This window comes from Thamnophis elegans, chromosome 5 (genome assembly GCF_009769535.1).
Source record: "Thamnophis elegans isolate rThaEle1 chromosome 5, rThaEle1.pri, whole genome shotgun sequence".
Classification (NCBI taxonomy): Eukaryota; Metazoa; Chordata; class Lepidosauria; order Squamata; family Colubridae; genus Thamnophis; species Thamnophis elegans.
This window is the reverse complement of record NC_045545.1, coordinates 92,130,330-92,202,174: the sequence shown is the minus strand read 5'-3', so window position 1 is coordinate 92,202,174 and position 71,845 is coordinate 92,130,330. Positions and strand designations below refer to the sequence as shown.

The following is a 71,845-nucleotide window of genomic DNA, read 5'->3' as shown; positions in this document are numbered from 1 at the left end:
TATTCTAATTCTAATTCTATTCTAATTCTAATTCTAACTTTAACCCTACTCTGCTCTGTTCCGCTCCATTCCATTCCATTCTAATTCTAATTCTATTCTAATTCTAATTCTAATTCTAACTAACCCTACTCTGCTCTGCTCCGCTCCATTCCATTCCATTCCATTCCATTCTAATTCTATTCTATTCTATTCTATTCTAATTCTATTCTAATTCTAATTTTAATTCTAATTCTAATTCTAATTCTAATTCTAATTCTAATTCTAATTCTAATTCTAATTCTAATTCTATTCTAATTCTAATTCTAATTCTATTCTAATTCTAATTCTAACTAACCCTACTCTGCTCTGTTCCGCTCCATTCCATTCCATTCTAATTCTATTCTAATTCTAATTCTAACTAACCCTACTCTGCTCTGTTCCGCTCCATTCCATTCCATTCTAATTCTAATTCTATTCTAATTCTAATTCTAACTAACCCTACTCTGCTCTGCTCCGCTCCATTCCATTCCATTCCATTCTAATTCTATTCTATTCTATTCTATTCTATTCTATTCTATTCTATTCTATTCTATTCTAATTCTATTCTAATTCTAATTCTATTCTAATTCTAATTCTAACTTTAACCCTACTCTGCTCTGTTCCGCTCCATTCCATTCCATTCTAATTCTAATTCTATTCTAATTCTAATTCTAATTCTAACTAACCCTACTCTGCTCTGCTCCGCTCCATTCCATTCCATTCCATTCCATTCTAATTCTATTCTATTCTATTCTATTCTAATTCTATTCTAATTCTATTCTAATTCTAATTCTATTCTAATTCTAATTCTAACTTTAACCCTACTCTGCTCTGCTCCGCTCCATTCCATTCCATTCCATTCCATTCTAATTCTATTCTATTCTATTCTATTCTATTCTATTCTATTCTAATTCTATTCTAATTCTAATTTTAATTCTAATTCTAATTCTAATTCTAACTTTAACCCTACTCTGCTCTGCTCCTCTCCATTCCATTCCATTCTATCCTATCCTATCCTATTCTGTTCTGTTCTATTCTTCTCACTTTGAACTGTATAAAAGTAACTAAATATCATTGCTCGGGATCTCGGCTCTTTTGAAGCCGGGACCCTTTTGCTGGCGTACTCCAATAAGAGAAGCTAAAAGCCATTCCTCATGTCTGGTGAACTTATTGGCTTCAGCCCCAGGCTAAGATCCGTTTTTGGGGGGAACAACAACACCAACATAGGAAATTCTCATTTCGTCCAAGCCGAATTGTGCTACTCCAGCTTTTTTTTCTTTTCTTTTCTTTTCTTTTTGCAATAAATATCACTCCTTGCATCTGAACGACTCTTTTATAGGGGGAAACACCTACTGCTGCCCGTTTAAAAATGCCAAGGAAATATAACGTAAAATACTGCCTGTCGGCTTAAATTACTTAATATTATTAGCATGAATTGCGGGGCCCTGATTCATTTTCCTCCCTCCCACTGCTTCGGCAGGCAAAGTTGAACTTTAAACAAAACGCTGTTCCCTTCCCTTTCTCTAGAAAGGGAAAATACAGGTGGGTGTAACCTCTCTTTCTTTCTCCCCCCCCCCCCCCCGCTCTCTTTTAATGCAGGCGCTCGTATGATAAAGAGAATGTCATGGGCCACACTGCCAAAGGTTATTAGGAATGGGATGTCAGCCTAGAAGCCATCTTTCGCATTGGGTAAAGTGAACAGATTTTAAGATGGGGAAAGCGGGACACCATTGACGGGGGGGCTCGGAGCACCTGAGCTGTAAAAAAAAAAGCCTTCCCCCAATGCCCCCCAACCCTTACAAAAGCCACCCCATCGCCAGCCTCTCCCAACCAGATCCCCGCCTGCCTCTCCTCGGCTCACCCGGACCAGGTTGCTGACGGCGGCTTGCACGGCATAGCTGCAGGGAGAGCGCCCCCCGAAAGAAGCGGGGGAAAAAAACTTCAGACGGCTGAGCCGCTTGGCCCGGGACCAAGCCTCCTCCTCGCCGCACTGCCGCTGCCGGAAATCCCCCCCGCCCGAGGCCGCCGGACGGCTGTCACAAAAACATCACGCCTCACCCCTCGTCAGGTGCTTCGAGCGAGCCGAGCGGAGGGAGGGAAACCACTGCCCTCTAAAGGCCACATCGGGAATGACACTTCAGAGAAATAAAACTTTTTTTTAACGGCGACCTTTTTAAAATTGATGATTCGGCGTCTTTTCTTTCTTTTGGAAAATCAGGACTTTTTGAACACGCCGCGGGACACGGGACAAATTTTGAAAAACCGTGACTGTCCCGCCAAAAGCGGGACGTCTGGTCACCTTAGCATTGGGCCTTCAGGCCACATTCTGCCACATTCAATGCTGTGGGAAAATAGGAGGGGGGGATTACACAGAGTGTGTTAGGTAGGCATAATAACATTCCTTTCTCAGAGAGTCAAGGACATCTTGCCCTGCAGCTCGAGGGGTGTGACTGGGAGGCATCTCCAGTTGGGACGGTGCCTGATTGGGCCATGTGATGGACATGTGGGTGCTGGGCAGGGGCTCAGACTTTCGTTTGGGTGGGGAAAACCTGGAAGCTTTCAGATTTGGGTTTTCCCAGATGTGCCAATGGGGCGTCTCTAATAAAATGGAACTTTTCTAGCCTTGGAGTCTTCTTTCATTAGGGGTGTAGCTTGGTACCCTGACACGGGATCTAATTTAACATGAGGTACGTTTTGTTTACAGTAAAGTTTTATACGCAGACACATTTATCCAGCCTTTCATAGCCATTTGTTTTAACTCCTTCCATAGTTCACCATTGAGATCGGCCCCTGAGTAGCCTCACCCTCCTGTTATAGTGCAGGGAGAGAAGTGGTACCATAGAGGGAGGTTACAGTATCTGGTGTTGTGGAAGGGAGAGGGGTATCATCAGAATTGGAATCAGAATAGAGCTAGAAAGGACCTTGGAGGCCTTCTAGTCCAGCCCCCTGTTCAAGCAGGAGACCCTAAACCATTTCAAATGGCTGTCCAGTCTCTTCTTAAAAACCTCCAACGATGAAGCACCCACAACATCTGGAGGCCAGCTGTTCCACTGGTTAATTGCCCTCCCTGTTAGGAAGCTTCTCCTCAATTCCAGGTTGCTTCTTTTCCTGATTAGTTTCCATCCTTTGTTTCTTGTCTTGCCTTCTGATGCTTTGGAAAATAAATTGACCCCCCCCCCTCCTCTTTGCGGCAGCCTCTCAAATAATGGAGTACTGCTATCATGTCCCCCTCCAGTCCTTCTTTTCTCTAAACCCAAACCCTGCAACTGTTCTTCATATGTTTTGGTCTAGAGGCCTTTAATTATACAATAGCAGAGTTGGAAGGGACCTTGGAGGTCTTCTAGTCCAACCCCCTGCCTAGGCTGGAAACCCTATACTGTTTTAGTTGCCATTTTATAATTTTTTTAGTTGCTCTTCTTTCCACTTTTTTCCCCCCAAAGTCTCAACATCTTTCTTGTAATGTGACCAAAACTGGATGCCGTATTCCAGGTGTGGCCTTACCTGGGCTTTATAAAGTGGTAGTAATACTTCACGTGATTTTGATTCTATGCCTCTGTTTATGCAACCAATGATTGTATTAGCTTTTTGGGCTGCTGCTGCACACGGCTGGCTCATGTTTAAGTGATCATCCACTAGGACCAGAGGTGGGATTCAGGAGGTTCTGACCAGTTCTGGAGAACCAGCAGCAGAAATTTTGAGTAGTTCGGAGAACCGGTAAATGCCACCTCTGGCTGGCCCCGCCCCCATCCATTCTCTGCCTCTTAAGTCCCAGCTGATTAAGAGGGAGTGGGGATTTTGCAGTAACCTTCCCCTGCCACGCCCAACAAGCCACGCCCACAGAACAGGTAGTAAAAAAAATGAATCCCACCACTGACTAGGACTCCACACAGTTACTGTTTTGGAGCCAGGTGTTGCCAATCTGAACTTGTACCTTTGGTTTTTCCTGCCCAGGTGTAAAACTTTGCTTTTCTCCACATTAGAAAATGTTAGGATGGGTCGGTTTGGTACAGGGGTGGGATTCTACCGGTTCAGACCGATTTGGGAAAACTGGTATCTCCGACGATCAGCTGGGAGCGAACCTGTTCGCTACGATGATCAGCTGGGCCCATCCACCCGCCCGTGCTCTATCCTGTCCTTTATTCCCTGCTTTGTAACTCATCTCAATCGCGTGGCACATCTGATTCCCCTAGTCCAGCTGTTTTATTTACTGCTAACTTAGAAGGTAAGCAGCTGAGCTACTAAATGCTCCATTTTCAGAGCTGCGCATATGCACAAAACATACATGTACACAAAGCACGCACTCACCGAACCAGTTGTTTGGTATCAGCATCCAACCACTAGATTGGTACCCTACCCTACAGTGGGTAGCCCAGGGGAGAAAAAGGGGTTTTCATCTATGCTATTTTTGTGTGTGAAAACATCTGATCTCGCTTTTCTTCTTCTGTGCCTATAACGAATTGTTCTGACCCCCCCCCTCCGTACACCGAGGCACTCCAAGACAAGATTACTGCTAGACAATTTATTCACAGTAAATTAACACACTGACAAGACCTGAGCAGCAATCCAGACTTCCAAGATAAGAAATACACCCAAGAGCTTCTCCAGCTTTGATATATTAGTTGAATCCTGCAAACAGCCTCCTCCCAAAGTCTCTCCTTATATACTCTCTTGGGAGGAGCCTAATTACAACCACCTGGGTCCAATTATCTTCTGTATCTGCGTAGTTGCTCTTGGCGTTTATCTGCCCGCTGTTGCCTGGCATCCGGGACCAACTCCCTTAGCTCCTCCCCACTACTCCAAGGCCTGATGTCATGGGCACACTCTCTTTGGCTTTCACCGCTGCTCCATGCCTCAGGTGCCTCCTGGTGGACAACCAGCCTCTCTGGTCCCTGCTCAGAGTCGGAACCCTGTCCAGGATCCTCCACATCTTCCACAGCCGACTCATGGGGCCCCTCGCTATCGGAGTCTGTTTGCAGCTCCAACGGCTCCTGCTGGACCACAACAAGGAATTATGAGTAAAGTTATACTTTTAGTAAAATAATATCCCAGGAGTTTCTGTTGCTGTATATTCCAATGGGGTAGTTGACAGGTTAGTAGCAACAGGATCTGATTTAATGTGAGGTATGATTCATTTAAAGAATACAGACTAACAGAGCTGAAAAGGACCTTGGAGGTCTTCTAGTCCAATCCCCTGCTTGAGCAGGAGGTCTTATACCATTTCAGACAAGTTACTTATAAAGTAATAAAAGAAGGATAAAAATCTAATCTATCTATCTATATAAAAATGGATGTGTATGTATGTCTATGTTCCAGCAAAATTCTGGAATGCCTTGAACAATTTGAACCAAACTTGGTACACAGATTACCTACCTCTGGAAGCAAATATTGTGGGAGTAAGACACCCCTAAAACCCCTCGGGTGGGGGGGTGTTCTGATAAGATGCCGCCTGTTGTGTCTTACAATGGCTTCTACCGTACTGTCATAAAATGGCTTCTATTGTGCAGCGCAGTGGAGTTGCCATAGTAACAGTTTCACAGTTTCTGCTAAGGGGCAAAATCCAACATTAGAAATTAAGGTGGTTTCATTTTTCTTGAGACTTCTGGGGGCACAGGGAAAACATTTGTAACTAATTTAATTGTCACTGAAATCAGGGCTTTTCCTGTCTAATAAAGGATTACGATAAATAAATACCTGGGAAACACTGGGCTATCAACTAGTCATAAATAACCCAGAAGAGGCATGGCAGAATACATGAACCTTGGTAGCAATAGTAATAGCAGTTAGACTTATATACTGCTTCATAGGGCTTTCAGCCCTCTCTAAGCGGTTTACAGAGTCAGCATATTGCCCCCAACAACAATCCGGGTCCTCATTTTACCCACCTCGGAAGGATGGAAGGCTGAGTCAACCCTGAGCTGGTGAGATTTGAACAGCCGAACTGCAGAACTGCAGTCAGCTGAAGTAGCCTGCAGTGCTGCATTTAACCACTGCGCCACCTCGGCTCTTTTGATAGTAAGTATGTGATTCCTGTGATTTAGGCTAAGCCTAAACCTAGCAATAGCAGTTAGACTTATATACCGCTTCATAGGGCTTTCAGCCCTCTCTAAGCGGTTTACAGAGTCGGCATATTGTCCCCACAGTCTGGGTCCTCATTTTACCCACCTCAGAAGGATGGAAGGCTGAGTCAACCCTGAGCCGGTGAGATTTGAACCACCGAGCTGCAGAACTAGCAGTCAGCTGAAGTGGCTGCAGTACTGCACCGTAACCACTGCGCCACCTCGGCTCTTTAGGATTTGTAAACCATATCCCAAAGCTACTTTTTCAAAAGAAAACTGGACTTGGTTTTTCCTGGAAGATGTTTTGCTTCTTCTCACCCAAGAAGCTTCTACAGAAGTGATGAGAAACAAAACATCTTCAAAAGAAAAAAAAAACAAGAAAGTCCAGTTGCCTCTTGAAAAAAGCACTTTTGGGACAAGCAGAGGTGGTATTCAGCCGGTTCGGATAGGTTTGTCCAAACTAATAGTGAAAATCGCGGGTGGGGTGAGGTGGGCCCGCCCCTGTCCAGCCACCCTTCCCCCCTGCCACCCCGGCTCTCTGCCATCCTATTTAGCCATGTTTTCAAGCTGCGTGCATGCATGCAAGCCGTGCGCGCAAGCAAAGCACATGCGCAGGTGGCTATGCACATGTGTGCGCATACTCACATTTGCGAACCGGTAGGGAAAGTAAGTGAATACCACCCCTGGGGAGAACCATGACCTGGACGATTAAGAACCTCCACAGCAGGGGTGGGTTTCTCGCCCCGTACCAACCGGTGCACGCATGTGTACTAGCGTCTGTGCAATGCTCCAGCTGCTCCTGGAGGATCGCGCAGGCGCTGTATGCGTCCTGCGCATGCGTGGAAGCGCAGAACTAGTCAAAACTGGGTAAGGAGCGCAGGTGGGCGGGTCGGCCCTTCGCCGTGTCCGGAAGTTACTTACTTCCGGGTTTGCCGACCAACCAGTTCGCAGGGACTGCCGCAAAGCGGTTGAAACCCACCCCTGCTCCACAGACACTTGTAAACCAATAATTTATGGCTTGGCATTATACCCGAACCCAGCCTCTATGGGTGAACAAACTCTGATTAAAATAAACCCCACTCTCGTACAAAACTAAACAAGCATCTTTGAAACCTCCTGTCTCCATGTTTGCGCGATGGTAGCTGGTGGCGCCTCACGCCACGACGGCTTTCATTCTCCTTTTTATAGTCTTCAACCTTTCCTCCACCCTTCCTTTTATTTTGGCTTTTGTTCCCGAAAGTTAGATCCTTCTTTTGTAGTCTAAAAGGCCAAAGGGCCAAAGTTTGCCTTTTAATTAAAATGCATATTCTGTAATTAAAGGCCCCGTAACACATGAAGGGCATTCATTGAAATACGATGGGTGACATAGTCATTACCCCACTGTTAATTACTAATTAATGAAGCTATTTCAATTAATAGCCTCCCCACTGTCACTCTCGCTTTGACAGGGCTGCGTGCCGCGAACTGCTACAAAAATCAGAGGCCCTCATAATTCTGGCACATCACCAAAAGGCCTCCACTAAATATTCATGTCGGAGGACTTTAACACTTTTCAATTAAACATAATAAAGGAAAATCTCTGTCAAAAGTGTATATCAAACATGTGTCAGCAGCTTCCCCCCCCTCTCACGAACCCCGTCCAGCTTTCCCTCTTCTACTTTCTCCAGACTTTTCAAAAATTACTAGATTTGGAGGGTGGGGGGTAAGAAGAAAGAGTTTGATGCATCTCTCTTCTCCATTTTGGGCACTGACGGTGAAATCATTTGCGTGGTTTAACAGATTTAACAGATTAACAGAGTTGGAAGGGACCTTGTAGGTCATCTAGTCCAACCCCCTGCCCAAGCAGAAGACCTGTATACACCATTTCTGACAAATGGCAGTCCAGTCTCTTCTTGAAAGCTTCCAGGGATGAAGCTCCCACAACTTCTGAAGGCAACTTCTGTTCCATGGCTTGATTTCTCTCACTATCAGGAAATTTCTCCTTATTTCTAGGTTGTTCAGTTTCCATCCATTATTCCTTGTCTGGCCTTCGGGTGCTTCGGAGAATAGCTTGACCCCTTCCTCTCTGTGGCAGCCCCTCAAGTATTGGAAGACTGATATTCAGTGGTGGGGTTGCTAACCACTTTATTACCAGGATGCTCGTGTTCGTGTGCGCACTCACGCATGCCACACTTCTGCACATGCACAGAAGCGTCTATGTGGGTGGGCGGACCCCCCGTCACTACCGGTTCAGCCGAACCGGGACGAACTGGGAGCAACCCACCTCTGCTGCTATCATGTCTCCCCTGGTCCTTCTCTTCACTAGACTTACCATGCCCAATTCCTGCAACCATTCATCGTTATATTTTAGCCTCCAGTCCCCTCATCATCCTGGTTGCTCTTCTCTGCCCTCCTTCTAGAGTTCACGGTTTCACAGATTAGGGTTAAGCTATGAATGATGTTTATAATTAAGAGTTGGAGTACTTGCACCCATAATGAGAAGTCTCCATTTGTCTGAAATAATGCTCCCACTCTTTAAATTTAGGGTGCACAAAATGGTACCCCTCAAACTTTTAAACATGCCCCCTTGAGAGACTCACAAAGTAATACCAAATTAATGCTTTAAGGCGACCAATAGAGGAATATTTGAAAAATATAGAAAGTAACCGCAGTACCGTAAGTGTATCTGATTAGTTTAATTGAATGTTCATTCACTTGATTTAAATTAAATTAATTCATATTTCATTTTGTCTGGGGACCCACTCCCTTCCAAGAGAAAAGTCTACCCGCCATTCAGATGCCCATACAGCCCTTAATCTCAAAAGTGGTTGAACACGCCTGATTTAAATTGTACTAATTATTTCTAAATTTGCACCAGTTGTTTTGCATTAGCAGGTGCAAAGGCTGTGTAACCCTGGGATTTTTATTCTTCACCTTGTTTTTAGCAGTAATGCCTGCCTTTCTCTTTCGCATTCACACAGAACTTAAAAGAGAAGGTGCATGTAAATTATAGGGAGTTCCACAGAAAAGGAAGCCGTAACCATTCACCTAACCTTGTCCTGTCTTCATTATTCTAAAATTACTCCTTGGTTGGAATGAGGGCAAGGTCTGGGTTAAACTGAGCTCTCATTTCCTATTGCACAGTGTTGTTTTCTTGGTGTAAACTAGGGGTGTCAAACTCAAAGCCCAAGGACCGGATCCACTTCATGGGCAGGGCCGGATTTTCCTATAGGCTAACTAGGCTTCAGCCTAGGGCCTCAAGATCAAGAGGGGCCTACATTCAAATTGTTAGCAAAATTAAAATTACACTATTCTAAAAACAGTGAACACTAAAACACTGAACTGAAAATAAGGAGAAATTCTACGCATATGACTAATAAACAAACATAAAAATGTATTGGTTAAGATCGTTCCAGCGCCGCAGCAGTTGGGGAGCCCGCCCACGTTCCCGGCACTGGCGGTCGGGCAAGAGGCGTGGCCGCTCCCAGTAGCGGAGCCCACCAGCGGCCAGCCAGGTGAGGGCGAGGGGTCAAGCCGGGCAGCTGAGTGCAGCAGGGGAGGCGGCTGGCCTTGCTGCCTTTGCCTCAGAGCAGAGCCGCCCTCCGTCGGGAGGCCAGCTATATATATTGATATATATTGATATATATCACAGTAATGGTATATTTTATTGTCTCTCATGCAATTTACAAACTTAAAAATGGGAGGTGAAAGGGCCTCATAAGTGGAATAGCCCAGGGCCTCTTTTCATCTAAATCCCGCCCTGTTCACGGGGTGCTGTTTTCCAAAGCACCTGTAGGCCAGACAAGGAACAATGGATGGAAACTGATCAAGGAGAGATTCAACCTGGAAATAAGGAGAGATTTTTCTAACAGTGAGAACGATCAACCAATGGAACAGAAATTCCCTTCAAGAGTTGTAGGCGCTTCATCACTGGAGGTTTTCAAGAAAAGATTGGACAGCCATCCGTCAGAAATGGTGTAGGGTCTCCTGCTTGAGCAGGGGGTTGGACTAGATGACCTACACGGTCCCTTCCAACTCTGTTATTTTAAATTCCTTGTACTTGGAGATGCTAATGTAAAAACTATTTCACTTTAAAGTTTGCTGATAACAGCTCTAACATTTCTGCATGGATACATTTTTAGGGAAATCGTTTAGTTCCAAACTTATGGAGGCACTATTTATTTGAAAGCCCTGGTAGATGCTTTCCATGACAGAGTTCTTGTCCATCTACCTTACCTTCTGATAACAGCCACACACTGGAGAGCTTATAAATTGATATTTTTAGAGGGAGATAGGATGTCAGAAAGGAGTGGAAATGAAAGGAAGTTAACAGCTGCAATGAGCTTAGAAGGTAACCATGAAAAATCCCACATCAACGCTTTCCTGTTTTCTATTAATGAGAATGCAAGACAGGCTGTTAGTACCTTTATAAATATCTGGTACATAGAAAGTCATAACATAGTTAATTGTTACGCATGCATTGTTACCATTGTCTCCTGTGGTTTCTTTTTCGTTTTTGTCCTCTCCACTGGCTTTCTATCAGATTTCAGAGCTGTGAATGACAAAAAGTGAGCAACATCTTTAATTGACCATGCAATTCCTGTTAAAAACATTTTTATTGGTACATTTGTTTATATGCATCCTGCCTTTATTATTTTTACAAATAACTCTATGCAGCAGACATATCCAACACACTTTCCTCCTCCTGTTTTCTTCACAACAACCCTGTGAGGTGGGATGAGTGAGAGTGACGGGCCCAAAGTCACCCAGTCGGTTTTCATGCTTAAGGTGGGACTAGAATTCACAGTCTCCTGGTGATTGGCCCAAGTCACCCAGTCAGCTTCCATGCTTAAGGCTAGGCTAGAATTCACTGTCTCCTGGAGATTGGCCCAAAGTCAACCAGCTGGCTTTCATGCCTAAGGTGGGACTAGAATTCATGATCTCCCACTTTCTAGCCTGATGCCTTGATTATTAGATCAAACTGGTTCTCAATTATTATGTACTAAGTGATAACCCACATTGCCTACTGCCATGCCCCTCATCTCTGCCTTCTCCCTTCCCTCTCCCATGCGCTCCTCTTTCCCACCCTATGTATGACCCTGGCACTTTGCCCCAAATCCATCATGCACTTCCCCATTGGTCCACTGGAGGGCGAACATTATGGCTGGCTTTCCAGAGGAAGCTGAGAAGGAACTGACATCACAAACAATTGCCACTCTAGGACACCGCACTCACTTCCCTTAACGGCCCAGGTGTTCCAGAGTTGTGCTGGAACACACACACACAGACATACACACAGACATACTGACACACCAGGGATTTCTCCTGCCCCCCCCCCCGGTATTTGTTTCCAGGGGGTAAGTCATTTGTGTGCCATGTTTGGTTGAAATTGCATCCTTTACTGAAAAGGCGATGAAACAATGGAGAACTGAGTTGGCAGTAGGGAATGAGATCTACGGAATGGTTAATATCAAGCGAGGAATTTTCCAGGGTGATTCACTTTCACCTCTTCTCTTCATCATCGCAATGATCCCACTATCAGTAATCTTAAAAAAAATGAAATTAGGCTACCAAACAGCCAAAGAAGCTGAAAAAATTTCGCATTTACTATATATGGATGAGAGTACACCAACAGAGTTAGGAAAATTTTGAAATCTAAATTGAATGGTGGAAATACAATCAAGACCATAAATACCTGGGCAATACCAGTTATAAGATACACAGCTGGCATAGTTAACTGGACACAAGCTGATTTGGACCTTTTGGTCCGAAAAACAATGCACTACAGTTTACATCCACGTGGTGATACTGATAGACTATATCTGCCCCGAAAATCAGGTGGCAGAGGATTATTACAAGTGAAGCAGACAGTTGAAGAAGAAAAACATGCACTGGCTGATTATTTAAAAGAAAGTCAAGAACATCTATTAATCGAAGTAAAGAACAAAAATCTACTGAAGGCCCAACAGACGAAACAAGAATACAGAAAAGATGTGATAAAATCAAGAATGGAGAGTTGGCAGAACAAAGCACTGCATGGCCAATTTCTGGAAAAAATAAAAGATAAAGTGGACAGTGAACAAACTTGGTTATGGTTAACAACAGGTACATTAAAGAAAGAAACAGAGTCACTAACCCTGGCTGCGCAAGAACAAGCTATCCGCACAAATGCCATTAAGGCCAAAATCAAAAAATCCTCTGATGATGCCAAATGCAGACTTTGCAAAGAAGCTGATGAAACTGTTGATCACATACTCAGCTGCTGTAAAAAAATCGCGCAGACTGATTATAAATTGCGGCACAATTCAGTAGCACAAATGATCCATTGGAATTCATAGGGCTTTCAGCCCTCTCTAAGCGGTTTACAGAGTCAGCGTATTGCCCCCAACCACAATCCAGGTCCTCATTTTACCCACCTCGGAAGGATGGAAGGCTGAGTCAACCTTGAGCCGGTGAGATTTGAACAGCCGAACTGCAGAACTGCAGTCAGCTGAAGTGGCCTGCAGTACTGCACTCTAACCACTGCGCAATATAATATAATATAATATAATATAATATAATATAATATAATATAATATAATATAATATAATAAATATAATATAATATAATATAATATAATATAATAATATAATATAATATAATATAATATAATATAATATAATATAATATAATATAATATAATATAATATAATATAATAATATAATATAATATAATATAATATAATATAATATAATATAATATAATATAATATAATATAATATAATATAATATAATATAATATAATATATATAATATAATATAATATAATATAATATATAATATAATAACTCAGAATGTCTCTATGTCTTCTTGGTGTCTTAACACTGTGGGGGAGGGGTGTTCAAATTTCCCAGACGGCAAAACCTTTTAGTTAAAAGAAAGTCTTGGAACTCCTGATCAACAGGCAAAGCTCTAGTGGCAGAAAATTGGCTGTCTTCAAGTGAAACATCCTGTCTTAATGGTCTTGGACAGGTATCCCTGAAGGCGACCCTTGTTAACTCATCTGAGCATCCTTAAAATAGCACAAGATGTGTCTGCCTAGAAATGTGTATACTTGCGTGTATTTAGGGTAAGAAACTGAACACAATTTGTCCTTGAAATAACTGAAGTAAGGAACCACCGTAGACATTCTCTGTTCTGAAACGATCCAGTTAAGTTATGCATGTTTAGAGCACCTATGAATTGAAACATTAATGCTTTTAATGTACTAGTAATGCTAATGATAAATACATAAATGATGGTATCACTTTTCCTTCCTTCCTTCCTTCCTTTTTCTCTCTCTTTCTTCTTTCTCTTTATTATCCTTCTTTCCTCCCTCCCTCCCCATTTCTTTCTTTTTCTTTCTTCCTTTTTTCTCTTTCTTTTCTTTCTCTTTCTTTTTTTACTTTTCTTTCTTTCTATTATCCTTCCTCCCTCCCTCCTTCCTTCTTCCTGATCTTTTCTCTTTTTTTCTTTTCTTTCTTTCCCTTTCTTTCTTTTTTACTTTTCTTTCTATTATCCTTCCTTTCTCCCTCCATCCCTCCCTTCTTCCTTCCTTCCTGATCTTTCTTTTTCTTTCTTTCTCTTTCTTCTTTCCTTTCCTCCTCCTTTCCTCCCTCTCTCTTTCTTTCTCTCTTTTATATATCTCTCTTTACAGATCTTGATTTTTTTTTGAATTGCAGAAAGAAGGAGGAGGAAAAAGAAGAGGAGGAGGAGGTTTTGCCAGCATGTATAACCCAATGCAATTCAAAACAACCCTGGGCAGCTAACAACAAAACATAATATTAAAAACCATAATCATGAAAGAAAAAATAAGTCAATTGACATAAAGGGACAATGTTTATGAAAAGTTTGGACTGTCATAATCAACTAGAAGAGGGCCAGAACAGAAAGTTTCAGTCCTAACAACATGGTGGATGGCATACTATATCTCATCTGCAGGTAGTCCTTGATTTATGACTATAATTGAGCCTGGGATTATGGTCATGAATTGGGCCAGTTGTTAAATGGGTCACCCTATGACCACACCCGAATTATGACTTTATTTGCAATGGTTAATATGTGAATGCTGTGGTTGCCCAGCAAATACAGGGTCATTAAGTGCAGCAGTCATAAAACCAAACCCATTTTAGCCAATAGATGGTTTCACCAGAAACTGAAAGTAAATGCCAGTATCTGGCAAAATAGAAGTTGTCAGTTGTGGTTCTGTAACCCATATGACATGGCAAATGGCATAAATGCAGGCTAGTTGCCAAGTGTCCCAAAATGCAATCACCTGACCACAGGAAGAGGCAGTCTTTCAAAGCCAATAGGAGAAGAAATCACATAACTTGGGGGTGGAGTTAACTAGGGACTTTCGCTTGTGGCTACGTAGGGATTCTAGGCTGAACCCTCTTTTTACGCCACCCCCAGGTTTTGCCATTTCTTCTCCACAGGTTGTAAATACCTTTTGAAGGGGGGGGGGAGTCTGTATAACTTTGAATAGTCACTACATGTCGCAAAAACGAACAAGTATATTACTACCAGAGGTGGCATTCAGCCGGTTTGGACTGGTTTGGGTGAACCAGTAGTGGTGAGCTGTATGTGTGTGTGCCCAACCACATGCCCAGGCTCTATGCTGTCCTATTTAGCCACGTTTTCGAAGCTGTGTACAGGTGTGCAAGCCACGTGCATGAGCAAGGTGCATACGCAGAAGGCCGCACACATGCGCGGAAGCAGAGGTGGGTTCCTTCCGGTTTGTACCGGTTCAGCCAAGTAGGTAGCAACTCGGCCTGCCATGCCCCCGAACCAGTTCTATATCTTGTTTTTTGCTTCTGCGCATGCACAGAAGTCCGTTCTTTTATTACTATGATCCCAGATCAGAACAAGAATGAAAAATAATAAGAAAGAAAGAAAGAAAGAAAGAAAGAAAGAAAGAAAGAAAGAAAGAAAGAAAGAAAGAAGGAAGGAAGGAGGAAGGAAGGAAGGAAGGAAGGAGGAAGGAAGGAAGGAAGGAAGGAAGGAAGGAAGGAAGGAAGAAGAAAGAAAGATAGAATAACATAAAAGGAAAGGCATAAAAAGGAATTAAGACACAACCAATACACAAAATAAGAGCTTTTTTCCCCTGAGTTTGAAAAGAAAGCATGGCCAAACTCTGCTTGACTGCTAACAGCTGGACTCAATCCATGAAAAGTAGTTCAACTGATCCATAGAAGTAATGGATTTTTACGTTTATACCTGAGAACTGATGAATGTTTGCGAAACTTCGCTTTTAACATAATGCGCAACAACCCAACCTATCCAACACGATTAAAAACACAAGTATAAATGCACAAGTATAAAAAGAAGTATAAATGACCCTGAATTTGGTAAGGAGCTGCTTTTAAACAGCCTTCTCAGCATAAAGACGCGCATCTTTGGACAATTCACATCTTACAGCTCCCTCTGCTGGCATTTGCAAACAGATTTGCTTCTGCTCACTTCCACTTAAAGGTGTTGTAACTGACCACTGACACCCAGATGTAATTCTGTTTGAAATCTGCAAATAATTCGTTGTTTTGCATTCAAAGCAGTGGTGATATTCATTTTTTTTTACTACTGGTTCTGTGGGTGTGGCTTGGCGGGAAGGATACTGCAAAATCTCCATTCCCACCCCGCTCCTGGAGGAAGAATATTGCAAAATCTCCATTCCTAACTCCACTCCTCGGGCCAGGCAGAGGTGGTACTTGCCGGTTCTCCGAACTACTCAAAATTTCCGCTCTTGGTTCTCCAGAATCTGTCAGAACCTGCTGAATTTCGTCGGTGATTCAAAGCAAAATTAATTGATTGATTATATAATGGGAGGGGTTATTTTAGAAAGAAGGAAACCACGATTTAACGGATCCCTGTTTAGCAGACTTCTGAAGCAAGCTAAGCATCTATCTTGACGTTACCCCAAAGTAACGGAGAAATCTGTTGCATTCAGAGGAATATAGTTTCTTGAGCAGTGAGTTGGATTAGAATAGGGGTGTCAAACTTGATTTCATTGAGGGTCACATGAGCGTTGTGTCTGACCTCGGGGGGGAACGTTCATGTATGGTGGGGGGGGTCGTGGCTGGGGTATGCTTGGCCAGCTTGACGTCACTTGTGTTGGGGACACCTGTGATGGCCAAGTGCTAAGGCAGGACTTTCTTCAAACCCTCCCTCCTTCCCCCATCTCATTATAATTTCTTTCTTCCTTGCCCACCCACCTCCCAAGCTCCGTTTTTGCTAGCAGAGGGCTGCAGGAGGCCATCGCAGCCGGAAACAGAGCCCAGGAAGGCTGCGTGCAGCCATCCCGAGCTCCATTTTCACTGGCAGACGCACCGCGCACCAGTCCTTTGCTGTTTCCAGGATAGCCTGGTCTTTTCTTTTTACCAGTTTATTTATATATTTTCACATTATATACATAATGTCAGGCCTGCAAGCCATTTTTTCTTTTGGACTTGGGGCCTGCCACACTTCCTATTATTCTACTATGTATTTTCTATTGTGGGAAAATGGGAGTGGGGATTATATGGAGTTGGGTGATATGTAGCCATAATAACATTCTTCTTAGAAACTCAAGGTCATCCTTTGTCTCTGCACCTGGCCAGAACTGGATGGGTGGAAGCTGCCAGTGTGGCAGTGGAAGATTGGACTATGCGATGGATTTGTGGGTGTGGGGTGGCAGGATCTTGAACTCTCAATTGGGTGGGGAAAACCTGGAAACTTTCAGATGTGGGTTTTCCCAGATGAGCCAACATGGCTCTCTTAATAAATTGGAATTTTGAGGAGACTTTTGCCTCGGACTCTGATTAACTCTGGGATCTTATTTGGAACCCTAACACATAAGTGCTTAGTGAACACCATATTGCCTGGATCAATTTTATGTATGTATGTATGTATGTATGTATGTATGTATGTATGTATATGTATATGTATATGTATATGTATGTATATATATATTAATACTTTTCCCACTCCTAATTTCTACCTCTACTATCCAACCATTTATAAAACAAGTCCCATGTTCCAAAATACTCTGTATCTTCTTTTTCTTTTATTTTTAGTGTCAATCTGTCCATGTCTGCAAAATCTATTAAAAAAAAAAAATTACATCCTCTTCCTAGAGGCCTTGAGTTTGACCCCCTTGGAATAGAAGATCTCCAACAGTGGTGGGTTTCAAAATTCGTTAGAACCTCTTCTGTAGGTGTAGCCTGCTTTGTGGGAGTGGCTTGCCGGCCATGTGACCGGGTGGGAGTGACTTGTCAGCCATGTGACTGGGTGGGAGTGCCCAACTTGTAAAATGTGGTGCAACTCACTTAACAACGCTCTTGCTTAGCCACCAAAATGTTGCCTGAGACTCTGGCATTTGAAGCACGCAAGTCTTAAAGCTGTCAAGTTACAAGACCCTTGCACCCCTAACCCTTTAGAAAAAAAAAACCCACGGGTGTTCAAACTTGACAGCTTTAAGACTTGTGGATTTCAACTCCCAGAATTCCTCCTCCAGTCATGTTGGCTCAGGAACTCTGGCACTGAAGTGTGCAGGTCTTAAAGCTGTCAATTACAAGACCCTTGCACCCCTAACCCTTTAGAAATAAAACCCCAGGGGTGTTCAAACTTGACAGCTTTAAGACTTGTGGACTTCAACTCCCAGAATTCCTCCTCTCGCTCTTCATCTTGATGATGTGCGGACAGGCGGGGGGAGGGAGCTGGAACCGGTTCTAAAGAGCACTGTAGATTTGTGGAACCTCTTCTATAGAAGAGCTTAGAACTGGCAGGAACCCACCCTTGATCTACAAAGGTCTCTTCCATTCTGTTATTCTGCTTTCGGTTAATGTTGATTGAGCAATCATGTCATCAAGTCACAATCAACTCTTAGTGACTACATAGATTTTCTCCAGGATACTCTGTCCCCAGCCTGTTCCTTCAGATCTTCCCATGGAACACCTAAACATCAATCAGTCAATCAGCTGTCCTTCTGAATCCCATTTTCAACCCAGATTTTCTCATTCTTTGAGCAAAAAACAACCCCAAAAGATTTGTTGTTTAACTATTGAGCATCTCATTAATAGATTCTTAATAATTATTTATTAATAACTTATTAATAATAATTTAACAATGAATGGACACATTGATTTATTAATAAATAAATTATTAATTATAATTTCTTAATAATCTAAGTAATAAAAGAGACTGGACAACCATTTGTCTGAAATGGAACAGGGTCTCCTGCTTGCACAGAGGGTTGGACTAGAAGACCTCCAAGGCCCCTTCCAGCTCTATTATTCTATGTTCTCTGAAAAGATTCCAGTAACATAAACAGTAATTACAATCCACAATGTTTCACATTTGATGCGGAAAAAAACATCTCAACTTTTTATTTAAGGAACACTTGGCTTTGCTAAGATTTGTCTCCATTCTTCGGGCAGATGAAATTCAGCAAGAACTCAAAAAAATGTTCCATGTCCTCACACTGAAACCTCCCATTTTCATAAGGCAAAATCCGTGTGTCCACAGAGGACATTAAAAGGGGGCTTGAAGGAGGTAATTACCATATTTTTCAGACTATAAGATGCATTGGTTTATAAGACGCCCCAAGATTTTGAAGAAAAAAATGTTTTTGTCCTCCCCGACCCCCAGGAGCACTCTGCAGGCTTCAGCAGGGCTGGGGGAAGGCAAAAACTCCTCTGTTTTGTGAAAAAAGGGCAGAAAATGGGCCATTTTGTGCAAAAACGAGGGCATTTTTGCCTTCCCCCAGCCCTGCTGAAGCCTGCAGAGTGCTCCTGGGGGCTGAGGGAAGTTAAAAACGCCTCCATGTGTGCAAAAAAACAGCCCATTTTTCCCAAAAATGGGATGCGGGAACAGGGCTTCTGGAGACCAAAAATGGCTGTATTCGGTGTATAAGACGCACCAACATTTCCACTCTCTTTTAAGCGGGGGGGGGGGGGAAGGTGCGTCTTATACTTTGAAAATATGGTATTCAATAGCTGCAAACAGCACAACCAAGGGAGGAGTGAGAAACCTGTGCTCTTAGCAGCTCTTGCCCACATGATGAGGCATGCTGGAAAATGTAGTCTGTTGATATCTACAGGACCATCGGCTACCCACCCCTGCTGGAATGAATCCTGCAAACAGTTCAATTATGAAAAGACACTGGATTAACATATCTTTCCTCTTTATAACAGATAATACAACGTTTAACTCTTATCGAGTCACATTTTTTCCCCACTGACTGCAACAACATCACTGGTAGAGTCAGCTAGAGAAACACAGAATGGTATTGGAACCGGAAACCTCAAACAGAGCAAGCTGTTTTGGAAGCAAATATGTAGATGCCATTTTTCGTTTTCGAGTACAGAGAGATCGATAGGCCCGTCCTATGTCTGGAAGACCCAAGATTCTTTTGACCATCATCACAATAGCATCTCTCGGTGTTTAGCAATATGAGAAGCTCACCCCCACTCATGGAACCTGGCTTCCAAATATCTGTAAACGTGCTTCCTCTTTTTCCAACAATCGATAAACACACAAGAGGGTGAAGTTTTAATACCGTGCTAATTTTTCATCCCGAACGAATATAAACACGGATAAGAAACCGAAATCCCGTGAGAATGTAAAGTTTAAGCTAGAGAAGCTTTGTAGATGTATCGGGTAACATCTGCCCTTACTTCAAATCTAATAGATCTGCGGGGCAACGGTTCCAGAAGGTTGACCTAGAGATGCAACTTGCAGATCCAAGGTTCCCATCTCTTGATGTCTTCCCACCTTCTCTTTCATATGAACTTTGAATCTGGATGAAGTTGTTCTTCCAGCAATCAGAATGACGATTCTGGTGGGCATACTCTGGATTTTTTTATGCTGTCCAGATCTATTAGACTTCCCAGGAGGAAGCCCAAGATAGCTGCTTCGTGTCTCATTCATGATATCATAGGAAGATGAGAACATGGAGCTGCTTTAATGGATAGGATATGGATTACAGTCCTATAACCGTAGGACTTTGCATAATCTGCTCCCTCGCTCTCCATTAGGTTGTATTTTGTTCTGGCGTATCCTTCTAGTGGTCTAGAGGGCCACCAACGTTGACAATGGTCTTGGCCACTGGGGTAACAAGAGTTCTAACTTAAAACATCTGAATGACTTTAGGCTATGAAAAACCAATGAGCTATATTGTTGGTTACTGGCCAATCCTCCGCCCCATTGTTTTTTTAAGAGAACTGGTCCAACATTATCGTACAGGTGTACCTAGGTGTTCATAATTGTAACACGGGTATGGATGTTCACCTCTATATAGATACATTACAATGATATGCCAATAATTCATGGGTTTGCAAGATTTCACAGAAGGCCTCAAGAGAAGGAGGAGAACTTGCTGGTCTCAATGGAAATCTGATGAATTCCTTGCCGTTCTTTAGTTCATTGGGTGAGGAGCCTACAACCAGAACTCTGCCAAACTTTGACATGTGTACGTCACCTGAAATGCACAGCTAACTAATGATGAGATCTATCTAAACATCCGAGGAAAAGAAAAGCAAGGAGACCCATCATCAAGGGCTCCTAAAATTATAGAACATGCAGCTCAGACTAAGTCTGGGATTATTTGTGTCCCTGGGACACTCACAATGACTGCTTTGAAACATACGTTAGAATTCTAGATGTTTTTGTTGACGTCCAGGTGATCATCATGAACGTTGGAAAAAATAATTTGTGTGTGTGTGTGTGTGTGTGTGTGGTGGGAGAGATGATGGGTGAATCCTTGCACTTCCTATCACACAGGAAGATAACCAGGAGCAAGCTCTACCACCTAGTTGAATATTTTGGGAGTGTGCCTGTGATGTAACAATGTTTTGCTGCAAAAGACACTGTAGCCAGAGTCAGCATATTGAAACTGCTCCTAAGGTAGGGGTGAAATGCTACAGGTTCGGACCAGTTCACCCGAACTGGTAGTAAAAATGCTACTGGTTCGCCCGAACCGGTAGTAAAAAAAATGCTACCAGTTCAGGTGAACTGGTTTTTCCGATGATCAGCCGGGACACGCCATTCCCCACCCTCGCTGTTCGCTTACCTTTGCAGGTGAACGCACATCGCTACCGAACCGGTAGCAAAGGTGAGTGGATTTCACCCCTGTCCTAAGGTCATCTCACACAAGGGAGCCCGGTCTCTCCAGATATATGGGTTTCTATCATTCCCAACTAGAATAGCCAATATGGGTCCAATGTTGGTTAGAACACCGATACATGGGGGGGGGGGGAAAGAAGCCCCTGTGGGATAATGGAGGAATAGCACCTAATCAAAGAGGTTGAAACACACACCAACCACCACCTGGGAGGAAAAGGTTCGGAGATGGCTAGCAAATCTGGAGCTAACCAGTGAATGCTTGGACTGTTATCATTCCATAGCCAGTATGTTTTTTTTCCTGGGATTCTGCTTTTCATTCTCCGTTTCAAAATCTTGACCCTTCCCTCCAAGTCTGCTGATGTGTTTATAAGTCGATGTAGGCTGGATCCAGGTCCATCCTATGAGCTTCTCCAAAGATGAGGAATGTGCAAAGGCCAAGGGCATTCACAACGGCCACGAGATTGAAAACAGACACCCAGGAGCCTGTGTTTTCGATGAGGTGTCCAGCTAGGTACACACAAATGACACCTGGGTGCAGAGGGAAAACACAAAAGTGAGTGCGCTGTCTCTCTCTCTCTCTCTTTTTTCTTTTCAACAATCTTGGTTCAACCCAGAGATTCTTACTTTGGGCTATTCCGTTGACAACCAACAAGTTTAGATTACTACAACTCGCCCCACCTGGGGCTGCCCTTGGAAACTACCCAGAAACTGCAATAAGTGCAGAATATAGTTGCTCACCCATTAATGGGAGCAGTCTAATGTTGTCGCATTGTCACAGCGGTACCACGAGAGCTGCAGGATTGGGTAGTTTGTTTCTGGGTACAATTCAGGGGGCTGGTTAGAGCTGATACAGCTTGGGGGTTCGGTTATCTTCAAGAACATTTACTCCACCTAGAACAGGGTTTCCCAACCTTGGCCATTTTAAGACCTGCGGACTTCAACTCCCAGAATTCCCCAGCCAGCATACTAATAATAAGGTGTACAGATAATAAAAGGAAGGGGAAAAGATTAAAGAGGATGGGTGAATAATAATACTGCAGCCACACCCTATGGGTTAATATACATCAGGTGTCCAGTTCGGATCTGACCCATGGGGGGCATCCTGGAAAATGTCTACCCATGTCTACCCAATGCGAAGAGGAAACATGCTAGCAGTTTGGGGCGCAAGCTGGCCATGCCCACCCAGCTGGCCACGTTCAGTGAGTGATGTCAAGCTAGCCACGCCCTTCCAGTCGGCTACACCCGCTCAGCCCCTCAAGGTCAACCACAGCCCTGATGTGGCTCTCAATGAATTTGAGTTTGACACCCCTGATATACCTACACTTTTGTGGGGGGGGGGGGATTCCCTTAGTAGTCAACTTGTTATTTCTTAACTGTGGGCTGAAATCTTATTCCATAGTCCATCCAGTTGGTCCTAGGAATACAAATATAGCTGAGAAGCTATTAGGGGAATGATGAATTGTCTGAAACACCATAACATACCCAGTAAAGCGCCACCTGTGTTTGCCACACCTAAGGAAAGATAAAGAAAGAAGGTGATGTGTAAATTCACAAGTATTTGATATCCTTCCACTCATATCGTTTCTGTCATCTCTGCCTCCATCAAGGACACCGCCATCTCCCTGAGAGTTTGAACAGTTTCTTCCTCTCAATTGAAAGGAAAATTTATCCTTCTACTTTTTCTTCAGGGAATTACTTCTCTTCCCCTTTTTTTAATCAGGGTGTTTCCTCGAATGGTTATAATTCCTCTCCTTTTGGCCCTACAAATAGTCCTGAATCTTTTTTTGCTACCCTCAAGCCATCCCTGATAATCTACATACTGTTAAAACTCTCTTGTCCATTTGTAACCTTCAACTGAGGGATAAGGTGTATCACAAGAGCAACAATTTTTGAATCCATTGTTTGGCCGACACAAAAGAGAATTGTGTTTCGCCAGCTCTTTTTCACTGAAATCCCTCTGATTAAAATCATCAGGAGAGAAAGGATGTTTCTCTATGATGTATTTATTTATTTATTTTATTTTAGTTACTTAGTTTGTCACTCATGTACAAGATAACAGAAATAAGAATAAACATAAATAAGAACACAGGATTCTGTGGTGAACAGAGGAGTGGAGGACTCGTCTCGTGAAATATCCCTGGACTCGCTCACTTGTGTTAATGGACAGTGCAGATTCCAGTATAATGGAGAAGAACTGTATTCGAGAATTGGTCTAGCAAAGGTTTTGTATGCCCTAATTTGCAGTACAGTATTACCGGAGAAGAAGCTTCGCAAGATTAGGTTAACAACTCTTAATGCCTTTCTGGCAATGCTGTTACAGTGATCTCTGGCTCACTCTTTCATTGTTTCCATTCATTCCTTCATTCATTCAGTGACGTTCATTCACACCCTGCAGGAAAATGTGTGTCATTCATATCTTAAGGCATAATATAAGGAAGGCAGGTGTGTATTCCTTTTGTGGCTTCACAAAGATTAGTTCACTTATTCAAGCTCTCTAATTATTCTCAGTCCATGATAATTACCGACCAAGATGTCTAAAGGGTTGTTTTAATGGACCCAATAATCTGTGCTAATCCAGATTTTCAAAGAAAGTCAGAACCTTTGCAATTACAAAAAAATTGGTATCAAGGCTAAATGATGGTCTCTTTCTGGCAATTTTGCCTTCAGATGGTATTTTGTGGTGATATGATTAGGCTGATTTTTTCCTGACTGGGTACAAACCAAGGATCTCAGAAACAGCTAACAGAATACAATACAATACAATAGCAGAGTTAGAAGGGACCTTGGAGGTCTTCTAGTCCAACCCGCTGCGTAGGCAGGAAACCCTATACCATTTCAGACAAATGGCTATCTAACATCTTCTTAAAGACTTCCAGTGTTGGGGCACTCACAACTTCTGGAGGCAATTTCTGTTCCACTGATGAATTGTTCTAATTGTCAGGAAATTTCTCCTCAGTTCTAAGTTGCTTCTCTCCTTGATTAGTTTCCACCCATTGCTTCTTGTTCTGCCCCATACGATGATCTCAAAAGCTAAGCAGGGTTAAGCCAGGTTAGCATTTGGATGGGAGCAGAGGTGGGTTCTTACAGGTTTGCATCGGTTCAGTGGAACCGGTAGGGGAAATGGCAACGGTGTCTCTGAACCGATAGGGACGGCATGCTCACCACGCCCCTGAACCGGGTCCCCCTTTTTTTGACCTTTTTCAATGTGTGAACTGGAAAAACAAATATACGCCAACGGAAGAAAACGTGATTAAAAAAAGTACTGAAGTGCGCTAAAATGGACAGACTCACAAAAGAACTAAAAGACAAAGAGGAATCTGAGTACTACTTAGTATGGAATCTGTTGTGGCCTGGCAGGAGCCATTGGAGCTGCCACCAGACTCTGACAGCGAGGGGTCTTATGAGTCGACCCTGGAGAAGGTGGAGGACCCTGGACAGGGTTCCGACTCCGAGCAGGGCGGGGAGAGACTGGTTGGCCACCACGTGGCGCCTGAGCCTTGGATCAGTGGGGAGGAGACAAGAGTGAGTGATCCAGAAAACACCTGTGAGTTGTTCCGGGATGCACGCCATCGAAGGGCTACTCAGCGTCAAGAACAACTGTGTAATTACAGGAGGTGATTACACTCAGCTGATGCTCATTAAGATCCTCTCCTGATTATAAAAGAGACTGCTTGTGCCACGCCCTTCTTGCAGAAGTCAACGTTAAGGACTAACGAGAAACAAACTCGGCAGGCTGGATTGCTGCCAGAGTTTGTTTGCATTGCTGCCAAGGTTTGTAGGACTTGCTGCCAGAGTGCTTATCTCTTTGTTTATGTGGCTTGCAGCTAACGAGAGTCTGGACTGATTAAAAAACATTCTCATTTACGTTGGTTTCGGCTTTCGTTCCTGGACGGAGAAGGGGGGGGGGTCAGAACAGGAATCTATGGTACAAATGGCTAGAGTAAAGAGGTAAAGAATAGGAAAGCAATAATGGGGGGGGGAAGATCAAGAGGGCAGAAAATAAATACATGAATAATACATACGTAATTAAGCAGAATTAACAAGTCGGGAAAAATATAAGATAGAGTGTATATAAAAATAGTACGAAATAAGAAATATAAGAGAATCAAAATGTACATATAAGATGAATTGTAAGGAACCAATAGAGATAAAAGATATGTAAATATATAGAGAGAGAAAAATACGGTATTTTTCCCTCAAAAGAGGCTGAAAATCTGGGTGCTTCTTATACACTGAATACAGCATTTTTTTGCCCGCCGAAACCCCGTCCCCTTCACCACAATGGCCATGCATAGCTTTTAGGAGGCTTCCAGAGTGCTCCCGGAGGCTTGGGAGAGCAGAAATGAGCAGAAAATGGGCTGTTTTTTGCTCAATTGTGCCCCCCGTAGCCCCCAAGAGCACTCTGAAAGCCTCCTAAAAGCTATCCATGCCCTTTTTTTGACAATTTTTTGCGAAAAACGGGCCATTTTTTGCTTGTTTTTGGCCCCACCCCCTCAGGAGCACTCTACAAGCCTCCTAAAGGCTATTCATGCCCTTTTTTTAATTAAAAAAAATGGGTGAAAAACTGGCCGTTTTTGGGAGGTTTGCAGAGTGCAAAAACTTTTTTTTTCTTAATTTGCCTCTTCAAAACCTTGGTGCATTTTATCCTCCGGTGCGTCTTATACTCTGAAAAATACGGTAGATAGATATAGAAGTATAAGGTATATATGTATGGGTAAAAGAAACATAATGGATATTTAAAAGATGTAAAAGTGTTGCAAAGATGATAAAAATGTATATTAGAAATAAAAATTTCTAAAAATTAAAAAATAAATGTTCTGCGCATGCGCAGACCTCTTTATAGGCAAAATTGCACACACGCCAAACGGACAGTAATGCCCGGAAGAAACCCACCCCTGGATGGGAGCCTAATCAGGAATCCCAAGGCATAATCTTCCCTGGGAAATTGGGAAAACACTTTATTTATTTTTTATTTATTTTTATTAAATTTATAGGCCGCCCAATCCCCAAGGACTCCGGAAATGGAAAGTCAACTCCATAATTGTGGCCAGGTAAACTATATGGACACAATTGTGAAGTCTTCAGAGTCCCCTGCTTAACTTGAAATATATATTGTAATAGGGGAAAAAAACAATTTTTGCTCACCGAACAATAAACCCGCACACGAAGGAGCCAGATCCTGAATATTGACTGAGATTCCACTGTAGAAAAAAAAAATAAAGATGTTTTACAACCGAAACTCAATTAGCTGTTAAATTGGCAGCATTTGGAATGAGTTAAAACATTTGATTGTTGTGTTTGTAGGCCTCTGGGTTGAGTACCTTTGTAGCAGGAAGTATGTAGCTTTCCTTAACTCAAAAGAAGGTTAATCTTAATTATCATGCTACCAATGGGCCCTAAGACCTTTTGCTATTTCTAATGATCACTGATCACTTATACTACTAATGCCCCTCTTGTTTCTCTCTTTGTCACTTCAATTGGGTGAAATGATGCATGATAGGCCAACCGTTTTTTTAATCAAAGTTTAACTGTTTAACTGTTTATTTCATTTGTATGCCGCCCTTTTCCCCCGAGGGGGACTCAGGGCGGCTCACAACTCAAAACAAGGGAAGGGGGGGATACAAACAATTTGACAACAACACAACAAAACATAATTTAAAAGCGCAACAATCATACCATTCAAGATAGGGGCACGGTTCTTTAGCCCCAGGCCTGTCGGAACAGCCAGGTTTTAAGGGCTTTGCGGAAGGCCAGGAGGGTGGTGAGGGTGCGAATCTCCACAGGGAGTTCGTTCCAGAGGGTCGGAGCAGCCACAGAGAAGGCTCTCCTCCGGGTAGTCGCCAGTCAACACTGGCCAGCGGATGGAATTCGGAGGAGGCCTAGTCTGTGGGATCTAATCGGTCTGGTGGAGGTAATTGGCAAAAGTATCTCAAATGGGCTAGTTTAAAGGATCTAAAATCCATTGCTCCCTTGGGATTTTCAAGGATCTTCAGACCAGTTGTATTGAGAACATTGTAACCAATGCAGCAAAGCTGCAGTCAGCTGCGGCCATGTGGTCGTGATTTGTGACACTTCCTGCTGGCTTTCCACAAAGAAAGACATTGGGGAAGCCAGCAGGAAGTCAGAGCTCGCTCCTGCTGCCAATGCTTTTTTGCCCATTCAAGATCAGAAAGATCTTCGGTTTGGGGTAAGGATATATCTCTGAAATGATGACCCAACAAGTCAGGGAGATGAATAGTTGTCTGACACATCTATTCATCTCACTAGCTTCACTAGCAGTGGTGGCTCTTCCATCCCAAGGAACGGCCCATGGATTTCCACTGCTCTCCTCTCCTCTGCCTTATGCGCATCCATGCATCAGGCACTGGACCCAGTTCCCCCTCTTCCTCAACAGCCACCTCCAGACCTGGGGGCTGTTGACTCTCCATCTGAGGGCTGACGGACTACCAAGGCTCCGCCCTTCCCCCCCCCCTCTCTCTGCCAGCTCCATTCCTTCTTCCTCTCAAATTACCTTGATGCTGACCCTGACTCCCACGCTGCCCCCTCCTCTGATTCAGCTGCTGGAGGGGCCGGCGGCCAACAAGCCACCATCAGAGGTGGTATTCAGCAGGTTCTGACCAGTTCTGGAGAACCAGTAATGGAAATTTTGAGTAGTTCGGAGAACTGGCAATTGCCACCTCTGGCTGGCCCCCATCTATTCTCTTCCTCCCGAGTCCCAGCTGATCGGGAGGGAATGGGGATTTTGCAGTAAGCTTCCCCTGGAGTGGGAGGAAATGGGGATTTTACAGTATCCTTCCCCTGCCACCCCCACCAAGCCACCCCCACCAAACCATGCCACGCCTACCAAGCCACACCCACAGAGCTGGTAGTAAAAAATTTGAACACTGGCCCCAACAATTGTACCTACGTTTTTCATACTCTGCAACTTTAACACACATGGACTTCAACTCCCAGAATTCCCCAGCCAACATGTTTTACATTTAGAAGTTGTGGTGTTTACCTGTGGTTGAAAGTCTGAAGTCCAATACTGGCTGAGGCGAAGGCTACTGCTTGGCAAAAGCTGGTGGAGTAACCTATCCCTAAGGCGAAAAGACTGGATACCCCAGATCCGATGACCTCAAAGGAAATCAAAAGACATAATTTTCGTTAATATACACGTTATTATATACATACAAATACATATACATATACATATACATATACATATACATATACATATACATATACATATACATATACATATACATATATATATATCAATTGTGCTGATAAATAAATAAAGGGAGACTAGTATAGATCTATTTCAAGCTATTTAGCTCTCATCAGCTAGCCATACTCTTACTGGAAATTGAGCTGATGAGAGCTAAATAGCTTGAAATAGATCTATACTAGTCTCCCTTTATTTATTTCGTGGCACGCCAAAACCGCGGTAGACTAAAGCGTGCCGGACGAAAGCGCGTACGTAACGTCATCAGCAGCGCGACAAATAAAATAAAAAATAAATTAAATTAAAATTAAAATTAAATTAAAGCAAGCCGATTCACATAAAGGTAAGGGTTAGGTTTAGGTTTAGGTTTAGGTTTAGGTTTAGGTTTAGGTTTAGGTTTAGGTTTAGGGTTAGGTTAAGGGTTAGGGTTAGGTTTAGGGTTACGTTAAGCGTTAGGGTTAGGGTTAGCGTTAGGTTAAGGGTTAGCGTTAGCGTTAGGTTTAGGGTTAGGTTAAGGGTTAGGCTTAGGGTTAGGTTTAGGGTTAGGTTTGGGGGGGGTTAGGTTTAGATTTACGCATTAATTTTAAGTTTACCGCTCACAGCGTGCTGTTTTCGTCGCGCTGTGATGACGTCACGTACGCGCTTTCGTTGAGCGCGCTTTAGTCTACCGCGGTTTTGTGGTGGAACCATTTATTTATCAGCACAATTGCAACACAAATGTAACAAGGCAACATTAAAAAAAAAGGCTTTCTGCCTGGATGGCTCCCAGAGTGAGCCAATAGACAGAAAAGGGAAGCAGTATGCTCCCTCCCATATTTGGGCATACCAGGGGTTGTCTCACACACACACACACACACACACACACACACAAACATATATACATGGATGCTATGGGGAAATATATATATATATTTCCCCCATAGCATATATACACCATTTCACTGGTGTCCGATTCTAAGCAGGTCTCTGAAACAGGAATAAGCTTAAAGACTGAAGGTAAGATAAATCTAACAATCTAATACCGGAAATAACTCCCCAAGCACCAAAGCATCCAGCAAAGTGTAATGCAGAAGAGATTGGAACATAGGTAGCTTTCGATGTATGACCACAATGGAGCCCAAAATTTCTGCTGCAGTGGGACAGTTATTAATTTACCCCATTTTTCTTGGCACAAGAATGCCCTATGAGTTAAGAATACCAAAATATCACAAGGGGTCCATTTATCATTGGCACCCATGGAGATATAACCTTTCGTTCGTTCTCGGTAACAATATTGAAATATTTTCTCCCTCTTACCTGCATAAATTTACGAGCAGTGATCGGTTTGCATCCTGAAAGCAGAAAGAGAAACAATCAGCTAACCAGGACAGACCCATTTTTCTTTACTGGAGGGAGAGGAGGACAGATTGCCAGCAATTTTGGTTGGCCACACAACTTGCAACAGGCTTTTTTTTTTTAAAGAATAAACCACATATGTTTAAAGTTGGGTTAAAAACTTCAATCAGGAGTATTTCTATTCTGTTTTTTAGGGGGGGAGGGTGGAACCAATGGATTGATCATGTACCGCTAAATCAGTATTGATTCTTAGCTACCATATAGATAGATTTTTCTCTCCGGATTGATTTAAAAACAAAAAAGGAAAATAATTCTGGCAGGTGCAAATAACTAGGGCTGTGTATCCTTTTTAGAGATGTAGTTGCTTAAAGAACTCTTGAGATGTGCCAGATTTATACCACCTGTTAGGGACGTAGCCCTAGTCTTGGCTTGGCAATGTATATGTATAAGCATAAGCCACGATTGTAACAAATGTATCTGTTACTTTAAATGTAAGAGAGGTAATTGGATGCTGTTGCTTTAAGCAGCCATAAAAGGAGGAAGGAAGGAGTACGGAATTTTCCCTGATGCTCCTTGATTCTCCTGATTGTTACTGATTGTTACTGTATGAGCTTACTATTTGAAGAGAAGACTGTGTATTGGATGGTGGCTAGTCTGTATAGTAGTTACCTGTCTACATGGTGAATTGTGAGTTGAGCAACTGTAACATCAACGCATTGTAAATAGACTGTGTATATCAGAGGTGGGTTCCTACCAGTTCGCACCAGTTCGGTAGAACTGGTTCGTCAAATCTACTGAACCGGTTAGAAGAGGTTCCACCAGAAAGCAGGCCACACCTACAGAAGAGGTTCCAAATTTTTTTGAAACCCACCACTGACAGAGAGAGAGAGAGAGAGGGAGGGAGGGAGGGAGAGAGAGAGAGAGAGAGAGAGAGAAAGAAAGAAAGAGAAAGAGAAAGGAAGGAAGAAATAAAGAAATAAAGAAAAAAAGAAAAAAAGAAAAAAGAAAGAAAAAGTGAGAGAGATGAAAGAAAAAAAGGAAAAAGGGACAGAGAGACAAAAGGAAAGAGAGAGAGAGAGAGAGAGAGAAAGAAAGAAAGAAAGAAAGAAAGAAAGAAACAAACAAACAAACAAAGAAACAAAGAAAGAAAGAAAACACATGGCCGGCAAGCCACTCCCACCAGGTCACATGACTGGCAAGCCACTCCCACAAAGGAGGCCACACCCACAGAGTAGGTTCAAAAAAATTTTGAAACTCACCACTGGCGTATATACTTCAAGACTGCTTATAGTCTGTTTCGGAGACTATTTATCCTATTTTTGTTACGCAAGTAAAGCTATTATTTGTTTTACCTTCGGTGGCTGTGACTGACTATTCAGCGGCTTATTCATTACTAACTTCTGCTGCAGAACTCTAATCCCCTAACGGGGATAGACTTAACACCACCCACATATTTTGATGGCGCAATGTGGAACTGCATTGGAAGTGCTGCAAAGCTTTTAGTGAAAACCATGTTTAATTCTCCTTTGCCTTTAATATTTGTCATATCCTACCTTTAATCTACCCTTCCTTACCCCAGTTTAGAAGCAACACTTTGCACACTTTGAAGTGCCCAAGAAGTAAATATTAAGGAGAGAAGCCTTAAACCACCGCAAAACCAACCATATTTTTCCCCCAACCCTGAATAGTAACAGCATGTCGCTGTTGTGTTGTGAATTGGACAACACAGAATTAAAGGAACCAAGAATAAAATACCTTGACTGATGCATTGATCGGAGAGGAATCCAGCAAACAAACTGATTGGAATTGCCACCAGCCAAGGAATGACATTAAAAATCCAGCCCTGGAAAAAAAGATACCGCAGAAATAAGTATCTGTAGAGCCTCCATGATCAGAAAAGAATCAGCTATAAAGATTTAAAACAGGGGTCAGAGGTGGTATTCAGCTGATTTGGACCAGTTTGGACGAACCGGTAGCTCTAGCGATCAGTTGGCCCAGGGGTGGGTTCCTGCCAGTTCTAAGCTCTTCTATAGAAGAGGTTCCACAAATCTACAGTGCCGTTTAGAACCGGTTCCAGCTCCCCCCCCCCGCCCGTCCGCACATCATCAAGATGAAGAGCGAGAGGAGGAATTCTGGGAGTTGAAGTCCACAAGTCTTAAAGCTGTCAAGTTTGAACACCCCTGGGGTTTTTTTTTCCTAAAGGTTTAGGAGTGCAAGGGTCTTGTAACTTGACAGCTTTAAGACTTGGCACACTTCAATGCCAGAGTTCCTGAGTCAACATGACTGGAGGAGGAATTCTGGGAGTTGAAGTCCACAAGTCTTAAACCTGTCAAGTTTGAACACCCCTGGGTTTTTTTTTTCTAAAGGGTTAGGAGTGCAAAGTTCTTGTAACTTGACAGCTTTAAGACTTGTATGAATATTTGAGTTAAAACGCTTGAGTTAACATGAATTATGTTTGTTGACTGTGGAAGAGATGCACAAAAGTCTATTTGTAATCAACTGATACACTTTCTATAGCATGTAAAGAAGGATGTTGTATTTGTTTTAAATTAAAAATTAAAAAATTTTAATAATAAAAAAAGACTTGCGTGCTTCAAATGCCAGAGCGTTGTTAAGTGAGTTTCACCACATTTTACAAGTTGGCCATGCCCACCCAGTCACATGGCCCGCAAGCCACTCCCACAAAGCAGGCCACACCTACAGAAGAGGTTCTAAAAAAATTTGAAACCCACCACTGAGTTGGCCCCTCCCACCTGTATCCGCTCTATCCTGTCCTTTTATTTCTTGCTTTCTAGCTCATCTCAATCATTCAGCCCAGCTGATTCCCCACCACCACCTCACTGTTCTACTTAACGTTGCTGACTTGGAAGTTAAGCAGCTAAGCTTCCAAAGGCTCCATTTTCAGCGCTGCACGCAAAGCACGCACTCACCGAACCACTTGTTAAACATACCATCACTGTCAGGGATGTCCAATCTTGGCAACTTTTTAGACTTGTGGGTTTCAATTCCCAATTCTGGGAATTGAAGTCCACAAATCTTAAAGTTGCCAAGGTTGGACACTCCTCCTTTAAAGCATTAACTAGGTTGACTAAGTAACACCAAATCGTTTCTAATTCCTACTGATCATGGATTTTCTTCCTGACCACCGATCCCTTAACCTGGTTAAGGTCTTCTCTCATGAGTTCACTCATCACTCGTCTAATGGAGTCCATTCACTTTGCTGTCGGTTTGTCCTCTTCTCTTATCTTCCACCTTTCTCAACATCAGAGCTTCCTCCAGAGAGTTGAGTCTTCACATAATGTGTCCAAAGCAGAGGTGGGTTGCTCCCGGTTCAGCCAAACCGGTAGTGGAATTCAGGCCTGGGTCGCAGAACCGGCAGCGACCCAGGCCTGCCACGCCCCCGAACCTGTTCCCTCGCCGCCGCCATTTTGTTCTCTAGTGACTGCATGTGCGCAGTTTACTGTAAATTGTTCTATGCATGCATGAAGAACAATTTACAGTGAACAGCGCACGCACATGGGGGTTGCAAGCCGGTAGTAAAACCTTGGTCCAAAGTACCGGTAGGACAATTTGATTTTGGTCATTTGTGCCTCAATTATGAATTCTGTTGATTTATTCGATGATCCATTCCAGTGGTGGGTTGCAGGCGGTACGGCCTGCTACGGGCATACCGGAGCCTGCCTGGAGCACCGGATGCCATTCCAGTACGGTGCTCCAGAGGGCCCGCCTGCCCGCCAGAGCTCCTTATCTGTCTTTTAAGGCTTCTGCGCTTCCGCACACGTACATGGCACATAAAAAGCACCTGCACAATGTTCCGCGGAGCAGCTGGAGCATCACAGAGGCTCACAGAGACGCTAAGACGCATGCCCATGTGGACACCACTGGGCCCGTTCCAACCGTTCCAGTTGGAACGTGATCCAGAACCCTCCCCTGATCCATTCCTTTGCAGTTGTTAAGTGAATCTGGCTTCCCCCTTGACTTTGCTTGTGAGACGGTCGCAAAAGGGGAATCACATGACCCAGGGACATTGCAGCCATCCTAAAGAGGAGTCAGTTGCCAAGTGCCCCAATTTTCATCACACGGCCATGGGGGAATGCTGCAATGGTCATAAGTGTGAAAAATGGTCATAAGTCCATTTTTCAGTGCCCTTGTAATTTTGGTCACTAAGTGAACTGTGGGTAAGTCAAGGACTTGTAAATGAAATAATTAAAATACATGCACAAATCAGTGACGGAGGGCAAATTGTGATAGCTTTTTTTGACCAGGAGTGCTAAAAATCATTATTCTAATCTAGAAGAATCTGAGTTGCTGAAAAGTTCCACTTGTATGACTGTATTCATACCCTATGGCAAAAAAGGCCATGTCATTTGCCAGTCTGACCACTAGGGGCTGCTACTCCACCACAACAAGGATTGCTATCCAAATTTCAATTTACAGCCACTGTTGTCTTCATGCTTTACTAATCTTAAGTAAAGGCAAAGTAGAGGGAAACTCCAAACTCCTGAAAATCATTTGCCTAGTTTTCACCACTGACATTTATGCTTATTTGCACCCAGGGTACCATAAAAAGGAAGGCAACTCCAACACAAGATGCTTTTAATCGATCAGAATTAAGCTGGAAGGGACCTTAGTGGTCTTCTAGTCCAGCCCCCTGCTCAAGCAGGAGATCCTATACCATTTCGAACAAATGACTATACAATACAATACAATAGCAGAGTTGGAAGGGACCTTGGAGGGCTTCTAGTCCAACCCCCTGCCTAGGCAGGAAACCCTATACCGTTTCAGACAAATGGCTATCCAACATCTTCTTAAAGACTTCCAGTATTGGGGCTTTCACAACTTCTGGAGGCAATTTCTGTTCCACTGGTTAATTGTTCTAACTGTCAGGAAATTTCTCCTCAGTTCTAAGTTGCTTCTCTTAACTAGTTTCCACCCATTGCTTCTTGTTCTACCCTCAGGTGCCCTGGAGAATAGCTTGACTCCCTCTTCTTTGGGGCAACCCCTGAGATATTGGAACACTGCTATCATGTCTCCCCTAGTCCTTCTTTTCATATCCTGGTTTTGCTTTTCGTTCTTCAAAAATCCCCAAGCTCCATGAATGTGCTTTGAGCATCCCAAACCCCCAGAGGACATGTTCCCAAGGCCCCTTTCCAGCTCTATCCCGATTGGTCGATTCTCTTGAAGAAGGCAAAGTTTACTCCGGGGGGTCGAGGAAAATCTCTTTTCCCGTGTTCTCGTGAAGGAGATGCGCTTACCTTTGAATCGGGAAAGGTTTCGCTGAAGAAAGTGGGTAGCCAGGAGAGCAGGGTGAAGAAGGTGCTCGCCGCACACAACTGCGCCACAATCACCGCCCTGGGGAGACCCATTAGCAGGTTCAGAGGAGCAACATGTTCTCAAGAACTTTATGGTCTTCCCCGCCATCGCTTTTAAGCAAATCGCTCCATCAATTAAGTGAATCATGCAGTGGTTGCTGTAATGGCTGTAAGCCTGAGGAGCGATTGGGAATCCCTTTTTATAGTGTGGTTATAGCTTCGAACAGCTGTTAAATGAAAGGTTGTAAGTAAAGGACTACCTGTATGTGATTTTCCCTCCCTTCCTCCCTCCTTCCTTGCTTTCCTCTGTATTCCTTCTTTTTTCCCTACCCGCTTCCTTCCATCCTTCTTTCCTCCCTCCCTCCTTTCTTGCTTCATTCCCTCTTCCTTCCTTTTTCACTCCTTCCTTCTTCCCTTCCTTTCTCCCTCCCTTCTGTCCTTCCTTCCTCCTTCCTTCCTTCCTTCCTTCCTTCCTTTTGTCTTCCTTTTCCTATCTCCCTCCTCCCTTTCTCCTTCCTTGCTTCCTTTCGTCTTTCTCCCTTTTCCTATCTCCCTCCTTCCTTCCTTCTTCCCTTCCTTCCACCCTCACTCCCTTCTGTCCTTCCTCCCTCCTTCCTTCTTATCCCCTTTCTTCCTCCGTTCCTTGCTTTCTTTCATGTTTCTCCATTTTCCTGTCTCCCTCCCTCCCTTCCTCCCTCCTTCCGTGCTTCCTTTCATCTTCCTCCCTATTCCTATCTCCCTCCTACCTTCCTTCTTCCCTTCCTTCCTTCCTCTCTCTTCTGTCCTTCCTCCCTCCTTTCTTCTTATCCCCTTCCTCCTTTCCTTGCTTTCTTTCATCTTTCTCCCTTTTCCTTTCTCCCTCCTCCCTCCTTCCTTCCTTGCTTCCTTTCATCTTCCTCCCTTTTCCTTTCTCCCTCCTTCCTTGCTTCCTTTCATCTTCCTCCCTTTTCCTTTCTCCCTCCTTCCTTGCTTCCTTTCATCTTCCTCCCTTTTCCTTTCTCCCTTCTTCCTTTCTTCCTTTCATCTTCCTCCCTTTTCCTTTCTCCCTCCTTCCTTGCTTCCTTTCATCTTCCTCCCTTTTCCTTTCTCTCTCCTCCCTCCCTCCCTCCTTCCTTGCTTCCTTTCATCTTCCTCCCTTTTCCTTTCTCCCTCCTTCCTTCTTCCTTCCTTCTTCCTATCTACTTCCTCCCTCCCTCCCTTCTCCAGAAGGAATGAATAAGCAGGAGAGTACAGCCATCAAGACCTCGTTCTGATATCACCACAGCCATCCCAAAGATGGGACTCAAAATTTCCGTTAGGAATTTGTTCATTTTCAAGGGAAACAAAGCAGTTTAAGGAACCTGATTAGAAAAATCCCTAAACTGTGACAGTTGAACAAATTGGAAATGCTAACAGGACAGGAACTTACCAAACGGGAGGCTTTCTGAATATTTTTCTCCAAGACACTTTGGTTGGTTTGGAGGATAAGGAGAGACCCTTTGCCAACTCGTGTAGTGAGACTTTTATTTCTGCAAAATATAAACCGGTACGTGGTTATAAATAGTAAAGTACAAAACCCAGGAATTTGGGAGGAGAGATTTTGCACATCCTGTTATAGGAAGTTAGCACCCACCTCTCTCCTAGAAAAATGAAATATTTTGGAAACATTAAAAGGACAGAAATTTCCCCCTAAAAAGAAGGCAGAAACTCAGCCATTCCACCTTTGTCAATGGGCCATTAAGGCTTGAGCCAGTCTATTTTACATAACAAAGATCTACCTCCTTCAGGCAGAGCCATAACAGGAATTGCCCAAAGCCCTTTCATTACATCATCACCCAGCAACAGCTCAACCAAGCTTGGGACTCAAAAAACAGACAGCCTACAAAGTTAGCTAAGAACCCCGCCCCTTGGGAGTCTGACAGCCAATGGGATACATTTCTTACACAGGTACAGGAAGCTCTAAGGCGGGGCCCAGGAGAGGGTATAAAACTCAGGCACTCTCAGCATCTCTTCTCTTTTTTCTTCAAGATCTTCAAGGCATGTGAACAGAGGTGGGTTCCTACCAGTTCGCACCTATTCGGTAGAACCGGTTCGTCAAATCTACCGAACCGGTTAGAAGAGGTTCCACCAGTGGACCCGGAAAGCAGGCCACACCTACAGAAGAGGCTCCAAAATATTTTGAAACCCACCACTGCCACACACACACACACACACACACACACACAGACTGATACAAAGAGAGAGAAAGAGAAAGAAAGAAAGAAAGAAAGAGAGTGAGAGAGTGAGAGAGAGATGAAAGAAAAAAAAGAAAAAAGGGACAGAGAGACAAAAGGAAGGAAAAAGAGAGAGAAAGAGAGAGAGAAAGAAAGAAAACACAGGGCCGGCAAGCCACTCCCACAAAGGAGGCCACACCCACAGAGTAGGTTCCAAAAATTTTTGAAACCCACCACTGCATGTGAACCCCCTTTCCCCCAGGACCTCAAACCATGTGTTCCTGTCCACCATTAAAAACCATCTTTCCAAGTGGCCTCCATATTTCCAGGGTCTTCCTCCCCACTTGGAACTGAACCCAGATGGACATTTCTTCCAACATAACTAAGCAATTTAGCTGGTTGAGCAAGCACTTAAAAGGAAGCCTTAACTGACTATGAAAAAGACATAAAGCCACCTATTTCCCACAACACACTAGGAGATCAATGTAAATGCACCAGCAGTTAAGAGTCCTGCAATCTTTTAATTTTAGTTCCATAACTAGTAATTACTTTCTGTCGCTGCATCATGTTGAGCAGATCTCCAAAAGGGGATTCCTCTGGATTATCAAAAGCAAGGAGAGCCAGGGTGCACTCCATCTCCATCAGACACTCCCGACTCTCTTCTCCTTGTTGTAAAAGGACAGAATATTTCCCCTAAAAGGGAGGCAGAAACTCAGGCCACCACCCGCCACCTTTGTCAACGGGCCATTAAGGCCTGAGCCAGTCTACTCTACATAACGAAGATCTACCTCCTTCAAGCAGAGCCATAATAGGAATTGCCCAAAGCCCTTTCATTACATCATCACTCAGCAAGGCTCAACCAAGCCTGGGATTCAGGATAGCCTACAGAATTGCCCCTGCATGACCCCATGGGAGTCTGACAACCAATAAGAACACAAGCTGAAATTCAAAAGCCCAGAGAGGGTATAAAACCAGGGACTCTCAGCATCTTTTCTCTTTTTTTTCTTCTTCACCCAACATCTTCAAGGCATGTGATCCTGTCCACCATTAAAAACCATCTTTCCAAAGAGCCACCATGTTTCCAGTGTCTTTCTCCCCACTTGGAACTGAACCCAGAGGGACATTTCTTCCAATACTGTGTTCGTAGTATTTAGCAGAATCCTGCCCCTCCCAGAACTGCAATCGTAAATGGCTCTTCAGAGACAAATGAACCACTTCCAGAGAGAACTAGTTTGCTACAAAAGATACAGGGAACAATACTAGCACAATTGGTTCTAATCAATTGCAAAGCAAGAAATCTGCAAAGTAGAGGTAAGCTATACAGGAGTCAAAAAGGTACAACAGGGATCCAGGCAAAATCCTACATGTGTTATTTATTAGGTTAAGCAGAGAGAGAAGCCAGGCTAAGGGTCCAAATAGCATCCAGAAGCTGTGGATGCTTCATCACTGGAGGTTTTTAAGAAGAGACTGGACAGACACTTGTCTGAAATGGTATAGGATCTCCTGCTTGAGCAGAGGGTTGGGCTAGAAGACCTCCAAGGTCCCTTCCAGCACTATTTTCATTGAGTAAAAGTATCTTGTGTTCACAGTTGCCTTCCTTTTTACGGCACCTATCTTTAGACAGAGATAGATAAGGATGGGTGGATGGATGGATGGATGGATGGATGGATGGATGGATGGGGTGGATGGATGGATGGATGGATGGGTTGATTGATGGACGGAGGGACGGACAGGCAGGCAGGCAGGCAGGCAGACAGACATATCAGACATAGGACACAGAGAGAGAGATTAACCAGTGGAACAGAAGTTGCCTCCAGAAGTTGTGGGTGCTTCATCACTGGAGGTTTTTAAGAAGAGACTGAACAACCGCTTGTCTGAAATGGGATAGGATCTCCTGCTTGAGCAGGGGGCTGGACTAGAAGACCTCCAAGGTCCCTTCCAGCTATTCTGGATTGAGCGCTGTCCTATAGATGGGGGGGAGGATTTACTTACCCTTTAGAGGCAAGATGAATTTACACATGCAGTACACCCAGAGCAAGGTAAGCAGGCCTGTAAGATAGAAGACGCTTTCCCATCCATACCAGTCAAGCAGGAGGGAGCCAGCTGCCCCCATCACCAATGTCCTAAAAGGGAGAGAGAGAGAGAGAATTAGGACGGCACAACAGAATTGGCAGACCAGAATCTACGTGGCAAGTGGCCAGGTGGAGCCCGAGTGAGGGGGTCAAACGTATCATGAGTTTCGTATCTCCCTTCATGCCCACGAGAGATCTAAGCCTGCCCAGCTTGAATTTCAATGACTCTTATCTGCCGCCAATTTGTTTTGACTATTATCAAGAGCCGTGATGGTGCAGTGGTTGGTATGCACTACTGCGAGCTACTTCTGCTGCCTGCCGGCTGCCTGCACTTCAGCAGTTCGATCCTGACTGGCTCAAAGTTGACTCAGCCTTCCATCCTTCCGAGATTGGTAAAATGAGGAGCCAAATTGTTGGGGGCAATAGGCTGACTCTGTAAACCGCTTACAGGGGGCTGTGAAGTACTGTGAAGCCGTATATAAGTATAGGTATAAGGTATATAAGAAGGGGGAGTTCCGTCTCTTCTTGAAAGCCTCCAGTGATGAAGCTCCCGAAACTTCTGAAGGCAAGCGGTTGATTGTTCTCACTGTCAGAAAATTTCTCCTAATTTCTAGGTTGAATTTCTCCTCGATCAGTTTCCATCCATTATTCCTTGTCTGGCCTTAAAGTGCTTTGGAGAATAGCTTGACTCCCTCTTCTTTGTGGCAACCCCTGATATTGGAAGACTGCTATCATGTCACCCCTAGTCCTCCTTTTCATTAAACTAGACATACCCAGTTCCTGCAACCGTTCTTCACATGCTGAGCCTTCAGTCCCCTAATCATCTTTGTTGCTCTTCTCTGCACTCTTTCTAGAGTCTCAGCATCATTTTTATAATGTGTGAGAAACTCACCCAAACTGAGAGCCAGTTCCAACTGTGCTGTAAGTCAATGCTCGTTCACTCTCTTGTACTTTCTGGGAAAGCAGACTAGCCAAGGCGGGAAAATAAACTCCTAATAAAGTGGACAGAAGAACAGGAAACAGAAAGAAATCCCATTATAGGTATTCCTCAACTTACACCATTCATATGAGCCACGGTGGTGCAGTGGTCAAAGTGCAGTACTGCAGGCTACTTCTGCTGACTGCCGGCTGCCTGCAATTTGGCAGTTCGAATCTCAGCAGGCTCACGGTTGACTCAGCCTTCCATCCTTCCGAGGTGGGTCAAATGAGAACCCGGATTGTCGGGGAAAATAGGCTGACTCCGTAAACCTCTTAGTGAGGGCTGTAAAAGCACTATGAAACGGTATATAAGTCTAAATGTTATTGCTATTATTGTTCTGAAATGAACAGTTCCACCTCTAGGAACTGAAATAATAAGAGACCTATTTTAACTAATTATTTTAAGTGCTATTGCTGTGGCTATCACTTTTTGCGACCTTCTGACAAGCAAAGTCAATGAGGAAGTCAGAGGACCCTTAATAGCTTAACAAGCGCGGGGATTCACTTAACAACTACATCAAGAAAGGTCATAAAATGAATGTATGATGGACAAGGACAATGATGAACATAAGCATACTCGATGGATGATTGGCGGGATTATACATAATTGAAAGTGATGTATAAATATAAACAGCTAGTAAACTCTTTTACACTGTAAAAATATTCAGAATGAGATAAGTGATTACATACAGGTATATTGTTATTAAACAGACAATCAAGAATGTAAGGGAATTAGGTTCGTTGAAAAGAAATAAATATGAATCGTAATTGAATATATGTTGTACAATGAAAGTGAGGTATCTAGTTATATTAGACAAAAATCTGTGATTGTATACGTAATTGAAAATATGGATGCATATATATGAATTGAAATGTTCAATCACTACTTGGATTAGCAATGGGAAACTATTTCTGGAGTTGAATATGCCACACTATAAGTATTGTATATTCTATGGATGATTAATATTAGCGGTAACTTGAACACATAATGCTCAATGATAATGATGTATTTAGTTATGTTTGATGGATAACCAGTGATCTTATTTTTAGTTGTAAAAACTGATGCACAAAAGTTTGTAACCAAATGACATGCTTGATGAAATTGAGGAAAGTTTTTTATATGTGTTGCTTTGTTTTTGTTGGTTTTAAAAATAAAAATATATATTAAAAAAAATATGGATGCAGAAACGCTTGTAACCAAACGACATGCGGTATGTAATGGATGAGAATTTTTTAATGTTGTTTTTTATGTTTAAAAATTTTTAAAATTGCAAAAAAAACCCAAAAAACAAAAAAAGAAAGGTCGTAAAATGGGACAAACCCCACTTAACAACTGCCTCGCTTAGCCACGGAAATTTGGGGCTCAGTTGTGGTCGTAAGTCAAGGACTACCTGCATCCTTTTCCTGTGGCAGCAAACTTCTACCATAGCCAATGCAGGGGATTTAAAATGTTGCGTCATCCCTATCAACGTGAAATAGCAATAGCACTTAAGATTTATCTACTGCTTCACGGTGCTTTCCATCCCTCTCTAAGCGGTTTACAGAGACAGCCTATTTTCCCCGACAATCTGGGTTCTCATTTTGCCCATCTTGGAAGGATGGAAGGCTGAGTCAACCTTGAGCCGGTCAGGATCAAACTCCCGACAATGGGCAGAGTTAGCCTGCAATCTTGCCTTCTAGCCACTCCTCGTAATAATAGTCACCGTTATTCCAATTCCTCTGGTGAGTCAAGCGTTTGGAAACAGATTGTCTCACCTTGCAACAGTCCCATCAGGAAGCGCGTGAGGGTCATCAGGGTCAGGTGGGCGGAGCTTGAGGCAATGAGCAGGGGCGTGATGGCGGTGATGGATCCCCAGGCTGAGGCGGAGAGGAGAAGGACTTTCTCCCCTCCTATCCTGAAAGACAGTTAGGACGTTGGTCAGCAAGAGTGTTGAAAGCACACCAAAATTGCTTGTTGACCAGTGGTGGGATTGCAAATCATTTCCTACCGGTTCTATGAGAGCGGGCTTCGGGCGTGTGCACAGCACTCAAAAACCGCCCTCAAATTATACACAAATTATAAACTAACACGATCAGCAGCATTTAAAGAAAATATATACAAAATGTTTTGTCGTTGCCATTTACCACCAACAAGATTGGCTAAAATGTACCCAGACATGAAGCCGACCTGCTGGAAGTGTAAAAAAGTACAAGGGACTTTTTATCACATATGGTGGACCTGCCCGGAAACACAAAAATATTGGACAAAAATTTGGAAATGGGTGCAAGAAATTACAGGAGAACAAATAAAATACAAACCCGAAATATTTCTGCTGGGAATAATCAAAGGGAAATAAACAAAGAAAATTAAGTACATATTAACACATCTGCTAACTACAGCTAGAATAGCATTTGCCCAATGCTGGAAACAAAATAATACCCCCTCGGACGAATTAGTGATAAAAAAAACTTTGGATTGTGCAGAGATGGACAAATTAACACTGAAATTAAAAGATAAAGAAGAGTCAGAATATTATGAAATTTGGAACAATTGGTACAAATGGCTGCAAAACAAGAATAAAATTAATTAAGCCAAAAAACAATATATATAAATATATATAGAACTGTGTATAAAGGTGTGTAAATATAGAAGCGAAATATTATATACATGTACAGATATGATGATATAATGACTGTAAGGTGTTGCAGAAGGGAAAAAATAATAAACAAATCTGCTTAAAAAAAAACAAAGACTGCTCTCAGTGTCAGCGCTGGTGAGTGGAGCTGTTGTTTAGCTCAGCTGAGGCGCAGCCATCCGTTCTGGCGTGTGAATCAGCTGAACTAAAAAAAACAAGGGAATATAGGACAGGGAATGGCGGGGGCGGGAGGGCGGGGCCAGCCAGAGGTGGTATTTGCCGGTTCTTCAAACTACTCAAAATTTCCGCAACCAATTCGCCTGAACCAGTCTGAACCGGCTGAATACACCTCTGTTGTTGACCCTTCCTTCAGGACAGGGGTCTCCCAAACGTGGCTGATTGAAGACTTGTGGACTTCAACTCCCAGAATTCCACGATGGCTAGCTAGGGAATTCTGGGAGTTGAAGTCTAGAAAATCTCAAAGTTGCCAGGTTGGGAGACCCCTGGTTTAGTATCGAGATTAAAAACAGCAAGTGGGCATGACGCTAGGTGCTTGCAGAACTAAAGAAGCTTCTTGGATCAGAAGCAAAAGGTCTTCAAAGAAAAACCAGAAAGTCCCGTTGCCTCTTGAAAAAAAAAGCACCTTCGGGACAACCGTGATCTGGATGATTGAGAATCTCAGTCGTAGAAAAGGTGCACGCATCAAAATCCTCTCAGAAGGAATAAATGTGTCCTATGTGTCCCGTGATTTAAGCATGGGATTAATCCCTCCGAAATGAAATTTTGCTTGCATGATTTTATGTGCCATCCCATTACAGGGTTATTTTTAAGAAACCAGGTTTATCTCTTCATCGTGCATGGATATTATCTATCTATATATAAAAATGGCTCTGTGTGTGTGTGTGTTCCAGCATAGCTCTGGAACGCCTCAAGCAAACCAATTTCAACCAAACTTGGTACCCAGGTGACTTAGTCTCTGGAAACAAATACTCTGGGGATAAGACCCCCTTAACACCCCTCGGTGTGTGTGTGTGTCAGTGGTGGGATTCAAATAATTTAACAACCGGTTCTCTGTCCTAATGACCGCCTAGGTAGGCAGGGCTGAGGGCTCGGTGGTCATGTGACTGGGTGGGCGTGGCCAACTCATTGTCACTCACATCAATGGGCACTTCAACTTAGCTGTTACTCGGGAGCCCGTTTTCACAGGCAAAGCACTCGAGCCCCCACAGGGGCCCCCAACAGGTGTGATGTCGAGCTGGCCATGCCCTCTGGCCACGCCGCCCGTGCCCCCTGGGGGTCAGACACAACCCTGATGCGGCGCTCAGTGAAATCGCGTTTGACACCCCTGATTTAACGTAATATTGTTCATACCGGTCACTCAAGTGGCCTCCGACAACTTGGGTCAGGCAATAACCCCAAAAGAAGCTGCTCAACACAATTCCGGATTGTTTCTTGTCCCAGTCAAAGCGAGAGCTCATGGTGACCACGCAGATGGGCATTAGGACCCTGGCGCAGTAAAGCAGGCAGGTTCCCAGCAGGAGCATCGTGGTCCATAATCGGGATTCAGGCCTGTTAATATCAGAAGACAGAGAATATTAGCATGTTATGTATTTAGGTACCTCGGTCAAATAGTACAGTCCTAAAAAAACAAAAAACCTCCATCCTGTAGGACAGGGGTGTCAAACTCAAGGCTTAGTTCTGGCCCAGGGGGGGCTGCCCTAGAAATAGCAAAGGACTGGCTTGCGGTGCTGCTGGTAGTGAAAACAGAGCTCGTGAGGGTTGCATGCAGCCCTCTCAACAATGGTGGGATTCAAAAATTTTACTACCAGTTCCGTGGGTGTGACTTGGTGGGCGTGGCAGGGGAAGGATACTGTAAGGATACTGCAAAATCCCCATTCCCTCCCCACTCCAGGGTAAGGATACTGCAAAATCCCCATTCCCTCCCCACTCCAGGGTAAGGATACTGCAAAATCCCCATTCCCTCCCCGCTCCAGGGTAAGGATACTGCAAAATCCCCATTCCCTCCCCGCTCCAGGGTAAGGATACTGCAAAATCCCCGTTCCCTCCCCACTCCAGGGTAAGGATACTGCAAAATCCCCGTTCCCTCCACACTCCAGGGGAAGGATACTGCAAAATCCCCATTCCCTCTCCACTCCAGGGTAAGGATACTGCAAAATCCCCATTCCCTCTCCACTCCAGGGTAAGGATACTGCAAAATCCCCATTCCCTCCCCACTCCAGGGCAAGGATACTGCAAAATCCCCATTCCCTCCCCGCTCCAGGGTAAGGATACTGCAAAATCCCCGTTCCCTCCCCGCTCCAGGGTAAGGATACTGCAAAATCCCCGTTCCCTCCCCACTCCAGGGGAAGGATACTGCAAAATCCCCATTCCCTCTCCACTCCAGGGTAAGGATACTGCAAAATCCCCATTCCCTCCCCACTCCAGGGTAAGGATACTGCAAAATCCCCATTCCCTCCCCACTCCAGGGTAAGGATACTGCAAAATCCCCGTTCCCTCCCCACTCCAGGGTAAGGATACTGCAAAACCCCATTCCCTCTCCACTCCAGGATAAGGATACTGCAAAATCCCCGTTCCCTCCCCACTCCAGGGTAAGGATACTGCAAAATCCCCGTTCCCTCCCCACTCCAGGGTAAGGATACTGCAAAATCCCCGTTCCCTCCCCACTCCAGGGTAAGGATACTGCAAAATCCCCATTCCCTCCCCACTCCAGGGTAAGGATACTGCAAAATCCCCATTCCCTCCTGATCAGCTGGGACTCAGGAGTCAGAGAATAGATGGGGGTGGGGCCAGTCAGAGGTGATATTTACCGGTTCTCCGAACTACTAAAAATTTCCACTACCGGTTCTCCAGAACTGTTCAGAGCCTACTGAATATCACCTCTGCCTCCCAGGCTCCGTTTTCAGCTGCGACAGCCTCCTGCCGCCCTCTGCCAGCGAAAACGGAGCTCAGGGGTGCAGCAGGAGGCCGCCGCAGCTGAAAATGGAGCTCGAGAGGCTGTTTTCACTGGTAGAGCGCTTGGGCCACCAGAGGCGCCTCAGACATGAGTGACGTTAAGCACGCTATGCCCACCCTGGCCATGCCCACCCCAACTCCCTGAGGTCAAACACAACCCTGATGCAGCCCTCAATGAAATCGAGTTTGACACCCCTGCTGTACAAGGACAGGCAAGGGGCGAAATTTGGGTGGAGTCAAGAGAGGAATCGGCTTAGAATCGTTATGTTCCCACAAGTGATCTTAGTCCAACTCCTGTTGAATCCTGTTAACTCTTACCTAGCATCAATTCTGTGTTGGCCATGAGTTGACTAGTTTTTAATTTATAGACATGAGCAATGCATTATATTAACTACAACTTAATGTGAAGTCCTGATTTTTTTCACGCCTGATATCCTGAGATGAATGAGCTCATTTTTTATGGTTGAGATTGTTTCATAATCCTTTTTGCCGGTGTAGAAAGCTAGCATCCACCCCTCTCCTAGAAGAATGAAATATTTTAGGAAATATTAAAAAGGCAGAATATTATATTTCCCTAAAGGAGGAACAAAGAAACGTGCTCTTGGAAAGCAGCCCCCACCTTTCTTAACAGCCCCCAGCAGTTATTTTGTGGTTATTAAGAAAGACTATCTGTCAGGCCTGCAGTGGTTCCTTTAAGAATCTTTGGCCTGCCACACTCTTATTAAGGGGGGGATTTAGCAAAGGGTAGAATGTGTTGTTTTCAAAATAAGAAATTCCTTCCTAGAAGCTCACGGTCATCTTTTGTCTTCCAAACCTGAACACCTGGATGGAAGCAGTTAGGCGTAGACGCCAGCATGGAAGAAGATTGGACCGTGTGATGGACTGTGGGTGTTGAGGCAAGATCATGAACTTTTAATTGGGTGGGATTCTGATGTAACTTCCAGAGTCGGAATCCCATAGCACTATGCCAACATGCCTGCTTTATTAAATTGGAACTTTAAGCATAGTTTTGGCTTCGACTCTGATTTAATTTTACATGCTATTTGGAACGCTTATACTATCTACAGAACAAAAGACCTTCAGCTCCAGGTTGATGGGATTAAGACATGATCTTTCAGGACATAATAGGATTAACCCACTACCATCAGGCAGCGGAGCTCACCACATTGCACAATCTCCTAAGGACATTGCATCACCCTCCAAACTTCAACCAAACTTAGCTCAGACAACCTACAGAGCCAGCTATGACTCCTACAACAGGCAATACAATACATGTCTTTGCACAGGAACAGGAGGCTCAAGTGCAAAGCCCAAGATAAGGTATAAATACCTCCCTCTCTCTCTTAACTCCATGTGGTCAGCTGCTGCACCAGAATCACACGTGCTTGGTGGTTCTGCTTCATCAATAATGGACCCTCTTTCCAATTAGCCTCCAGCCTCCATTTTGTCTCCAGTGCCTTTCTGGACCTGGATATTTCTTCCAACACTGGGGAATCTCTTTTCCAGAATGAAATACAGGTAGTCCTTGACTATTCAAAGTTACAATGGCACTGAAATAAAGTGACTTACGACCATTCCTCGCACTTATGACCATCACAGCATTCCTACGGTCACACGTTCAAAATTCGGGCACTTGCCAACCAGTAGGTATTTACAATAGTTGCAGCATCCCAGGGTCATATGATCCCCATTTGCAAACCTTCCCAGCCAGCTTCCTGCAAGCAAAATCAATGTGAAAAGCATGATCTGCTTAACAACCATGTGATTCACTTAAAAGCTACGACCACAAGTGAGTCTAGAATTTTCATTGCTAAGCAAGGCAGTTTTTAAGGGCGTTAAATCCGATTTTATGATCTTTTTTGCCAATTCCCTGCAAAGTAGCTGGGAAAGGGCGTTGGTACTTACCTGATACGCCTCTTCTCATAGTGGGGGGAGGAGTATCCAGAATGGGTTGACCTTATCCTCTCGTGATTGGTTTGAGTCAGATAAGCTCTTTGGGCTCCGCCCCCTGGAAGTGAGCCTGCCCAGTTTTATGACGAAGAGCTCTCTCCGACTCGTTGCATCATTCGCTCCAGACTCTTGATTCAGTTTTTTTGCTCTTATTGTCTTCAACATCAATAATTAAATAACAATATAAACAATGAACATAACACTTAGTTGTACAAACATAGTCAGGGAGGGACTGGATACTCCTCCCCCCACTATGAGAAGAGGCGTATCAGGTAAGTACCAACGCCCTTTCTCCATAGTGAGGGGGGAGGAGTATCCAGAATGGGACGTACCAAAGCCTGCACGTCCCTAGGGAGGGAGATCCCTGAGGCCATATGTCCCCCACTCAGGCCTGTTGAGGCACGGGTCCTGCCCTGTGAACCGCCTGCAACACCCTGCGGCCGAACGAGGCCTCTGCCGAGGCAAAGGAGTCCAACTTATAGTTCCTAACAAAGGGAGAGGGGGAAGCCCACGTGGCTGCCCTGCAGATTTCGGCCAGGGATGCTTGTGTGGCCCAGGCCGTGGATGTGGCTGCACTCCGTGTGGAGTGGGCTGTGATATGATTTGGTGTCTGTAACCCCTGCGATTGGTAAGCAGTGACAATGCAGGTTCGCAACCACCTGCCGATAGTGGTGGAAGTTACCTTATTACCCAGGGATCCTGGTTGGAAGGAGACAAACAGGGCTTCGGATTTCCTGTTTGGCCTGGTTCTCCTGAGGTAATCCTCAGAGCCCTCCTAACGTCCAGAGTGTGCCACTTCCTCTCCAATGGGTGAGAAGGGTCTGGACAGAAGTTGGGCAAAATCAGTTCCTGGGCTCGATGGAAGCAGGAGCACACCTTGGGAATGAAGGATGGATCCAGCCGTAACACCACCCTATCTTGGTGGAAGACACAGAGATCCTCCCTGGTGGACAGCGCCTGCAGTTCGGATATCCGCCTGGCGGAAGTGATGGCCACCAGGAAAGCCACCTTCAGGGTCAGGAACTTAAGGGAAACTGTTTGTAATGGCTCAAATGGGGCGCCCGTTAGAGCGTCCAATACCCTGTGTAAATCCCAGGAAGGGTACCTGTGTACCGTAGGTGGTCTGAGGTTGGAGGCCCCCTTAAGGAATTGCCTGACCATGGGGTGGTGTGTCAGGCTCTGATTTCTGCCACACAGGAGAACTGATGAGATGGCTGAGACCTGTCTCCTAATTGTGTTAGGAGCTACCCCTCTATCCAGGCCCGCCTGGAGGAAGTCCGGAACCTGAGGCACCGTAGCCTGGATGGGGTTGAACCCCCGGGAGTTGCACCAAGAGTCAAAGGCCCGCCACGTGGAGCCATAGATGCGCTCTGTGGAGGGCCTGCGGGCGGCCTGGATAGTCCTTATCACCCTGGGGGAGAAGAGGTCTTTCCTCAGGATGCTCCGCTCCACCGCCAAGCGGTCAACTGGCTGCAGCTTCCGCTCCAAGTTGTCCCCTTGGTCCGGTTGAGCCAGCCGGCTCTGATGAACCCACCCCTGCTGTATGTTCTGCCCTCAGCGAATGTTGTCTAAATTCATAGGCTATCTGAGGTGCTTCTGCGATCTCTCATAGTCGGGCATCCCATTCTGAGTTTGTGGTGGGTTCTGGCATGGGGACCAGCCTGTCTGACCCTTTTTTTTTTTTTTTTTTCCCCGGCCATAAGGGTGCTATGATTCTATGGCTAGGATTAGCGCAGAGATATTCAGAATGTAAACACAGACGGAGTTTAATGGGCGGCCACTAGAGTGTGTGTAAAGATGGAGTGAGGGGAGCTAAGGCTCACAATAAAGGCCTGCCACAAAGGTAAATTAATAATAATAACAACAAGAACCACAACCACAATAATAATAATGAAATAGAATAAAATACAAAAGGGGGCATCTTCCCGCCTGATAAAACCAAGAAAGATTAAGGAAACGATTGGTCCCTTGCTGGGAGAAGTGGCCCGAAGGTGACAAGCAGCAGGGGTAAGCCGAACTATTTAACTCGTGCTTGGCATCTGTCTTTACCCGAAGGGATAAACAATCCAACCTATCAAGAACCGCATCCCAAATTCAGATTAGGGACCCAAGATGAGATAGGGAAGAAATGGTAGCCTGTCTATCTTAGGCAAGGTCCAATTCCCAGGACCGGGTGGGTTACACCCAGGGGTCTGAAGGAGCTGGTGGACAAAATCTCCAAACAACTGAAACTATATCTATCAGAGATCCTGGAGTACTGGAGAACCACTATAGAATTGCTGATGTGATTCCCCCCCTTCAGAAAGGAAGAAAACCGTCTCGAGAGCCCAAGGCCAACATGGGTTTGTCAAAAACAGATCATACCAGACTGGCCATATTAGATTACGGTGACAACCCTAGTGGACCATAGGAATGCCATTGATATAGTTAACTTGGACTTCAGCAAGTCCTGATAAGGTAGACCATAACCTACTACTAGATAAAGTAGAAGAATGTGGGTTAGACCTAGTCACCCCAGGTGCCTTGGTAACTGGTGCACCCACCTGTACTCCTCAGTGGAACTGCCTCTTCATGGAGGGAAGAGTGCAGGGAGTCTCCCAAGGTTCAGTGTTGAGCCCAGTACTCTTCAACATCTTCATCAGTGATTTGAATGAGGGTGTTAGGTGTGTAAGCTAACATTTGGGATAGCAAAATATATGCCATGATAGTAGTACTGTTTCTTTAAGAACTGCTGTTATCTCAAGCGGTCATAAGAAGGAGCCGGAATGACTGTTAGCTCTCTGTTTGTTAACGGCTGATGGGGGGAGGGGGTGTCATCAGGTTAGCAGATGACCCCCGGCTGGCCGGAATAGCCAACACTTCAGAATACAGGCTAAAGCTACAGAAGGATCTTGATACCCTTGAACATTGGGCACTACCTAGGAAAATGGGATTCAAGGAAGTAAGGTTCTACCTTTAGGCAATGAAGGTGAAGTGCACAGGTACAGGATACCTTGCTCCACAGTAGTAACTGTGAAGGGGATCTTGGGACTCCTAGTGGACAACCCCTTTAATGTGAGTCAGCAGTGTGCAACAGCTGCCAGAAGAGCAACACAGTTTTTGGCATCATAAACAGAGGAATAGAATCAAGCTCCCATGAAGTGTTAATCCCACTTTATAAGGTCTTGGGAGGCCACACTTGGAATTCTGCACTCAGTTTGGTCCCCCTGATGTAGAAGAGATGTGGAGACTCTTAAGGAGAGTGCAGAGAAGGCAACAGGGGATCAGGGTACTGGAGACTAAAGCCTATGAAGAACGGTTGCAGGAACTGGGTAGGTCTAGTCTACTGGAAGGAAGGACTAGGGGAGACGTGATAGCAGAGTTCCAATATCTCTGGGGTTGCCACAGAGAAGAGGCTGCCTGACTATCCTCTAAGGCACTTGAGTGCAGAACAAGAAGCAATGGGTGGAAACTAAACAAGGAGAGAAGCAACTTAGAGCTGAGGAGAAATTTCATGACAGTTAGAACAATTAATCAGTGGAACAGCATGCCTCCAGACATTGTGAGAGCCCCAACAGTTTTTAAGAAGCTGTTGGGTGGCAATGACAATAGCAATAGCAGTTAGATTTATATACCGCTTCATAGGGCTTTCAGCCCTCTCTAGGTGGTTTACAGAGTCAGCCTAATCAACCATAGGAAGCCATTTGTCTGAGATGGTATAGGATATCCTGCCTGGGCAGGGGATTGAGCTAGAAAGCCTGCAGGTTCCTTCCCATTCTGCTATTGTATTGCATAGTATTGTATTGTATTGCATTAGCCGTTTGCCTAGTCACCCCCACCCTTGGAAGGTCTTCAGTAACCTGATTGGGGGCTCCATTGGGAGCTGCACTTTAGCAGCTGGGCTGAATATTCTCCCCCCCCCCCCTGCGTTTTTCCAGGCTGCAGGGGGCTGCCGGCTTGGGATTAACAAAACAAAACACAGTTTTTGCTACTGGGGCCAGTAGGCCTCTCGCCTCTCCCGTTCTGTCTCCTAATTAAAGGAGAGTTTTCTTAAGGGGGAATCAAGAATTAACCACGACAACACAGCTTGCTACTGATGCCCATCAGTCTCTTGCCCCTCCCGCTCTGTCTCCTAATTAAAGGAGAGCTTTCTTAAGGGGGAATCAAGAATTAGTCATGGCAAACACAACTTGCTACTGATGCCCATCAGTCTCTTGCCCCTCCCGCTCTGTCTCCTAATTAAAGGAGAGTTTTCTTAAGGGGGAATCAAGAATTAGCCATGACAAACCCAGCTTGCTATGGATGCCGGTCAGCCTCTCGCCCCTCCCGCTCTGTCTCCTAATTAAAGGAGAATGTTCTTATGGAGGAAGCCTTCTCCTGTTACTTGGCAGCCAGAAAGGTAGGGGGGGGTGGTTCTTCCTGCAAGCCTTGTGGCAGCTGCCTTTGTGATTCAACAAGGAAGTAGGCTTGGGGGGGGGTTGATCCACCACCTGCCTCTTTAACTCCTTGATAGGCCTCCTTTTGGCCCTTTGCTGCCTCCCTCGCTCTTGGCTAATGCCTCTGCGATCGTCTCTCACCTTTGTAGGTCTCCTCAAGTGGTGGTTGTTGTCCTGCCGGCCTCCTGAGCTGCTGGGGGCCGCCATCTTGGACCACGTGGCTTCAAGATGGCCCCCGGCTCCAAATTCAAAAGGCTCCTCTTTGCTGGAGCACATGGAAATGGCTTTTGCCTTTGCAGGCTTGCCATGCGGCTGCCGCTCCTTTCCGGCTCTCACCTTGTCCACTGGTGATAGCTGCCAGCACAGGTTTTCCTTTTTAAAAACCCTCGTGGCTGAGGGGAGCGGAGGAGCGCTTCTGCTCCGGAGAAGCCTCTCATCAAGGGCTGCCTCTAGGAGGCATGTGTGCCCGGTTCTCCTGCTTGCCCGGCAACGGTCCTCACAGAGTGACTCCATCTCACTCAATGGCCAGGGCAGCGTGCCGCCCCAGAGGGCTTGTGGCAATCCAGTCGTTGCAGGAGGAGGCTGTGTGCGATGAAGGGAGGCAGGATTCGCCGGGTCCAAGTTTATTTTCTTTAATCCTTTGTAAATTACTGGAGGTCTGGAGAGGTGCAACCTTTCCCTTGATTGGGGTGAGTCAAATCTCCAGCTCTTACAAGCCTCAGCTGTTAGGGCTGCCTGCTAGAGGCTTTGCCCTTCCTCCTGCTGCCCGGCCAAGCTCCTCACTGAGAGTCTTCGGATGTCCTCAGTGTCCAGGGCAGCCTGCCGCCCCAGGGGGGCTAGTGGCAGTCCCAATCCTGCAGGAGGAGGCTGTGTGTGAAGCAGGGAGGCAAAACTTGACGGGTCCAAATGAATTTTCCTTTAGATCCTAGTAAATTCCTGGAGCTCTCGAATGAGCAACTTCTCACGATCGTTTTGAGTCAGAAAACTGGGCAGGCTCACTTCCAGGGGGCGGAGCCCAAAGAGCTTATCTGACTCAAACCAATCACGAGAGGATAAGGTCAACCCATTCTGGATACTCCTCCCCCCTCACTATGGAGAAGACCAGAAACGGTAATCACATAATCTTGGAACGCTGTAAACACATGACTGTTGCCAAGCACCCAAATTTTGATGATCTGACCCGAACGACGCTGCAATGGTCATAAGTGTGAGGACTGGTCATAAATCACCTTTTTCAGTTGTAACTTCAAATGGCCGTTAAATGAATGGCTGTGAGTCAAGGACTACCCGCAAGCTATTTGCAGAAATGATCAAATTATAACACAGAATGAGAAGGAAAAAACAAAATAACCCACGTCACACCTATCCTCCGCGAGCTGCACTGGCTACCCATTAGTCTCCGGATCCGCTTCAAGGTGCTGGTCACTACCTATAAAGCCCTACATGGCAACGGACCTGGGTACCTGAGAGACCGCCTCCTGCCGATTACCTCCCATAGACCGATTAGATCTCACAGGTTAGGTCTTCTCCGGATTCCATCCGCCAGCCAATGTCGGCTGGCGACTCCCCGGGGGAGAGCCTTCTCTGTTGCAGCTCCGGCCCTCTGGAATGACCTCCCCGTGGAGATCCGGACCCTTACTACCCTCCCGGCCTTCCGCAAAGCCACCAAGTCCTGGCTGCTCCAGCAGGCCGGGGGGCTTGCGAAACATCCAGCCCCACGGAAACTGTGAATGTTGCATTTTTTAAAGTGTTGTCTTTGTCTAGTTATTTCCCCTTCCCTTGTCTATTGTGAGCCGCCCGGAGTCCTTCGGGAGTGGGCGGCATACAAGACAAATAAATACAAATACAAATACAAATAATAAAAAATCATTTACTGAATTGATAGCTATGGTTAAAAAGAAAACATGATTTTACATAGCAAGTAGCACGAGCTTAAATGGACTCCAGAGGATGATAGGTCAGGCATGGCTTCACAACTAACAACAACAAAAGAATCTTCTTTGGGGCCATCAACTCTCTCTGCACTTCAAGGTCTTACTTACCACCTATAAAGCGCTCCATGGTAGTGGATCTGACTATTTGAGAGACCGCCTCCTGCCAATCACCTCCCTGCGTCCCATCAGATCGCACAGAGTAGGCCTCCTCCGAATTCCATCCGCCAGTCAGTGCCGACTGGCGACTACGCGGAGGAGAGCCTTCTCGGTTGCTGCTCCGACATTATGGAACAACCTCCCCGTGGAGATCCGTACCCTCACCACAGTCCAGGCCTTCCGCACAGCCCTTAAGAACTGGCTATCCCGTCAGGCCTGGGGATAGGATTACTCTCACCCCGCCCGAATGTTGAGTGAATGTTGTGTTTTTATGATCAATTTTCTTTTAATCACGATTCCTTTCTTTTTAAGTCTTGTCTTGCACTCCCTTCCCTTCACTGTTGTAAGCCGCCCTGAGTCCCCTCAGGGAAAAGGGCGGCATATAAATTTCCAATAAAATCTAAATCTAAAATCTGAACATCGCTTCCAAAAACAACTGACATGGCTATCTTCCATTTTAAAGAGAAAACTAGAAAACTCTGCCACAAGTGGTAAAATAGACTTAAGATACTTTTTTAAAAAAAGTTTGTGTTTATGTGTTGATGAAAGAAATGTCCTTCTGGGTTCAGCTCCAAGTGGGGGAAAAGACACTGGAGACATGGAGGCTGCTTGGAAAGATGGTTTACTGGTGGACAGGACCACATGGCTTGAGTCCTGAACAGAAAAGGGGATCACATGCTTCAATGTTGGTGGAGAAGAAGAGAAGGGCCGAGGGAGGGGCTCGCTAGGCTTTTTACAACCTGTTTAGTCCCACCTCTCTGTTTCCTGTTCCTGTGTAAGAAATGTATTCTGATTGGTTGTCAGACTCCCATGGGGCCATGCAGGGGCAACTCTCTAGGCTGTGTTTTGAATCCAGGTATGGATGAGTTCTCAGATGCCATGTGGTCAGTTGAGTAAAGGGCCAATATTATCATGCTTTCCTGTAGCTGGTGGAGAAGTCTTTATTATGTAAAGTGGACTAGCTTGGCCGTCTTAATGGCCCATTAACAGTGGGGATGGGCAGGAAGCTACAGGCAACTATTCTGTCTTTTAAAACATGTTTCTTTCTTTTCATATCCAGAGAAATATTCTGCCTTTTCAATATTTCCTAGGATATTTCATTTTTCTGGGGGAGGGCTGGATGATAACTTCCCACAGTGTGTAAAATCTTTCTTTTTCTAAAATCAACCAGAATTAAAAAAAAGATGAATACAAAAAGGCTGCCCATCCCGAGATTAGAGGGATCCGTGACCCAACCTGTAAATCACATTTAATAACAAAATAAAGAGTTCAGAGGGATATGAGCTGTTTGCGAACAAGTGACTCATTTTATGATCCAAATCCTCTCTTTAAGCACTCCTGAACTCCAACTTCCTTCTAAGTAGTACACGCACTTAGTAAATTGCACTTAATTGCCAACCTATCATTATAATAGAATAACAGAATTGGAAGGGACCTTGGAGCTCTTCTAGTCCAACCCCCTGCCTAGGCAGGAAACCCTACACCACTTCAGATAAATGGTTATACAATAATACAATAGCACAGTTGGAAGGCACCTTGGAGGTCTTCTAGTCCAACCCTCTGCCTAGGCAGGAAGAAGGAGGAGGAGGAGGAGGAGGAGGAGGAGGAGGAGGAGACAGAGGGCACGCGAGCTCAGCTCCGGCGCGCATACATGCGCCGGCCAGCTGATTTTCAGGATTTCTGGGCCCACCAGAAGTCAGGAAACAGGCTCCGGTGAGCCTCCGGGGGGGGGGGGGGGCCATTTTCACCCTCCCCAGGCTCCTAGAAAGGCTCTGGAGTCTGGGGAGAGAGAAATACAGGCCTTCCAGTCCGACTGGAAGTCGGCAAACAGGCAGTTTTCAGCCTCCAGAAGGCCTCGAGGAGGTGGGGGAGGCCATTTTTGCTGTCCCCAGGCTCCTAGAAAGGCTCTGGAGGCTGGGGAGGGCGAAAAACGGCTCACCCCTGCCATCACGTGCCAAAAGTGGTGGGACTGCTGCAGGGGTGGGTTTCTCGCCCTGTTCCAACCGGTTCGGTTGGAACGAGGCCGGCGGCGTCATCGCGCACGTGTGCGGCGTCCTTGCGCACGCATGTGGCGCACACGTGCGCGCGCGCAGCACACACATGCGTACTAGCGTCTGTGCGATGCTCCAGCTGCTCCTGGAGGATCGCGCAGGCGCTGTATGCGTCCTGCGCATGCGTGGAAGCGCAGAATTCATCAAAACCGGGTAAGGAGTGGGTGCGCGGGCGCGCGCGGGCGCAGGGGGGGGGGCTTCGCCGTTCCCGGAAGTTACTTACTTCCGGGTTCGGCGACCAACCGGATCGCAGGGACCGCCGCGAACCGGTTGAAACCCACCCCTGGACTGCTGGGGAGTCACGGACGCGCGGAGGGGAGGGCGCATAGAATTATGGGTGTGGGCATGCACACGCACGACACACAGCCCCCCTCCGCCAGGGCCGGATTTTCCTATAGGCTAACTAGGCTTCAGCCTAGGGCCTCAAGATCAAGAGGGGCCTACATTCAAATTGTTAGCAAAATTAAAATTACACTATTCTAAAAACAGTGAACACTAAAACACTGAACCGAAATTCTACGCATATGACTAATAAACGTTCCTGGCACTGGCGGTTGGGCGAGAGGCGCGGCCGCTCCCAGTAGCCGCCCCGTCGACGCGGAGCCCACCAGCGGCCAGGCAGGTGAGGGCGAGGGGGCCGAGCCGGGCAACTGAGCGCAGCAGGGGAGGCGGCTGGCCTCGCTGCCTTTGCCGCAGAGCAGAGCCGCCCTCCGTCGGGAGGCCAGCTATATATATTGATATATATTGATATATATCACAGTAATGATGTATTTTATTGTCTCTCCTGTAATTTACAAACTTAAAAATGGGAGGTGAAAGGGCCTCATAAGTGGAATAGCCTAGGGCCTCTTTTCATCTGAATCTGGCACTGCCCTCTGCGTTCCCCCCACTTTTGGCACATGATGGCAAAAAGATTAGCCATCACTGACATAGAACATAGAATAATAGAAGTGGAAGGCACTTTGGGAGTCTTCTAGTCCACCTCCCTGCTCAAGCAGGAGACCTTGCACCATTTCTGACAATCTCTTCTTGAAAGCCTCCAGTGATGAAGCTACCACAACTTCTGAAGGCAACTTCTGTTCCCTTGGTTGATTGTTCTCACTGTCAGAAAATTCCTCTTTATTTCTAGGTTGAATCTCTCCTTGTTCATTTTCCATCCATTATTCCTTGTCTGGCCTTCAGGTGCTTTGGAAAATAGCTTGACCCCCTCCTCTCTGTGGCAGCCCCTCAAATATTGTAAGACTGCTATCCTGTCTCCCCTGGTCCTTCTCTTCACTAGACTAGCCATGCCCAGTTCCTGCAAACGTTCCTGCAAACTTAGGGCACTCCAGATGTCGCTAATACTACAGGTATTCCTTGACTTACATCGTGATCATTCAAAGTTACAGCGGCACTGAAAAAAATGTGACTTATGACCTTTTTCACACTTATGACATTGCAGCATCTCCATGGCCACGTGAACCAAACTGAGGTGCTTGGTGACTGATTTCATATTTGTGACGGCCACAGTGTCCACAAGATCCCCTTTTGCGACCTTTTTCCAGATTCACTTAACCACCAGGTAACTAGTATAACAACCGCACCAATTCACTTAACCGCCAATTCACTTCACCACTTAAGAAAGGTCGTAAAATGAGGCAAAACTCACTTAATAACTGTCTCACTTAACCACAGACATTTTGGGCTCAATTGTGGTCGTAAGCCGAGGACTAACCTGTACCGGTGATTCAACTCTACTCTGAATTCCAACTCTTAAACAAAAAGGTATTGCCCCACATTTTTTTCCCCCCTTGGCAAATATGTTTTATAAACTTGGCAAATACGTTTTATAGGATTAAACCTGCTTGCAATTCAAATATTAGCTTCCTCCTTTGCACTGTTGAAAGAATGTGTAATCCATCACACAACAGTGTTTCACAACCGTGGCAATTTTAAGCTGAGTGTACTTCAACTCCCCCAATTCCCCAACCTTAACCTTGGGCAGTCTAGATCAGCGGTCACCAACTGGTGGTCCATGAGAAAATTTTGGTGATCCACAGAAAAATTATTTCCATTTTTTATATTGCACTAAATCAGGGGTCCTCAAACTACGGCCCCTGGGATGGATACGTGCAATGAATGCTTGTGTTGATGCAGAGAGTCTCCCCCTTTGGGGTCTTTTTGTGTGGGTCAGAGGGAGGCAGAAATTCTGACTTGGGGTCTGCTTCAGCCTCCTGGTGGGGGGCTTTGGGCGAAGGCTGGAGGGAAGTGCCACTGGTGGCAAAGAGCCAGAGGGCCTCGTTTCAGTGGGACTACATCATGGCCTGGAACTGGCTGACCATCTCAGCCCACTGAGCCTCCAGGTACCTGGCCTTGCACTCCCGTAGGTCTTCCCTCTGCTTGGAAAGCCCATGCTCGTAGTCCTCAGTGAGGTGCTTCTGCTGAGCCTCCTTCTCGGTCAGATCCAATTTGAACTGAACTGTTTTGCCAACTCTTTCTCATGGTGGCCGCCTAGCTCCAGCAACTGCTTCCTGTTGGGGCCGTAAGGACCCCGGGCGGGCAGGCGAGGAATGGCGAGTAGCGCCTCTCGACATGAGTGGCATTGAGTTGGCCACGCCCACCCAGTCACATGACCACCTAGCCACGCCCGTCCACCCATTCATGAGGAAGATTGTATTAGTGGTCCGCGGGATTTGAAATTATGAATTTAGTGGTCCCTGAGGTCCGAAAGGTTGGTGACCCCCGGACTAGATGTCGCTATGCTACAACTCTCATCATCTATCACCACTGACCCTAGCTAAGGAAGAGATGGGATCTGGAGTCCAGAGGTTCCCATTCTGCCCATTCCTAACCTGGGGGGGAAAAAAAAGGATTGCAGATTTCCTCAAGCTGATGCTTCCCGGCCATTTTGTACATTCCAAGCCAACATGGCTGCCGCCGTGCAAGCAAGTAATTCTGGGAGATTTAGAACAAAACAGCTGGGAAGCACAGCTGGGAAGGCCTAGATCAGTGTTTCTCAACCTTAGCAACTTGAAGATGTCCGGACTTCAACTCCCAGAATTCCCCAGCCAGCGAATGCTGGCTGGGGAATTCTGGGAGTTGAAGTCCGGATATCTTCAAGTTGCCAAGGTTGAGAAACACTGGCTTAGATAGTCATAAAAAGACCAAACCTGCCTACAATCGCCTCTCACGACCTTACAAAGTTAACCACACGTCCATTTTTATTCCTCTTCCCACCCGCTCTTTTGCTTAGAAACATCCAGGCTAAGGATTCCAAAAAACAATTCGCCATTTGTGGCCATTTTGATGCGTCTCTCCAACCCTCCCAAGTCCCATTCATTCTTCCCCCAACTTGGGCACATGGGTGGTCTTAGCTCCCAGAATTCCCCAGCCCCCCTCCTCCTGGATGACACTAAGTATTCTGGGACTTGAAGTCCACCCTGCTGGAAAGAAACCTGGCCAGGAAAGGCTGGCTGATCTACTTAGATTAGGCCTCTCCTCCCTCGCTCCCCCCCCCCCCCCCGCAAACCACCTTAAAACAAAAGTGATATTTGTCTGCTATGATAGCAGCCATGTTGATACAACCCACGTAGCCGCCCCCCCTCCCTCGGTTAAACAGAATCAAGCCACTAACCAATAAAAGAGACACCGGGTAACACCACAAGTCATGGCTGGCTGCAGTTTCGTGTGTGTGTGTGTGTGTATCCGTTACACCAGCATCCTTTGGGGCATCTGGTTCTTCCTGCTCTTTGCGGGGAGGACTGTTGGTTGCAAGACTGTTGGTATTGGATCTGGGTACTTGAGAGACCGCTTACTGCCAATTACCTGCCACAGACCCATTAGATCTCACAGGGTTGGCCTCCTCCGGGTGCCATCTACCAGCCAATGCCACCTGGCTATTACCCGGGGGAGGGCCTTCTCTGTGGCAGCTCCGGCCCTCTGGAATGAACTCCCCGCAGGGATTCGGACCCTCACCTCTCTCCAGGCCTTCCGAAAAGCCGTCAAAACCTGGCTTTGCCGGCAGGCCTGGGGGTGATGAGTTCCCCTCCCCTCTCGACATGTATGGTTGTGCGACTGTTGTCTACTTTTATTATTTGTATTTTGTCTTTTTATGTTCCCCTTTTCCCCCCTTGAATTGTTCGCTGCCCTGAGTCCTCCCGGAGAAGGGCGGCATACAAATAATAAAATACAAAATACAAATACAATACAAGACAGGCAAAAAGGGAATTCAAATGCCTTGGGGTGACCCAGTTAGTGCAGGAATTGCGCCCGAGAAAGAAGGAGAGGCCATCCTTTGCTCCTTCCAGACTGGGAGGGAGGGAGGGAGGGAGGGAGGAAAGAGACATAAGGCAAGGCAAGGTAAGATACAGTAAGGAAAGGGGAAGGGAGAGGAGAGGTTTAGGTTTAGGTTTAGGTTTAGGTTTAGGTTTATTAAACTTGTATGCCGCCCTATTCCCAGTGGGACTCAGGGCGGCTAACAAACCAAGGGGAAGGGAACAATACAAGAACAAACAAGACGAGAAACAAATTACAAAGAACAGATTTAAAAACTCACAACAGTCACAACAATTTGAGTGGGGGATAGGGCTCAGTGTTCAAGTCTGCCGAGATCCATCTTACAGGTACTTTTGAGCCTATTTTCTGGAGTGTTGGCTATTCCTGCCAACTTAGTGTCATCTGCAAATTTGATGAGTTTCCTTCCTATACCCTTGTCTAAATTGTTTATGAAGATATTGAAAAGTACTGGGCCTAAGACAGAACCTTGTGGTACTCCACTGCATATTTCCCCCATGTAGATGCAGTTCCGTTAAGGACTACACATTGAGTGCTTTTGATCAGCCAGTTACAAATTCATCTGGTGGAGAAGGGAAGGGGAAGGGAGCAATACAAGAACAAACAAGACGAGAAACAAATTACAAAGAACAGATTTAAAAACTCACAACAGTCACAACAATTAGAGTGGGGCTGGGAACTCATCAGCCCCAGGCCTGTCGGAACAGCCAGGTTTTAAGGGCTTTGAGGAAAGCCTGAAGGGTGGTGAGGGTCCGAATCCCCACGGGGAGGTCGTTCCAGAGGGCCGGAGCAGCCACAGAGAAGGCTCTCCTCCGAGTAGTCGACAGTCGACATTGGCCGGCGGATGGAATTCGGAGGAGGCCTAATCTGTGGGATCTAATAGGTCTTTGGGAGGTAATTGGCAGGAGGCGGTCTCTCAAGTACCCAGATCCGATATCGTGTAGGGCTTTATAAGTAACGACTAGCACCTTGAAGCGCGTCCGGAGACCAATAGGCAGCCAGTGCAGCTCGCGGAGGATAGGTGTAACGTGGGTGAACCGAGGTGCACCCACGATCACTCGTGCGGCTGCATTCTGGACAAGCTGAAGTCTCCGAATGCTCTTCAAGGGCTGCCCTTGAGGAAAGGAAAGAGGAAGTAAGCAAGTAAGAAGGAAGGAAGGAAGGAAGGAAGGAAGGAAGGAAGGAAGGAAGGAAGGAGATATAAGGCAAGGCAAGATACAGTAAGGAAAGGGGAAGGGGAAGGGAGAGGAGAGGGAAGGAAAGGAAAGGAAAGAGGAAGTAAGAAAGTAACAAGGAAGGAAGGAAGGAAGGAAGGAAGGAAGGAAGGAAGGAAGGAAGGAAGGAAGGAGACATAAGACAAGGCAAGGTAAGATACACTAAGGAAAGGGAAAGGAAAGGAAGGAGGAAGTAAGCAAGTAACAAGGGAGGAAGGAAGGAAGGAAGGAAGGAAAGAAGGAAGGAAGGAAAGAAGGAAAGAAGGAAAGGAGACATAAGGCAAGGCAAGGTAAGATACAGGGAAAGGAAAAGAAGGAAAAGAAGGAGAAAGTAAGCAAGTAACAAGGGAGGAAGGAAGGAAGGAAAGAAGGAAGGAAGGAAAGAAGGAAAGGAGACATAAGGCAAGGCAAGGTAAGATACACTAAGGAAAGGGAAAGGGAAAGGAAAGGAAAGGAAAGGAAAGGAAAGAGGAAGCAAGCAAGTAACAAGAAAAGGAAGGAAGGAAGGAAGGAAGGAAGGAAGGAAAGGAGACATAAGGCAAGGTAAGATACAGTAAGGAAAGGGGAAGGGGAAGGAAAGAGGAAGTAAGCAAGTAAGAAGGGAGGAAGGAAGGAAGGAGACATAAGGCAATACACTAAGGAAAGGGGGAGGGAAGGGAAAGGAAGTAAGCAAGTAAGTAAGTAACAAGGAAGGAAGGAAGGAAGGAAGGAAGGAAGGAAGGAAGGAAGGAAGGAAGGAAGGAAGGAAGGAAGGAAGGAAAGCAGTGATACCATCCCAGGAGAATAGTTGCTGGCCATTCCTCCTGGTGTCATTTTCCCGGAGGACTAATCAATGTGCTATGTTATTGACTGCACTTTCAACCTGCTCTCTCCTTAGTTTAATTTCCCTGCCCACAGCAACAACCCTGTGAGGTGGGTTGGGCTGAAAGAGAGAGCGAGAATGGCCTAAATTCATCTGAGGGAATCCAAGTAGGGATTCCTATCCACTCTTTGTAGCATTAACAAAGGAGTCACTATCGCACACTGCCCTCCTCATCAAAACAGCAGCCATCAGGCTGGACATTTACAGAGATTCTCCGTCATCCAAGTTCATGGTTGTCCCAAAGGTGCTTTTTCAGGAAGCAACTGGACTTCCTTTTTCTCTGAATGACGTTTCGCTTCTCATCCGAAGAAGCAGCTTCAGTAAAAACTGAAGATGCTTCTTGGATGAGAAATGAAACCTATTTAAATGAAGAAAAAAAACACCCCACAGAAAATCCAACTTTTGAAAAAGCACCTTTAATATGCAGTAGAAAGCTGCGCTAGAAAGGCATCCTCTACAGCTGCCAATGCTGAACCAGGAACAGACTTTGGGTTCATTTGAGCCATGCTCTAGGCTGGTGTTGAAAGAAATGTCCTTCTGGGTTCAGCTCCAAGTGGGGAAGAAGACACTGGAGATATGGAGGCTGCTTGGAAAGATAGCAATATAGCAGTAGACTTATATACCGCTTCATAGGCCTTTCAGGCCTCTCTAAGCGGTTTACAGAGAGTCAGCATATTGCCCCCAACAATCTGGGTCCTCATTTTACCCACCTCGGAAGGATGGAAGGCTGAGTCAACCCTGAGCCGGTGAGATTTGAACCGCTGAACTGCTGATCTAGCAGTAGCCTGCAGTGCTGCATTTAACCACTGCGCCACCTTGGCTCATCAATAAAGATGATTTATTGTTGGACAGGGCCACATGGCTTGAGCCCTGACCAGAAAAGGGGATCACATGTTTCAATGTTGATGGAGAAGAAGAGAAAAAAAGCTGAGGAAGGGGCTTGCTAGGCTTTTTATACCCTGTTCAGTCCCACCTCTCTGTTTCCTGTTCCTGTGTAAGAAATGTATTCTGACTGGTTGTCAGACTCCCATGGTGCCATGCAGGGGGCTACTCTCTAGGCTGTGATGAGTCCAGGTATAGGTGAGTTCTCAGATGCCATGTGGAGAGTTGAGTAATATCCCTTCCCCCTACAGCTGCAGTGAGGAGAAGTCTTTATTATGTAAAGTGGGCTAGCCTGGCCATCTTAATGGCCCATTAGCTGGCGATGGGCAGAAAGCTATAGGCAACTATTGTCTTTTAAAACATGTTTCTTTTCACATCCAGAGAAATATTCTGCCTTTTTGATATTTCCTAGGATATTTCATTTTTCTGGGAGAGGGCTGGATGATAACTTCCAACACTGGGGCAACACAACATGATTTAGGTAAAGGTAAAGGTCCCCCTCGCACATATGTGCTAGTCATTCCTGATTCTAGGGGCAGTACTCATCTTCGTTTCAAAGCTGAAGAGCCAACACTGTCCGAAGACGTCTCCGTGGTCATGTGGCCGGCATGACTAAAAGCCAAAGGCACACAGAACACTGTTCCCTTCCCACCAAAGGTGGTCCCTATTTTTTTTTAATTTGCATTTTGTACATGCTTTCAAACTGCTAGGTTGGCAGAAGCTGGGATGAGTAACGGGAGCTCACTCTGTTACGTGGCGCTAGGGATTCGAACCACTGAACTGCTGACCTTTCTGATTGACAAGCTCGGTGTCTTAGCGACTGAGCCACCCTTAACACAATTTAAACTATTGCATAAATGTGACAAGCATGACTGCTAAAAAAACACCCAGTTTCCTTGGGGCTGCAAGTATGCTACTGTTGTTGTTAGTTTTTTTTTGCAGATCAACGCACATAGACAAGTTCATTTTTTTAAAAAATGAGGGAGGCATTAATAAAACCACCTGTGTAAATTCCTGCATCTTCCTACTCCTTCTAGAACAAACGCACCTTTTCTTGTTTATCTTGCTGCCTTCAAAGCAAACACGCTATAAGCTTTAACTAAGCGGTAGAAAATCGCATTGGGAGGAGGGGGAAATGATTAACCAAACCATAGACCTAGGTTAAATTCTGATTTTATCCCTGCTGCTTTGGAGACAGGCAAAATTAGGGGCACGAGAACTCTTGTCAAACTCTGTGGTTTTGTGTATATGGTGTGTTTGTGTGTGTAAAAGATAAAAGGGGAGGGAGGGAGGGAAAGAGAAAGAGAGAGAGAGAGAAAGAGAGAGAGAGAGAGAGAGAGAGAACCATCCAGAAAATTTCTTCCCTCTGTCTTTGATTCATCATTGCAAAATCCAACTCACTCTACTACGTGTCAACGAACTGCTTTTATTGAATGTCCACAAAACTGTTGGGAAACGGATGAACCAACAAATGTCCACATTTTCCAGCTGCTCAACCAAGAGTTCACGGCTGAGGCTAAGAAACACCTGCCCAATTGCTTTAGTAAGGTAGGACATAAACTTGAAGATAATCGGCTGTCATTCACTCATGCAGGGCTAATTAAGGGTCTTTGTGGTTCCATTAACACTGGGGGTTTACAGTTTGTCAACTGATTTCATTGTTTTCTCTTGGAAGTTTTATTCCGAGTCTTCCCATGTGGCCCCAACATGCCCCCACAATCTTATGATGTTGCCTTTTTCTGATTTCCTAGCCAGCCTCCAGAAAGGATCCTTAACTGCGCTGGGTTCAAGAAGGCTTTATTCCAAACGCAAATTTCCCCATGGATACAATCGGATGCAGTTCTTTGACTAAGTCCAGCATTTTCTCAAGCTAGAGATACTTTTCAGTTATGTGGACTTCAATTCCCAGAATTCCTCAGCCAGCAGAGGTTTCGGTTTCAACGGGCATTTGAACTCTCTTGAGTTATATAGGGCCTCAGTTCTCAAAGTGTGGTCCTTGAAGTTAAATAAATAAATGCTTTTAAATGTCCTAGTTTTCATTTTGGATACAGTACAGATCCGTGATGGCGAACCAAGGGCACGCGTGCCACAGGTGGCACACGGAGCCATGTTTTTTGACACGCCAGCCATCAGCTCTGGCACACATGCATGCACCTGCCAGCTGATTTTCGCCCTCCCCAGGCTTCAGGAAAGCCTCTGGAGGCTGGAGAGGACAACCAATTGGCTGCCAATTGGTCTCCAGACGCAATTCAAGGTGTTGGTCTGTGGGAAGTTATCATCCAGCCCTCTCCCAGAAAAATGAAATATCCTAGGAAATATTGAAAAGGCAGAATGTTTCTCTGGATGTGAAAAGAAACATGTTTTAAAAGACAGAATAGTTGCCTATAGCTTTCTACCCACCCCCAGCTAATGGGCCATTAAGATGGCCAGGCTAGCCCACTTTACATAATAAAGACTTCTCCTCACTGCAGCTGTAGGGGGAAGGGATATTACTCAACTGACCACAAGGCAACTAAGAACTCATCACAACCTAGAGAGTAGCCCCCTGCATGGCACCATGGGTGTCTGACAACCAGTCAGAATACATTTCTTACACAGGAACAGGAAACAGAGAGGTGGGACTAAACAGGGTATAAAAAGCCTAGCAAGCCCCTTCCTCGGCCCTTCTCTTCTTCTTCACCTACATTGAAACATGTGATCACCTTTTCTGTTCAGGACTCAAGCCATGTGGCCCTGTCCAACAATAAACCATCTTTCCAAGCAGCCTCCATGTCTCCAGAGTCTTCTTCCCCACTTGGAGCTGAACCCAAAAGGACATTTCTTTCAACAGGTCATTACCTTTAAAGTCCTACATGGCTCAGGACCAGCGTATTTGCGAGACCGCCTACTGCCGCATACCTCCCAACGGCCGATAAGATCCCACACGGTGGGCCTCCTTAGGACGCCGTCAGCCGGACAGTGTTGGCTGGCGGGGCCTCGGAGGAGGGCCTTCTCTGTGGCTGCTCCGACCCTGTGGAATCAGCTACCCCCAGAGATCCGGACCTCGCCCACCCTCATGGCCGTCAGAAAAGCCGTTAAAACCTGGCTGTTCCGGCAGGCCTGGGGCTGTTGACCTTATTATGTAGGGTCCAGCCCCAACTTGAATGTATGCGTGTTGGAGAATTTTAATCTTCATTTTTATTTTATTTTGTTTGTTTTTCTTTCTTGTTCTGTGTAAGCCGCCCAGAGTCCTTCGGGATTGGGCGGCCTATAAATCTAATAAATTAAATGGTGCTAATGGGCCAACTGGAAGTTTGGAAACAATTTGCTTCATGCTTCCAGTGCGGGGCTGCGGGAGGCTATTTTTTCCCCTCTCTAGGCTTCAGGACAGCCTCCAGAGCCTGGGGAGGGGTCGCGCATGCATGCGCAGGTGGGCAGGGAGGATTGAATTGGGGTGGGCATAATAGCGCGCACGTACCCAATTGTGGCACACCATAAGAAAAAGCTTCGCCATCACTGGTATATATAGATGGATAGGCAGAGGTCACATCAACCAAAGCTTTTGGAGTCCTCAATCAATTTAACATAGAACGATGTCCTTTCTAGAGCAGGGGGCTCCAACCTTGGCAACTTTAAGCCTGGTGGACTTCAACTCCCAGAATTCCTCAGCCTGCCACGCTGATTCTTGATTGCGCAGAGATGGATAAACTCACATTGGAGTCAAGAGACAAGGAAGACTGAGAATATGATACAGTTTGGGAAAACTGGTATCAATGGATAAATAATAGGAACATGAAATGTACAGCTTAAAAATATGGATGTATAGATATGGGAATAATTAGGAATGTATAAGAATGTATTTGAATAACAAATGGTTATGTAAGTACTGTCAAAAAGGATTGTAACTTATACAAAATTATTTTAAAGGTACTGGTATTTTAATGTTTTAAATTTTTAATAAAGGTTTCCCCCCCCTCAAAAAATAAATAAAATAAAGTTGCCACAGTTGGAGACTTCTGTTTTAAAGGGTTTGGAGAGAAAGGGATAGGCTTTTGAGAAAGGGATAGGCTTTTGAGAATGCCCCTCAAAATATCATGGTATGGCCCTTTTGACACACATGTCATAGACATGTGCTAGCACTGGGTTAGACACATGTTTCACCAGATCAGTTAAAGACCTGAGAGATGTTTCTATACAACATGTAAACTTTGTCCAGTATTGTTTCTTTTGAGGTTGAGATGGGACAGCCATTTGTCTGAAATGGTATAAGGTTCCCTGCCTGAGCCGGGGGTTGGACTAGAAGATCTCCAAGGTCCCTTCCAACTCTGTTGTTCTGTTCTTTGTGGCAGCTCCTCAAATATCGGAACACTGCTATCATGTCTCCCCTAGTCCTTCTTTTCATTAAACTAGACATACCCAGTTCCTGCAACCGTTCTTCATATGTTTTAGGCTCCAGTCCCCTAATCCTCTTTGTAGCTCTTCTCTGTCTGGCCATGCTAGTGACAGCTGGGTGGCATCTGGTAAATTTTGGCTGTTTTGAAAAGCTAAGGAAGTTCAGATCTATTTGGAGGAAACCCCCAGGCCACATGTTACATTAGGAAGTTAAGAAGATTTTCCATATTATTACTAACAAAACTACATGGAAACTCCATTGAAATCAAGCTACAGCAGTTCACTCCATTACGTGGGGCTAGGGGCGTGTTTTCGTATCCTGCTTGCATCCCACAGATGAGGCTTCATTTGTTGACATGGCCCGGTTTTTGGCATGCCGTAGCCCAGTGCCAGTCCATGGACCGGGGGGTTGGGGACCCCTGGTCTAAAACCTGACATTTCTGACACTTCTGATTTTTTTCTCATGCAGGTTGTCAACTCTGAATCAAACCTGGCTGAAGCCATCTTGGGCTGTTTCACAGTTGCCACACACTGTGGGGGGGAGGGGGAACTAGACAAAATAAAGAGCTCTCCCATAGGAACCAAGGTCACCCCAACAGGTGGCAGTAGAAGGAGGAGCAGAAGTGATAGTGGGAGCTCGCCAACAGCTTTGATTGGACAATGTGACCTGTGACTCCTGGGGAGGGAAACTTTTGTTCTTTCAATTACATGGTAACCACAGGAAACTTTGAGAGTTGGTTTTCACTGGGAGCCCGGGACGCTGAAACCATTGTAAAGGCACAAAGATTGGCAAGCATTCAAAGTTTGATCAAGTGACTAATGGGTGTCTACGGAGACTCTCACTCATCCAGGTCATGGCTGTCCCCAAGGTGTTTTTTTTTAAACTGGATTTTCTTTGAAGAGGTTTCACTTCTCATCCAAGAAGCTTCTTCCGTTCTCCTTCAGTACAGCTTCTTCTTCAGAACGGAAGAAGCTTCTTGGATGAGAAGTGAAACCTCTTCAAAGAAAAAACAAAGTCTAGTTGCCTTTTGAGAAAAAGCACCCTTGGGTTATCTTTCTGGGGGATGCTGCAATGGTCCTAAGTATGAGAACTGGTCATAAATCACTTTTTTCAGGGCCATTGTAATTTTGAATGGTTATTAAATGAAGGTTGTAAGTTGAGGACTGCTTGTCTATAAGTTATTTGCTGTTGCCTTTTCCAAAATATTATTTGGATTCTCACAGATGTCTACTGTCCTGGGAGGTCCTGCACATACTACACGAAGTCCTCAACGTATGACCACAATTGAGCCCAGCATTTCTGTTATTAAGTGACACATTTGTTAAGTGAGTTTCGCCCCATTTTATAAACCTTTCTTGCCACAGATGTTAAGTGAATCACTGCGGTGGATAAGTTAGTCACCCGGTTGTTAAGCGAATCTGACTTCCCCATTAACTTTGCTTGTCAGAAGGTCACAAAAGGGGACCACATCTCTCTCTCCCTCCCTCCCTCCCTCTCTCTGTCACACACACACACACGGGACACTGCAAGAGTCATAAATATGAACCAGTTGCCAATTTTGTCCAAGGGATGCTACAAAGGTCGTAACAGTGAAAAATGGCCATGTCACATTTGCCAGTGCCATTGTAATTTCGAATAGTCAGTAAACAAATTGTTGTAAGTTCAAGGACTATCTGTAATCAATTTGAGCTGTGCTTACATTTTCTACATCAACTCAGCTAGGATGAGCGCTCTTACATAGGCAGTCCTTGACTTACAACCATTCATGTTGCTTTTAGAATAGAATAAGGAATAAAGAATGGAATGGAATGGAATAGAATAAGGAATAAAGAATGGAATGGAATAGAATACAATAAGGAATAAGGAATAAAGAATGGAATAGAATAGAATAAGGAATAAGGAATAAGGAATAAGGAATAAGGAATGGAATAGAATAAGGAATAAAGAATGGAATGGAATAGAATAGAATACAATAAGGAATAAAGAATGGAATAGAATAGAATAAGGAATAAGGAATGGAATAGAATAGAATAAGGAATAAAGAATGGAATGGAATAGAATAGAATACAATAAGGAATAAGGAATAAAGAATGGAATAGAATAGAATAAGGAATAAGGAATGGAATAGAATAGAATAAGGAATAAGGAATAAGGAATAGAATAGAATAGAATAAGGAATAAAGAATGGAATGGAATAGAATAGAAAAAGGAATAAGGTATAAGGTATAAATAATGGAATGGAGTGGAATGGAATAGAATAGAACAACAGAGTTGGAAGGGACCTTGGAGGTCTTCTAGTCCAACCCCCTGCATAGACAGGAAACCCTACACCTCTTCAGACAAATGGTTATCCAACATCTTCTTAAAAACCTCCAGTGTTGAAGCATTCACAACTACTGGAGGCAACTTGTTCCACTGATTAATTGTTCTAATTTCTCCTTAGTTCTAAATTGCTTCTCTCCTTCATTAGTTTCCACCCATTGCTTCTTGTTCTACCCTCAGGTGCCTTGGAGAATAGCTTGACCCCCCCTCTTCTTTGTGGCAGCCCCTGAGATATCAGAACACTAAACCAGCCTTTCAAACCCAACCAAGGTTTTCCCTTATTGGAATGGACAGGCAGACAGCCACCAGTGTTTGGGGGCTGGGAAAAGCTTCCCAAGGAAGCTTAAGAGGACCACCAGATTCTCACCTGGACCAAAAGACATTCCCGATCCCTCCATCTTTTTTCAGGGCGTCCTGCTGGGGGCATCTGGCGGCTGGCAGCTGATGCTCCTTGGGAGGTTGGGATGCCAGCAGGTTGGCCCCCTGCGCTCCATTGTTGCCGATGCTCAAGGCCATCCAAGGGCTGAGTTAACAAGGTGTGTCTGTCTGGGTGTGTATGTAAATCCACAAATGAACAAAGCACCAAGCCAAACAAGAGAGCCAGAAAGTCCCATCTACCGGGGAGGGTGAAGAAAGTTGAGAAGGTGGCAGACCTTTCCAAAACAGCCAGGAGGAGTAAAAAGTTTCCTAAACTTTTTAAAAGTTTTCTAAAGTCTTCTCCAGCGACTCTTCTTTCCAGACAAGAGACCGGAATTCAAAGCTGGACTCGGAGTTGGTAGGGGTTGAAAAGCAGCAACCGGAGGGGCAGGGGGCGTCGGTTGATTTGGGAATAGGAGGAGGGGGGATCCCACGACGCCTAACCCCAGGTTCGCCCCGGAGACAAAAAAAAAAAATCAGTCCAGCATCTCCTCGCCGCCGTCCGCCCTGGGATTGGAAAAGGGGAAAAAACAGACCAAAAGGGGAAGGAAGGAGGGGGGGAAGGAAGAAAGAAAGAAAAAAAAAGGTCCACGTGTCAATTTTGTCTCTTCCTGCTCGGGCCCCCTTTCCAGGAAGTCTCGCAAACCGGGTGTCAAAGGAAACGTCAAACTCGGGGTTGTATGAAGGAGAAGACACGCTCGGGGATCTCCCCAGTCGGCCCCGATCGTCCCGCAGCGAAGCGCAAGGAGAGAGGATCCCGGCCGCGTCTCGCTTGGCAGCCGCAACACCCAAGAAGACAACTTGGGACTGGAGGCGTCATCGCTGTCCCGGACCGCGGCTTCCTCGTTGTCGGCGCGGGTGTCTGTGTGTGTGTGTGTACGTGGGGCGGGGAGCGATGCTGGAGGTGGGGAGAGGGACTCTTCCCTTCGCCGTTAGGGGCGGGTCCGTTCCAGCGCCCATTCATTCAGCGGCGGGAGGCTGTTGCGCGCTCCGTTCCTTCGCTCCGCCACCAGCCGCTCCGTTATTAGAGCTGGAGGCGCGCGGGGATGTTAACAGCTTCGCAGGGTTGGAAGGGATCTGGTAGGTCATCTAGTCCAACCCCCCCTTCCCCAAGCAGGAGACCCTATGCCATTGAACAGGGATGG

The 71,845-nt window shown here is 45.2% G+C and overlaps 1 protein-coding gene across 2 annotated transcripts; it reads right to left on the bottom strand.

Annotated features, from left to right (window-relative positions):
* Positions 1–21,471: 21,471 nt before the first annotated feature.
* Positions 21,472–71,592, bottom strand: SLC17A9 (solute carrier family 17 member 9). 2 transcript variants are annotated; one of them, XM_032217818.1, is made up of 13 exons: positions 70,651–71,592; positions 44,252–44,449; positions 42,021–42,160; positions 40,180–40,279; positions 39,208–39,338; positions 36,432–36,531; positions 34,967–35,063; positions 31,467–31,554; positions 29,673–29,707; positions 28,170–28,285; positions 26,315–26,370; positions 22,652–22,681; positions 21,472–21,697 (listed from the first exon to the last, which is right to left on the bottom strand). In XM_032217818.1, the coding sequence occupies exons 1-13, from the start codon at positions 70,797–70,799 to the stop codon at positions 21,534–21,536; spliced, it is 1,404 nt and encodes a 467-aa protein (XP_032073709.1). In that variant the 5' UTR covers positions 70,800–71,592; the 3' UTR covers positions 21,472–21,533. The 2 variants fall into 2 exon arrangements, with proteins under 2 accessions (XP_032073709.1, XP_032073710.1); XM_032217819.1 differs by lacking the exon at positions 70,651–71,592 and adding an exon at positions 46,172–46,579.
* Positions 71,593–71,845: the final 253 nt, after the last annotated feature.

What these genes read in the sequence shown, in the direction of transcription:
- SLC17A9 (XM_032217818.1), bottom strand. Translation starts at nt 70,799, where the DNA reads ATGGCCTTGAGCATCGGCAACAATGGAGCGCAGGGGGCCAACCTGCTG. An exon ending in GGAGGCCACTTGAGTGACCG is followed by an intron (nt 42,161 to 44,251) that starts GTATGAACAATA and finishes ACTGTCTTTCAG; the next exon opens with GATAGGAGGGGAGAAAGTCC. An exon ending in TTCAGAAAGCCTCCCGTTTG is followed by an intron (nt 35,064 to 36,431) that starts GTAAGTTCCTGT and finishes GGGTCTCCCCAG; the next exon opens with GGCGGTGATTGTGGCGCAGT.